At 40.0% G+C, this 72,089-nt stretch overlaps 1 protein-coding gene across 1 annotated transcript; it reads right to left on the minus strand.

Annotated features, from left to right (window-relative positions):
* Positions 1 to 1,159: 1,159 nt before the first annotated feature.
* On the minus strand, positions 1,160 to 46,737 carry PDE4B (phosphodiesterase 4B). The gene is made up of 10 exons (XM_040232659.1): positions 45,982 to 46,737; positions 20,030 to 20,123; positions 14,392 to 14,570; positions 12,911 to 13,009; positions 12,605 to 12,769; positions 10,401 to 10,500; positions 8,016 to 8,170; positions 7,772 to 7,894; positions 6,873 to 7,055; positions 1,160 to 3,442 (listed from the first exon to the last, which is right to left on the minus strand). Exons 1-10 carry the CDS (start codon positions 46,210 to 46,212, stop codon positions 3,077 to 3,079), a joined length of 1,695 nt encoding a protein of 564 aa, XP_040088593.1. The 5' UTR covers positions 46,213 to 46,737; the 3' UTR covers positions 1,160 to 3,076.
* Between the last annotated feature and the right edge of the window lie 25,352 nt (positions 46,738 to 72,089).

A 72,089-nucleotide genomic window follows, 5' to 3' on the forward strand; every position in this document is an offset into this window, starting at 1 on the left:
ATTCTCCATTCAGGTTATATGTTAGAATTACCTGGGGAGACTGAAAAATCCAATGACCAGGGCTCCACCCAAGACCAATTCAAACAGAAATCTGGGAGTGAGAATGGAACTCAAACATCAGTATTCTTCAAAATATTTATTCTCTAGATGATTCTAATTTTGAACCAAAGGTTAGGAACTACTCTGTAGGAACAGACCTGTAAATATTTATAAATATTTATAGCTCTAGATATTTTGAAGTCACACTTGTGGCTATTCTAACCAATTCACTTGTCACTCAATTTGTAAAAGCTTAGAGATGGACAGGTGCAATCAGAAATCAGGGATGGTGGCAAAGAGCTACAAACCCTACTTTGGAACCAGCAGGCAAGTTGGTTCTGCAACAGTGGCTCACCTTCAGTCATCTTCAAAAAGAAATACCATAATTTCAGTTTATTGAGTGGAGTTCTTCTAAAGCAGACCCCCTTCCTGGTTCACAACCACTTCCCTTTGTGGTTTAAATATCATGGGCTACCACTGATTCTTATTTGCAGCCTTTGTCAACACACACACACACACACACACACACATACACAACTTTCTCATGATAAAATTTTTCTAAGTTGACTTTTTCAACAAAGTGTTATTTTGCTTATGATATTTACATAGTTCTTTCCAGAAAGAAAAGCATAACCATATGGTCAACAGGAGACTCCATGGATCACTCAGGGGACCATGAGTGTCAGCCAGCACTCCTTGCATTGTGCTTTAACGTGACTCTTTGGACCTCAGATTCTTCATGTGTCAAATGAATCAATAGGACCATCTGACTACATCAAGCTAATGTTCTGTGAGTCTAGGATTCATTTCTCTAGTGGATCCAACCAAGTGGGAGATTACATTTATTCATCTAGCAGATTAAACTCTTCAGATTCTTAGAGGGGCTTTGTTTCTTCTAACTCACCATCTCCCTTCTTGCACCACCAACTTTGTTGAACAGTTGCTAAAAAAGTAAATGTTCCAAGCTAGGGGACTTTTTGGACACAGATTATGAAACTTTAGGTGTGATGTTGGCCAAGCAAAGTGGGGGGTTTTCTTTGTGGGGTATGGTAGGAGAGAAGAGAAAAAAATATCTGCTTTTAATGCGTCAGAACTAACCACGAAATAACTGGGCCTACAGTCTAATCATGCTTTGTTTATTCACCTCATATAAAAGTCTCTTAAGAATGCATTTGAGCACAATATATAATAATAATACTATAACATACATTGTGAGAAACTTTGGAAAACAATAAAATGTCCACCTGAAATAAGCAGTGTTCATAGACATAGAAACCCAGTGGTCATGCACATTTGTGCCATTTCTTGAACTACTGAGTCACAATGCTGAACGGAAAGCATGATATAGATTTTACAGAGACTGAAGCCAGACAGCGGTCTAGCAAGTGTTATCAGAAGCTTCACATTTGCATAATTTACTATGTCAGTTCACATTTCATTGTAAAATTCACATTGTTTTTATTGTTTTCTTTAGTAATTAATCGGAACATTGACATTCCTGCTTAATGGCAGGCTGGGAGCTTTCTCTTTAAAGTCAGTAGTTTGGGGACTCTCAGAAGAATGATTGGTGAGTTGCTTGTTAAACCGAACGTAGTGTTTCTTGTTAAACTGAAGCCTCAATTATAGTAGAACTCAGTTAAAACTCAACTCATGTGTACAGATTTGAATAGAACAGGGGTAAAAACCACAGCCCACTGCCCCCATACCCCATCAAACTATACAAAAGTAAAAGCTCAGTACAAACCATTAGTATCTAACGTGAGAGTCCTGTTTTCAAAACCAGTTCATGAAGGAGTTGAGCAGTATTAGCAACTCGGACCAGGAAAAGGGCAGACCCAACTGGCGAGGGGGACATCTCTTCAGCAATGTTCAGGTTATATAATAATACACAATACAAAACGTTACAAGAAAAGTTGCAACTCTTAGGCAGAGTCTTCTACACAAATTGAACACCACCATTGGCAGGCAATGTTAGATATATAAATTAATAACTTACAAAACATTACATTATATACATTAAGTAATAAATACACGGTTATAAACAGAAATGGAGGTGTTAGCACAGAAGGCAGTGCAAGAGAAAGACGGCAGCATTAAATTGGAAACAGTGTAACTGGTGTGAGCATGAAGAGGGGAGCAAGAGAACAGGATGGGTATGTGCAACCCCGGCGGCACAGGGGTTCAGGACCCTTCAGGGCAACTGCCTTGTGAAGCTAAATTCTACACAGACTGTTACTGTGAACAAGACAACTACCCATTCCTACCCCTTAGTTTGTTCAACTTTATTCTGTTGATAGCAAAGAAGTGCAATTCTAGAGGAGAAAAAGTACTGTTCAAAGCAGGCAGGCAGAGATCTGTTATAAGGGCAGCTGAGGAGTTGTTTGGGACCATAGGGGAAGGAAGTTGAATGTGGTTAGAAGTGTAGCCTTTCTATTTGCAAAAGTAACTGTAGTTGAGTGAAAGATATTGCCCAAGAAAGAAGGAAGACAATTTACTTTCCTTTTTTTTTTCCCCTCAGAAAGAATCAAAAAAGTTTTGTCAGCTTGTAATGCTTATCTGTGTAGAAGCTGATACTAAATTCTAGGTATTCATCAGGATTTTAAACACGTGAAAATGTTTTACAAAAAAGGCACACAGGGTGGCAGACAAGGGGACAGGTAAGCAGATTTAGAAATGACATTATTAGTCAGTTCAGTCACCAGAGGGGACAGATGCCCAAAACATAGTGCAGAAAAATCTCTCAGTTTGGTGTCTTCCACTTTCAAGCTATTCGGTGGTGATGCACAGTTGGCCTCCAGAACCACAGAAAGCTTCAGCTCTCCACTCAGCTTGCAAGCAAGGCAAGTCAGCCGTGGAATTTCCTGAGCCACTGCTATTCGCTTCATGGTCTTGCATTCTGGCTCCGAACTCAAGTAACTGGAAAGGCCACATGGCCCTTTGTCCTGTGCAGGCCTCGGCCCCTGTGGCGGGCTGGCCCTACCATACAGCTGGCATGCTTGTCAAGGGTGGAATGTTCATCTCCGCACGAGGAGGGAGATTATGTGTCGATCGGGGACTTGTCTTCTGTGGTGATATCTACCTCAGTCTTTCCCAGAGAATCCCTATTTTCTGGATCAATCACACAGAGTGTCTTTGTGCTGCCAAAATAGCTGTGGCCCTCACCATCTTTTTCGGGGCCTTCAGAATCCTCCTCTTCGAGGGTTAGTTCAAACTGAAACTTCTCCATCAGACCTTGGCAGTCTCTGTTCTGCTCGTCCAGTGGTGGGGAGGGGCTCTGGGGTATCATGCTCTGATACCAGTTCCTGTTATCTTCTAAAGTATCCAGAATGTCCTGGGCATCAGGCTGCACCAGGTCTGCCCAGGTCTCCCATAAGGGATGGACGATGTAGTCGATGAAACCCACCTGAAGAAAAATAAAGTTACACCTCTGTTACTGTGATGGGCCCTGGAAAAGCAAACAAGCTGCCCTGGTTTGCAAGAGGGGGAAAAAAAAAAGACACAACAACCCAACAAAGGTTAAATAATACCAGATTCTGTTATTTGGGCATTTACTATATGGTATATCCTTCACTGAATGCAATATATGCATTATTTCTCTTAATCCCACAGATTGAGAATGGATATTCACCATTCACAAAGGAAAACTGAGGAGACTCGCTGAGGTTCAGTGAGACTCATTGAGGTTCAGAAATATCTTGTCAGAGGTCACAGAGCCAGTAAACGGTGGAGCTGGGACTCTGTCCCAACTTTGTCTGATTCCAAAGCCTGTGTTGGTCTCACTAGAACTGATTACTTTTCCTCTGATGTGTGCCAAATAAGAAGTCTGGATATAACCCTGGCTGGGAATGACTTTGTCACTGCTTGGATTCTGTGAGTCATTCTCTGAAGGAAGCCCCTGGTCCACTGAGTTCTGACTCAACATTCTTTCCCTGATAACTTTAAAATATGCCGCGGTTTTAAAACGAAAGGGAGCCAGCCCAGGATGACTCTGGCATGTCTCAAGTCCTGTGGAATGCTTTTGGTTTGTAGACGACGTAGGTAAAACACTTGAAAATACTTCAAGCTCCTACACAAATAAATATCCCCTCTGTGGACATGTCTGCAATTGTTTTAGATCCAGAGGGCACATCATCATTTCCATTGGGAGAAAGAAGGAAAAAATAAAGACAATTAAGCAGTTCCTTTGCTAGTGTTCCTGTGAAGAAACTTGAAGCTTATGGTTCTGTTATGGTTTACACAGGGGCTATGCACTCTGCATGTGCTGGCTCTGTGGCCTTATGCTGACCCATCCACTGTGGGACAAACAGGAAACACTGGGGGTGGGAGCAGGTTGAGAGAAAGAACAGGGGCTAGTTGAATGAGGGAATGGAATTCCCCTGTTATGGTCTGAGGAGCTGGAGAGATGCTGGGTCAGGATTCAGGGGTAGATGAGCAAGGGCAACTTCTGTGCACCCACGGGGCATTACATAGCTAACTTTCCACACTGCTGGAAACCTCTTTGTTAACATTCTCGTTTGGGGCCAGTAATTTCATACATCCAAGTTGTACCATATCAAAGAACCTTCGCCATACATGACTCTTATCTACCTATTTTCTTTCCTTTCTTCCTCTCTTTCTCTCTCTCTCTCATTCTTTTCTCTGGTGTTTCCCTAGCATTAACAGAATTCACACCAAAGTCAGGGGATCTCTGATCTGCACTGGTTATAAGACTGGCTGTAGATGATTCAAATATTTCTCTTCCACCCACTCTTCTTTCCTCTCTTTTAATTCTTTACGTGTGTTTAAGGGTTTTTAAATACTATTTTCAATGAGTTTTCCAGGGAGTTGAAAAAAAAAAAGCTTACGGCAACAGAGACAATTCAATGAGCTGAACTACAGTGCAGCCATTTTCTTTCTTCATTTGTTTTGCTTTTGCTAAATGTTCAGCATTTGTAAGAAAGGCAGCCTCTAGTTGCTCATTTCCTAGGCCCTAGGGTGAGAGAACACTACAAATCTGAAGAGCACCTAGTCAAGGGTTTCATCACCAGTCTACTCAGACAATGCTCACCAAAGCCCACCTGTAGGAAATGCCACAGTGGACCACAGTGTCATGGAAACAGGGAGACCTGTTCACAGTGATGGAGTGCTTTGGGTGGAGGGCAGTGATGAGCTGGTGAACTGAACCAAGCTGGCCTGCTTATTCACCTGACACTCTGCAAAAATAGCTGTTATGTCTGTCTCAAAAGGCTGTTTGGAGATTCAGATAGGATAATGTATATGAAAATGTGTGGAAAACCACACAGAACATCACATATATACCAAACACCTCTGTTGCTAATCAAAAGACAGTAGGCTAATTAATTAACTAATTCATGAATATCCTATTCTAATTAAGGCATGAGGATTTTGAATTGGCCTTAATGTGACGTGTTTTTACGGCATATTAGACTTAAACAGAGCACTTTTACAGACTTTAAATTCATTTGATTGGGTTTTTAAAAAAGGCGACACAGTGATAATTGCAAAGGAGCTATATACTGATATTACAACTACATGCAAATTTGGGGGTAGAAAGTAGTGGAGAAAGAAGATAAACACTAACAAAAAATAGTCTGAATGATTTTGTCATAAAGGCCTTGGGCAGCCTAGAGACACAATCTGAATCATGACTGCCTGGCTCAGGTCATTTGTTTCTGAAAAAAATAGCATCTCAGCTGGCCCTGAAGCCTTTGTAAGGATATCGATACTTTCTAGTGCTATATATTTTTCAGCTAGGGGCACCTCCCTGCCTACAGTGTACTGTACCTCCAGCACAGAGGGAGTTTGTAACTGACTTTGGATACAACCAAAAGATGTCAGCCTATTCTCAGAAGTGTAGATGCAACCTTGGATCTACGGATCAAACCCACAAGTCTTCTGCCTTGACAGGTGGATTCTTTACCACTAGTGCCACCTGGGAAGCCCATGTGTGTGCATGTGTGTGTATATATATATATTTATATTTACACACACACACATATATATAAAATATGCATATTTGGGACACAGCACAGGGCTTTGACCATGAGGCAGAAGAGATATGTGGGAAAGAGATTCGCCACCTCTGGTGATGGTGGCAGTGTGTATGATTCTGGACACTGAAAACAAGGTTCAGGAAACAAGGGTGAAGAGTAGAGGTCCTAGATAAAGACAGAGCTGGGGGAAACCTGGAGGGATGAGATGGCAGCATTCGGTTAACTCAGCTGGATTTGCTATGGTCATAGGTACTGATCTACACTGAGGATACACCATCCAAACTTTGATGGGTTTTCTAAAGACTGCTTTATCTCCTCACTGCGAAATTGAGTGTAATGGAGAAGGCAAATGAGTCACGAGTATAATGAAACTAAATAAGTAGTTGCTTCCTTATAATTTCATACCCACATATATATGTATATATGCTGCTTAGTTGCCCTGTTGTGTTTGACTCTCTGTGGCTCCATGAAATACAGCCCGCCAGGCTCCTCTACCCATGGAACTGTCCAGGTAAGAATACTGGAACAGGTTGTCATTTCCTACTCCAGGGGATCTTCCTGACCTAGGGATTGAACCCATGTCTTTTGTGTCTCTTGCATTGGCAGGTGGATTCTTTACCACTAGTGCTGCCACCTAGGAAGCCTGTGTATCTGTGTGTATATAAATATACACATATATACATATATATAATACATATTTTATATAATATACATATTTTATACAGGCATATTATATATAATATACATATATATATATTTAAGAGAAAATAGCTAGAAAGAGTCCTCCAGTTCAACCATCAGCAGACCCTACAGAAACTTTAAAAACCTCATATTAGATACCTGGGATTTTTCCACGGAAGCTGTGTGCTTATCACACATGGGGCTGATCTCCATTCCCCTCTCCCGCTCTTTGTCTCCCTGCTGGAAAAATTCCTCCATGATTCGGTCTGTCCACTGTCGATACAATTCCAGGGACTTGGTGGGGTTGCTCAGGTCTGCACAGTGTACCATGTTGCGAAGGACCTGAAATCATCAAGTTTTGAAAATCCCATAAAATTAGGTATAAATACTACTAGAACACCTCATCCCTCTTGTACTAGTACACTTGGTACCAGACCCAAGAACATTTTAGTTGCATTATAATTATGGTGTTTGCACCAAAAAAGCAAGATTACAATGGTGCTGGCCAGAGTTGGTTAATTTGCCATTATTAGTGTCCCAAAAGGGAAAATGTATCTTCTTCGATTAACAGTCATTGAATTTAAAAATTGGAAGGGACATGAGAGGTCAGATGCTGCTGCCATAGTTTCTTTTCCTCAGTTTGGAAAAAATGCAAAGAATTACTCAAAGTAGATGTCTTCATATTTTCCACTTGTGGAAAGAGGAGACCAGCTAAAGCCAGTTTGTAACCAAAACAGACCTGACAAAGTTCAAGTCAGTGGGATTTATATCCAAACACGAGCTTTTGGGATCAGCAGGCACGTATAACCTATTACAATGAGATTTTGCTGTTTATTTTTAGAATTAAGCAACTCAATAAATAGAGTTCTGTTTTTCTTTGTAAATTAGAGGATCAACTTGAATATCCATTTTCCTTTGCTTGTTCTTAAAATAAGCCTGAAGTTGTAATAGTAACCTAGGACATGCAACTAAGTAAATTTATTTGTTTTCTTTTTCTAATTGTTGTTTCATTTAGTGTGGTGTGGCTTTGTGTTAAATCAAAGGCTTCCATCCAATACCTGTATACGATCAGTATAGTTATCTAGGAGAAGGACACCGGAACTTGTAACTTTCTTTGTTTCTACCATTGTCTTCAGGTCTGCCAGCAGACTCATGTGTTTGGACATATCAGTTGCTAAGACCTGGGGTTAAAAACAGAGAAGAAAGCAAACTCTCAACAAACTCAGTTTATCAAGGAGAATGGATTTTCTCTTTCTGCAGAAGTAAAAGTAAGTAAGGATCATGGGGAGGCCAAAGTCTTACCATGTCAATAACCATCTTCCTGAGCGTTTGACGTTGCTTCTTGGTGAGATTCTGGAAGATGTCACAGTGTTCTTCTTGGAGCAGTTTGAAACCCACGGCAAGGTGATGGTTTTCCAACACAGACTCATCATTATACATCAAAGCAAGTTCTGAATCTAGTAAACAAGAAAAAGGATGACTTGATGAAAAGGGATACAATTCAGAGCAAGTTCTTGCCAAATGATTTCAAGAACCAAGACCCTATATGTCATTTTCCCTTAGAGAAATAGTCTCCCTCTAAAAAGGGTCAGTTCTTTAAAAAAAAAAAGCTTCTAGTAGATATTTGTATATATATGTTCTTTTTGATTAAAAGTTATAGTATTTTTAAAATCCTTTTTCTCTTTTTCACTTCAGCTGAAGAATTTGACATTTTAGGTAAGGGCATTCCCAAGCAATTAAATCCTATTTTTATCTCAGTTTGCAACTTCATTTCTTCACATATTTTGTACTTCAGAAAAGACTGAAAATGTCACTAAATTTCATCCAAGGTATTCCAATTTTTCACATTATTTCACTTTTTGATATATTTCCCAGCTCTGTCAATTGTGAGTTTTGGATTTTCGAAGAAGATAATGGTGTGAGTTTAAATTTTTACTTTATCCAAATAATACAGCTTTTTGGAGTTTTTTATAAGTATGGTAACAAAACAGTAATTTTTTTACAGCAATCTTGATGTCCCATTTTCTTCCCTGCTGCTGCTAAGTCTCTTCAGTCATGTCCGACTCTATGCAACCCCATAGACGGGAGCCCACCAGGCTCCCCCATCCCTGGGATTCTCCAGGCAAGAACACGGGAGTGGGTTGCCATTTCCTTCTCCAATGCATGAAAGTGAAAAGTGAGAGTGAAGTCACTCAGTCGTGTCCAACTCTTAGTGACCCCATGGACTGTAGCCCACCAGGCTTCTCCATCCACGGGATTTTCCAGGCAAGAGTACTGGAGTGGGGTGCCATTGCCTTCTCCGATTTTCTGCCCTAGGACCCTATAATGCCAGAAATTGCATTATCTGGATACCTAAACTATAGTTTCTAGCCTGCCTTTCACACAGAAAAATCACAGGTATCCTTTGAACAGCGCCATGATCTGTTGTTGAGAACATGGTCATCAACCCATGAAGCCACATTTTCTCCTAATCAAGAATAATAGTCAAGTGATGATAATATGTTACTAGCAGTAGGTGCTATTAGTCATAAATCATTGTTTTATCTGTGTTTTGAGTTACATCTTCAGAAAAGGTGAAGTCAGGGAAATGTGAAGTCAGGGAAATGTGAAGTCATTTCAGCACTCTTGCCTCGTTCATCCTGTGATCTAGGGCATAGATCTGCAAGCTGGCTTTTATGTACTGTAATGCTGTACATGGCTCTGGCAAAAAGGGCATTTTTCTGTGTGAACTGGCCTATATATGGGATGACTCATGATGCCACAATACACCAGCTGACCAAAGTTTACGTTCTTTCAATGGAAAAATGAGGTAAAATAAACAAGGTACCTCATTCCTAGTCATTCAAATATTCTGATGATAAAGGATGATAAGGGCTCTTTGACAACAAGTAGCTCCAACATTTCTTAAAACTGTCAGCACTTGATGTTAATCTTGACCACAACAAGATAACAATATTCTCAGAAGAGAAAAGTATTTAGGTTTTCAGCACTTAGAAATGCTGGGGAAAATCACAGGTTTTCATTAGCATGGATACTTAATGTTTTGAGCATAATAAATGCTTCAAGTAGGGCTTGGGATCCTAAGGTTGGACCAACCCTGAAGGTCACTGAAGTCAGACCAATCTATATTACCGACCAGTCCATAATCAAACCTATGCAGAGGTTTGGAAGAGAGGGTGGGAGACTTTTAATGACCCAGCCATCCACCCTGAATTGTAGAAGCCTATACCAGTGCTTTTTCTGGAGTCTTATTTCTATTTGGAGGCTTGCATGCTCAGAGCCAACATTTGGACCTGCTTCCTCTATAGAAAGGGACACTAGTGGGTCACCATGCTCTCTGTGAGAGCACTGTATAATCCTGAAAATCATTACCACATTATTCCCAAGCCTTTCCTTGTCCTTACTAGATAATTCCACATCAATCACTCTTTCCTCACATATTGTATTTTCCAAACATCGAGTGCTTTTTATGGGTCCCCTCTGACCTTTCCCAAGTTCTCCATGCAGCTCAAAATGATGTTGCTAGACTGGACACAGTATCCAGGAAAGGTCTGACTAGTCTAGTGGAATGGAAGGATGACCTCATTATTACTCTTATTATTATCCATAATGAAAACATTAGGAGGAAAAAAATGAAGCAGCGAATCATACAATTATCCCTAATGACTATTCTAGTGGTGAACTCACTTGTGTTGATGAGAAACTGATTGGAGACTCCAGGATGATCAACGTCATGGATAGCAGCTGCAAAAATGGCAGCCAGAATCTCCAAATCTGTGAAGACGGCCTGCAGAGCAAAATGAGCTTATTGAATTCCATGTTCCATTAGCCTAGCCGCTGATTCAGCTTCACACTGAGGTACCCCATTTCATTCATGTGGTTCGTTGATTTACATAATCTCTCAATATACTAGTTCAATTAAATGTAGATTCTGCCCATCATCACAAGGTCTCTTAATGTGCACATCAAGCCTGCGGGCTGTGGCTCGGGGAATGCTTGTAGTAAAGATCAGGTGGTACCCAGTGTTTGTTTCTTGGATAAGTGGTACTGCAGGATAGTGCTTATGTAACACAAGCACATACAGGTCAAAGAAGCAAGTCAGACTGGCTCCGCCCAGAGACATAAAAACCTTCCTATGTTTTCAGGCTGAGTAAGGCCAAATTCCAGATTTATAAGACTGCCAATAAGTTGTTTTTTAAAAACTAACCTTGTAGTGTGGTCAGAAGCTTTTGCATTTATTTATTCATACATTCAATAAATACCTATCCACTCAGTGATTACTCTAGACAGAATATGAGGACATTTCTAATAAGTAAGACCTGATGCCCAGTACTCAACTCCTGTGAAGCCTCCTTTGCCCTACCTGTACACAATGATTTAAACCTAGTATTTATTTAGGTATAACTTGCTTCTGGTTAAAATGTCTTCCTCTGGCTGAAATGTCTTTCATCATCCTTTGGGGTTACTTATATCTCTGATCCTTCAAATTAAATTATGCACACACACATTTAACTCTTCCTTCTCTAAACATCTGTGGCACTCACAATCAATTTCTAGCCACACAGTGGTGGTGGTTTAATTGCTAAGTCGTGTCCCTGCCAGGCTCCTCTGTCCATGGGATTTCCCAGGCAAGAATATTGGGGATCTTCCTAACCCAGGGATCGAACCCAGGTCTCCTGTACTGCAGGCAGATTCTTTGCTGACTGAGCCCCCAGGGAAGCCCCAGCCAAACAGTAGTTAACAGCGATAGACAGTTGATAAACAGTGTTGTCCCACTGTGTGATACACAGACATAAAAACAATATTGTTTTTTTCCTTCAGGGAAATAAAACAGTCTTAACTTCTTGGATTTCATTTCTCAGAATATATGGAATCCAAGCAATAGAGCAGGGGTCAGTTTAACCTTTCTTCACCCTCCAAACTGAACCTGCAAAAGTGGTCTGGGCTAGAGCATAGACAGTCCCTTCCTGGGTGAACCTGCACATTTTGGAAATATCTAACCACCAATGCCATCTGTCAAGGGAGAGTATGGCCTGCTGGACCCCCTGGGCTGCATATATAGATATATACAAATGTACTGTCAGTGAGGGAAGCAGCCACAGCCACCTTCTAGCAAGATTTCAGACAAGATGGAATGATATCTCTATTTGCCTCAGGATTATTAATTCCTCAGTTCTAGATTTTCAGTTACTTTTCCTTCAATACACAGAGTCAGTTTTATGAACTCTTAGGAGAATAAGCCTATGGATGCTTATTACTAATAGGAACTATATGCTAGACACAACTCAGTTGTGTCTGACTCTCTGTGACCCCATGGACTGTAACCGACCAGGCTCCTCTGTCTATGGGGATTCTCTAGAAGAATATTGGAGTGGGTTGCCATGCCCTCCTCCAGGGAATCTTCCCAACCTAGGGATCGAACCCAGACTCCCATATTGCAAGCAGATTCTTCACCCTCTGAGCCACTAGGGAAGCCCAATAGGAACTATTGGTAACATTTTATATTTCTGTGCTCTCTCTCACAGTGCCTGGGGTAGTGTAGCAGCAGTTCAGATCAGCACATACAGACTATACACTAGATGCCAAACTAGACACTTTTCAGGTACTGGAGACACAATGAAAAATAAAGCTCCCTGTTACCAGCTTGATAATGAAATATTTTTTCAAATGTAAAAGAGGCAAAGGAAAGGCTACTCTAATACCAGAAAGCAAGTAGAAATGTCATCCACTTATATTAATAACCTGAATGATACATGTTATACATAATACAAAGAGCCAGTTCAAGTATGTACAATCATCTAATTACATTATTTCTCTAAACATATCATACCTCCTATGGTACTTTTTAAAGAGGATGGGCAAGGTATGCAAACCAGATCATAACTACTCACATCTAAAGCTGGTGTAGAAAGAAGAACATGGGTTGACTGGGCCACATCAGCAGCATGCAGGCTGTTATGGTATGCCACATCTGCATGATAATGGTCTTCCAAAGTCATCATGTAGGTAACAAAGGTGTCAGATGAGATTTTGAATGTCTTCAGGAGGTCTCTTTCCTGTACAACAAAATGGGTTAAAAAGTAAATAAGTGGATGTCCAAAAATGAAGAAAAGCCAAATCAGAAAGGTAAACTGGGATGGAAAAAAACCAGAAAGAACATCCGATTGGATAACCAACATCCACTCCTGTTTACTCACCTGGAATATGGCATACATGATGCATGTTAGGGGCCTATTATGTGAATATCCAGCTACATTGAAGATGTTAAGGCCCCATTTGTTCAGGTCTTCCAGCTCCTGTCATCAAAATGAGAAAAATTTAGAAATAAAAACACTTCTGTTACCAGGCCTCATCGTTTTCATTTATTGTGTGGGCATGAGTTGACTAAGTCTATAGAGTATCTATTTAGTGTTCCAGTTACATGAACATTTGAAAATGGAATGGTCTGGGAGGTTGGGTGTCCTCTTCATGCTAGTTACACATTTTTGTATATATTTTTCAGAAGAGGGAGAGTGTGTGTCTATTTGTAAATTTGGCTGCTGGCCTATAAATTTTCTGCCATGTTAGTCCTCAACCAATGTTGCTTTCAGAAGTAGGCATAAGTGATTAGAAGTCATCCTAGCCCTATTTCCCTGTAGCCCCCCTTCTCTGCTCACTGGTCCATCAGCAACAACTAGAAAACAATCTCAGCTAGAAAACTCCTCTGCCCTTTGCTAATTACCACTGAGAACCAGGTCAAGGAGACTTAGCTGCTAGAATGTACGTGAATCAACCCTAATTTAGTGTAAAAGGTCATGAAGATGCTAGTCACCCATTATCTCCTAGAGCTTCTGGGCTACAGAAAGACCTGGAAGAAACATCATTCCATCCTGTGTTGTGGGATTATTCCAAGATTATCTGATTAAAGGAGCAACTTATTCTATTATTAATTATTGCCCAGAGTAAGGGATACAGGGGGAGGAGGGTATGGCAACCCACTCCAGTATTCTTGCCTGGAGAATCCCATCGACAGAGGAGCCCTTGTGGGCTACAGTCCAAAGGGTTGCAGAGTCGGACATGACTGAAGTGACTTAGCATGCACGCACTAGAGATACAGGCTCTCCGTAGAGTCTTGGCCCGATATGTAATCAGGCTTCCTCTAATGACATCTTTCAGCTGCCCCCTCACTGAATGTTCATTTGATCTCGTTTCATATTCTCACAAAGCTGAAATGTCATCTTGCACAGCCTCCGGGAGGAGGTAAGAATTCTTTCTGAGCCTTCCTCCACTACTAGGGTTAAGGCTCAAGAGTCAATGCTGTCAGTTTCTCTCATTTCTTCTCCAATTCTGGCAATCAGTGCATATTTTCTTTCTGATCCTTGGCATACAGTCTCTGAAATTATCCTCTGGGATAGTTCAGTCCTGCCTACTGCCCTCACCTTGGATTCTCCTAATATGTGTTCAACAGGATTCTCCATTCATGAATTAATGGACCCAACTCAGGGCAAAATCTGGTCTTTTGATATAAAAAAAGGGTCTTTAATTAGGTGTACAGCAATGGAAAAACAGGGTACATCAGCCTCATCATATTATTTAATAATAAAGCAAAAACAACCACTACCATTTTCTAATAGGAGGTTTTGGACATCTGTCTGCTGTAAAGCAGCACTACACGTGTACACACCCAGCTTGCACACACCTTGGCTAGATGGTCTTCATTTTCCGTGTTGACTCCAAAGCGTGAGATGCTTGTATTATTTAAGCTTGAACTATGCATCAGTTTTTTGACTCCGCTTATCTGTGTCATGAGCTGTTGCTTTTTCTTTTTCTCCCTGTCTTTCTGGGTGGGAGATGGAATCTCCACGTCATTCTGTTTGTCTGTAATAACAACAACAACAAAAAATAGGTTTTCCAGTCCCTGCATGCCAGTGAGAACCCCTGTGTGCCAGTGAAAACCCACTACAATATTCGAAACAACTTCTAATGGTCTGTCATGGATAGCACACCTTAGGAAGGGCTGTCCTAGCATTATCTCAGTTAACCTCCAGGACAATCCTGTGATAGGTGATTTAATCTCTAAAGCAGCAAACTGAGGTCCAGAGGAGCTAAATCACTTGTTCAAGAATGGCAGGTAGAACTCAATCCCAGGTCTTCTGTTTGCAGGGTGATTTGGGGGAATTACACTCATACATTTTTAAGGTGTGACATCAACATTTATATGTAAATTTCTCATTAAAATGAATAACGTGTCTGTGTATATAATCAAAAATGTTTATGTAGCCAAGCACAGGTTAATAAAAACAGGCTTTATGTTTTGCTCACTTTATTATATTTGTATTTATTTTTTTAATTTAAAAGATCCATATAACTGTAGCTGGGTTCGATTTAGATGAGTGGCATATATATTAGAAAAATGAATGGTTTATAACCTTTAAATGATTACTTTAAAGCTTTGGTTTATTACCATCTGAGGTTTAGACAAAGACTATACTTTCAGTATTATTTCATGCCTTGTGTCTATGAATCCCATGAATAAATAATAACAATGCCTCTCATTTGTAACAGGCATTACATTTATTAAAATATACATATTAAATATTTATAATCATCTCATTTAATCTTTTAATAAATTCTGCTACAAGATAATAGGAGAGCTAGGGTTAGTGAGAAAAACATATCTACGTGCTCAGAAGCTCTTTCTTCTATATCATGAGATTAAAACATGAGCAATCAAATATTCTGTTTCACTTCACAGGGGGATGGATGGATCCTGAGAGTTCTTCTTCAAAACGCATCAACTCTCTCAGGTCACAGATATGCCTGTGGGTGCACTGAGGCTATCATTTAGTAAAGTGCTTGACAGCTAAACTGAATTAAATGAGACCCTGTGGCTGAAAGAGTTAATGCAGCTTCCAAAAGTTCCTACTTTTATCTCTACTTGTTTCAGCGAAAATGAATCCAAAGACAACTTCCCCATTTGAAAATGACACGTTTCCAGATGGCCTGCCGGGATCTAGACGATTTGCTTTCAACTCTGGCAGCTGATGGCATAGTCACATGTTCTCCCTAGAGACCTCCGCCTGCTCACAGGACCCTGTGGACAACTCATCAAAGCAAAGCCAGCCCAGAGACAGACGCGGAAGCAGCTGTTCTGGACCCTGGGCACCTGGCTGCAGGGCTGGAGCAAGGGTTTTCTCTATCCCTGGAATCTCAGTGCTGTCTCTGCTTGTCCCCCACCTCCTCGATTCATCAGCCTATGGCTCTACCTTAGGGAGGAATTTTAGTGGTCATCTTGATTAGTTCAGGGGTTTCCAACATGGTTCAGCATCACCCAGCGAACTTTAGAAAAATACAGACTTATGAGCCTCACCCAGTCCTACTGAACCAATTAAAAAAAAAAAAAAAAGCTGCCCAAGTGACTCTGATGGTCAGAGCCAGGTTTGGGAACCAATAATAATCCCACACACTCATTTTTCAGATGAAGTCAGCAACTTTCCCAAGCTCAAAGGGCAATTTATTCAACAGATATTTATTTTGCAATTACCTTGTTCCAGACAGTGATTTAATAGCATAGAACCCAGGCCCCTTAAGGTTCCAGTTAAAATCTCTTTCTGGTCTCTCAGTCTTTAGCATAAAACTATATATGGCATTATTTTTGAATTTACTTTTCTCCCAGTCACCTTACTCCTAATAATGACTACTTTGCTAAAAGGCCACTATCGCCCCTGCCTCTCCTAATGTCATTCTTTACCATTCTGGTTAAAGAAGCTGTTGGATTCTTCTGTGCCAATGCAGATACAAAAATCTGTAGTGAAACTAGCAGCTTTTTCTCTGTGTTTAATTAAAGATTCCCTGCAACAGCGAGTCATTGAGCCAAACCACTACTCTGTCTGGAATGTTACAATGAAGAAACCCATTACCCACAGAGAATGCCATTTGGACATTAATGAGTGTTTCCCTATGCAGGCATTGGAACAACTGATGGGCTTCCCTACTCTGAATTTCCTCTGTTAAATGCTTAGCCAGAGCCATACGGAAATAACCTGAAACATACACTCAAAGAATCATAATAAACACTTTGTGAATTTATGTTTATAGAATGATCAGATTACAATGGGGAAACAGTGGAACTGTACAAAATAAATAAGTAAATAAACAGAAGCAAGAAATGGTCACATCAAAACTCTGATAATGACATCATTGGAGGTGCTTTCTTGGCTAGGTTGCAGCATTTAATCCTGCAAAATTCCTAAATTCTTTTTCAAGATTTTCAAGATGTAGGAGAGAGTTTCAATCCCTCACAGTAAGTCAGGGATTTAAAGGGGGTGACTTTGCTCTGTTTGTAGCAATACTAACTAAATGGTAATATCACATCTAAAGATCTTGCTTAAATCTATGCTCCTTCCCCTGAGTCCTTCCTTCTTCCTGTACCAGCAACTTGAGCCCATTATCCTATGTCAGCATCACAGAGTGTCTGCATTGATTGTCTCTCACCTGCCTTTCAGGCTGTCCATCTGAATACCATCCTCTTAAATGAAACAACACAAGTTTCACAGATCCCTGCAGTGCGGGATTTCCCTCTGTCCTGGATGACATATTGTAACTTTCAATGACTCTTATTGTGATATTGGTCTTTAAGTTTAACTGTAATCAATAAGGTCTTATCATTTTATACTCAGAGCTGTGCTCTAAGAGCCTTTTATATTACTGGAAGTTGTTAATAAAATGTTTTATTGTTAGGTACAACAATCCTGATTCCCAAAGACTTTTCCCCAAAGAATACATCTATTCCTTAGAGGCGATTTTCTTCTATATGTTCTGACACCCTAATAACCTTCTTTCCCAAAGAAGTGCCAGGTATTTAGATTTAGGAGTCAAGAGAGCAAAGTCCTAATTCTGACTTTGGAACATTTTAAAATTAATTTGGTCAAGCTAAGTTGCCTTCTGTTCCTCAGTTCTCTTTCTTGGAAAATGAGGAAACTAGATGAAGCCATTAAAGTCCCTTTAAAATCTGACATTTTATGAAGAAGACTCCAGAATACCCACCAGGCTCACAGAAAGTAGAGTTCTATGTCTTGCACTTGCTATTTGGAAACAAGGTTTGTTTGTTTGCTTTTGAATATTATCAAACTATAAGCCTACAATTCATTCCAGAGAGTCTGGGTTGCCAGGTTTGTCTTAGTAAGATGATAAACTCCATCCGTACAAGAGTCACAGAAAATTAGAGCTGGAATGGACTGAGGATGTCATCTACTCCAGTATTCCCATTTTATAACTGAAATAGCTGATGAATCTTTTGCTCATATGATGGACTTTTTTCTCCCTAAATTTTCTGAAGAATATTTAAAATTTTTATCTGTCTGTCTAGTTTGATCAGGTCTACCTTGTACATATACACATTCATGTATACAAATGCACACACAAACATGCTCACACTCAACACCCTCCAAATGCTAGGTGTGTATGGACTGAGATTCTAACAGCCTTCCTCAAACAACCTGCTCTTGATAATTTAATTTTGGAATAATAAGAAGCCAGATGATAGGCTTTCCTCAAGAGAAACACCTCAATAGCAAATGAAATATCCCATGGAATTGACAGTTCTTAGTTCCTGAGATGCAGTGTTGAGACTGAGAACTCATTTTTATTATCTTCTCAGCTTTCTCACTTGATAGCCTTCGATGCTAAAATAAGAATAATTGGTATACTAAAATATTCTCATGGTCCTTGGCAAGCCATTAGTGAAAGAGGCGACAAGTAAAGAGGACTGCTTAGGTGCAACCTTGGGTGATAACAGGCTCAGAGACTTCCTGTAGCTTTACTCCAGTGCTCAGAGTCTCTTTTGAGAAGACAGACAAGCCTTGGTATCTTAACATGCAATGTTTACAAAAACAAAAATGAGTTCTTGCACCTACTGATTTTATTCTTCTTTACCATAGTCATTAACCTGTAAAATGTCCCTAAAACGGCCTCTAGGTTATGAAAAATGATTGGGTGTTTCACAGACCAGAGCATATTTAAAATGGACAGAAGATGCCTGTCTTCAAGGAATAAAGTGGGAATAATGGAGAAGATAAGGATCAGTATATAATGCTTTCTGTTCAATTAGATTCTAGCTCCTCTTGGAACTAGGCTACATGAAAAAATCTTTTCTTTGTTCTCTGACAAAGGTTGTTGCAACTGCTGCTGGAGAAAATCAGGTGCTGCAGATACCCACATACTGGAAATAGTGGAAAGGCACTTGTCAATCACGCCAGCGCCTACTGGCCACAGAGAAGTGCTGCGAGCTTTGTATTAGGCAGATCAGAGATTGATCTGCTGATAGCAGGAAGGCTTTGGTGTTAGGGAAATAGAAATGTTTTCTTTAAATAAAACCAGAAGAGGTATGTGTTTCCATAAGATGTCCAGGCAAATGTTCACTGATGTAGGATATGTAGCAATGCCAAAAAGAAGAGAGGTATAATGTTCATTTGTAAGAATAGGTCATTTCCCTGGAAAATGGAATTCTGCTAAATAAGCATAGCGCAGTGGTAATTGAAAGTCAACAGGATCAGAGTTTAAATGCTACCCATTCACTTTGAAGTACAGATTGGCAGATCCTGCAGGCTTGATTTAAGAAAAATATGCAATGGAATGGCTTTAAACACAAAATCAGAAATCCCTAGTAATCAAACAGGATGCATGACAGTAGTCACTAGGCATGGCTGCAAACCCTTCCGGTCAGTGCATGTTTTAAATACTAGCAATGTGAAGGCAGAGCATAAAAGGTAAGTATGAAATCAGGGAGATAAGCATGCTGCTTGCAGAAGGCCAACTCTTTCAGAGAGGTGATGATTCTTTCTGCCCTCCTCCAATTATCTCTAAGAAACACCTTAGCAAAGCAATAGTCAAATAGTTTCCAAAGCCTATTATCATGGGTCAAATCACCTTTTGCTCAAAGCCCAGTTATTGGAAGAATTGAAAGAATACCACATCAGAGGAGCCAATTGAAATTGTCCCTAAGGTTTGGATGATCACAGCCCCCTACTCCCACCCTTTGAGAGGTCTTGACAGAGACCAAGGTGGGTGGGTAGATAGTGAGCTGAGGTCTACATAAATTCAACTAGCCCATGATAACCTTCTCTCTTTGATGGATATTTTAATTCATTTTTTAAAACAAAACCTTCTTTTTTTTTTTTTTACCTTAAAGGTTGTCTTCAGTTCTTATTTTAAATGGATTTGCTTTTCTGTGACTTAACCCAGTTCCAAACTCACACAGTAATATCCCCAGATAGGTTGAAGAAATTAACACTAAAAAAAATTCAGTTATGGAACAGTTTTTTTGGTGAATATCTTACCTAAGAAAGTATTTGAAATGTATTCGGACACCTGGTTCCCTGATCGGCTCATTTCTGAAAGGTGTGTCAGCTCTCGGTTCAGCATTCTTTTGAACTGTTTATAAAAAACAAAATTGTATTAACCACCTAAAAAAATAGCAAATTATTATTTTAGATGCTTCCAACTTTATTAAGAACCAAGAGACTGGGTAAGCAGATATCATTAGATAAATAACTCTGTTTCTACAAAACACAATATCCCCTTAATGTGAAATTGTTCCAACGTCACCTTAGAAAAAAGAGGTTTTTTCAGGATGTCTTAGAATTAACATCTGATTTCTTTTGAAGATGTAAACATAGGAAAAGGAATTTTAATAGAAGTTAAGATAATTTCACTTAAAAATGTAACCACATTTTAAAATATATTTATTGAAAATTAACTCTAAAATATAATTTAATAATCTATACAGTAAGAGGCTATTAAATGTAAAAAATTTTAGGGAGAACAGAAGAAAAGATAAGCAACCTTTAAAAACAGAGATGAGTAAAATGAACAGGGTTAAAATGGAAATAGACAGCACAGTCTATTTAAATACAATGTAATACAACATGTCCTTACTTCACAATAAGCCGCCTCAGCAGGCTAAGTGATAAAACAGTTAAATCATTACAGAGGCTTTTCAGCTGCACAGAAAACATACTGTAAAGGTTTCACATGCTACCAAAGATAATGGAATCAAATTAACCCACCTTGATGTAACCCCAAGATACAGATAACAAATAGTTTGCCTCAGGCATTTTGGAAAGCACTTCTTGCCACAATCCACAAATCCCCTTTGAAAGAATTCACAGTTCTGAGAGCAGTCCCAACAGGATCGGGAAAGCCTTGCAGATTCAGTGGTGAAATAATCAAAACTTATGAAAGACAAAGCCTCCAAAATTTAGGGCATTTCCTAATCCAAACAAAGCCCATCTTCGCCTGTGCTCCCTGCTTCTTTCCTGGCAGAGAGAGTAATGAAATCAGGAATTGCACGAAGGAGCAAGAGCCTGTCCAAATGCATTCAGCTGGCTGGTTTGCAACACTTATGAATTATGAATAGTCCTGGTGGCCGAAGGGGTTTCCACTCTAGATTAGTCCTGCTCAGCTGAACTCTGCAAGGAAGGAACAATTCTTCTTTCCTGAGGGGATACCAGGCTGGGAAACACAGCCATCTTTTTAAAAGGAGAAGATTAAAATGGAGGAAGCCCCATGAATATTTAAGGAATCCGAAGTCTGTACCCTCCCCCATTTCATCTAGGTGTTTTTAACCCTCTCCACTGCGGAGACCCGGACATTGCAGATACAGCCTTTGCACAGAACTAAGCTGATTTAAGGGTTTCCAAGTGATGGTGTGTTTTATTATTTTCTGAACATTGAAAAAGTTAAAACTGTGGCTGTTTTTCAAATTAGACTTTCAGAATACGAGAATATTTTTTTTAATTTATTTATTTATTTTTAATTTTTACTTTACAATTCTGTATTGGTTTTGGCATAGATTGTTTTAAGCTAGCTTTTAGGGGGATTTTTTGCACATCAACGGCAGGCCAGCGCATTTAGACTTCTTTCACAATGAAATGATTGGGAATTAATCTATTTAATTTTAAAAGTACTTTGTACACAGAATGCAATTCTCTGTCCTCCATCAGCTCATTAATATGCACATGAGACTCCATTTGACAAATGAATTAAACACACTTAACTTTTCCATTTAGGATCTGGAGTGTGTTAGGAAATACAAGCTATCGTTTGCTGCATGAATGGAGAATTATTCAGGGTTATGAATGACTGTGCTGTTTCGGTATTTCAGTGTTACATCTTCTAATTCATGAAAAAAATATTTAAGCGTTAAATTAATCTTTATTTTGTTTTGCTTTTGCAATATGGAGCATGTTGAGGAATTCTTTCCTATAGTGTCTCTTTCTTTCTCTCTCTCTCTTACCTTGTCAGCTTTAGAAAGATCACAGGCATGAAGAAAGTCAGAGACTAGAGCTCTGCAGTGGGATTCCCCACCAGGCCCATCCTACTCCCCTCCTCCCTCCTCCATTGCCCTACCCCCTGGACTTCAGTTCAAGTACAGCATGTTAAAGAAATAGCGAAGCACCATGGCAACAGCCCCTGCACGCAGTTGCAATTGGCTCTCTTTCCTGTGAGGCATTCCCCTTTTAAATGAGCATCCTGCAGCGGCAATGGCGTCACGTCAAGCATCCAGGCCCACTCCACACCACTGCCTGTGCCCAGGATACCAAGCTTTTCGAGGTGAAGCCAATGCAAGTCAGTATTGTGGTCCTCTGGCTCACGGCTCGAGGCACTGTCCTCAAAGAGGCATGTACCATCACCCTCTTTCAGGGGAACCCTGCTGCTAGTGGATGTTTGGGTCTTCCCTCCCATGATACAAATGTTGGTGACAGTCACCAGAAATCTCTGAATTACTCATCATCTGAGCTAGTGTGTTTTACTTATTGAACCACTCTGCAATCTGAACTCCAGGTGAATCAGAACTTCCAGGTGTAAGTTCTAAGTTCTTTATTTTTTAAGACATAACAACTCAGTCATAAAAGCCTCTCATTTTCAGTTCTCAAAAGATAGGCACTTACACTAGAAGACTTAGAAACTGAAAAAGACAGGTTTCTGTGCTCTGACGAATCAGCTGAATTTTGGCAAAGAAACAAACTTTACTAGGAGCATTGCAAAAAATATCTTGTAGAAAACATAGAGACAGATGATATCTTTAATTATGTCTCTGTGCTAGACTTAGCCAAATGCAACATTCACACAGTCATCTTCATTTTGGTTCCTTTAATCTCTTGGAAAAACTTAGCAAGATCTTGGCGTCAGTCAGGTTCATACTAGTTGAATAATTTTGTTTCATCCCATATATTTTATAAATATTTAATGGACACCTGAGACATGCCAAGCAACGCATTGAGGATATAGCAGTAAAAACACAAAAACAAAAACTCCTCCAAACAAACAAACAAAAAACACTATTCAGGCTTTTAATCAGTTTCACCCTAGTAGAAATAATCAGATATATTAGGGCATCTTCCTTAACCAACGCAGGTAAGGGTGGGGCCAACTCTTTATTGGCCACATTGGCCTCTCAGTTCAGAATATAAGAGCAGGTAGAAATTCAATCATAATAGACTAGGAGAGACTTTCCTTCTTACGTTTTTCCTATTTCCTGTCAATCAGTCCCAGTGTGGGAACAGGAAGGTGACTCTAAGATAAAGGGCTGAGAATAAATCAGACTCCTCACCTTTCTTGCAGAGCTCACAGCAGGGTCAGGGAACTCATGTAAGTAACAGGTGAAAACTGCCTCTCTCCTTCTCATGCCTAAATTAGTTCTTCAATGAGCCTTTACGGCTTCCCTGGTGGCTCAATGGTAAAGAATCCACCTGCAGTGCAGGAGATGCAGGTTGGATCCCTTGTCTGGAAGATCCCCTGGAGAAGGAAACAGCCATCCACTCCAATATTCTTGCCTGGGAAATCCCATGTATAGAGGAGCCTGGCAAGATACAGTCCATGGGGTCACAAAAGAACTGGACAAGACTTAGTGACTAAACAACAAGCAACATGAGCATTTTGCTAAGGGCATGACAGTGCCACCGAAACCCAACGTCATCTTAAGGCGAACATAAAACACACAGCAGGATGAGGTATGCGGATGGAGGTCACTCAGTATTAGAAACTGACCGTGTCCTTTAAATATTGCTTAGCAGTAGTCTTTAGTTTTTCTTCTTCCTAAGGAAGGGTTCGACTAAAGGCAATCACTGCTCTCATCAAAAAACATTTATGAATGGCCCATTTATATTGAGCTGGGTACAAATTAAGATAGACATTGCCATGGAGGAGCAGACAGGGGGTATCTTTTACATTCCAGTAATGCAGAGTATGACAAGAGCTGGACTGCATGATGAGACACACCAAGGAACGGAATAGCTTATGTTTGGGGTTTAGGCTGGGGAGAGAGTTAGGGAGCTTAGCTTAGTGGGATTTTCAGCATCTGATTCCCATATGGGAGTTGTTTCTGTTGAGCCAGAGGCAGCTATGATATAGTAGATGAATCTAGACTTTCATTCTCAGCTCTTGATAACAGATAGCAGTCTGGTGAAGTCACCTTAGCTCTTATATACAAAATGAGAGTGATGCATGATTTTAGGATCTCAGCCCAAACCTGTCAAGAGTCTATGATGTATTTTGTGGCTGCCTCCTACAGTCTGGACAGCAGCTTGGTTTACCAGCAACCAAAACTTCCCAGAAAACAAAACTCTCTTAACATTACTGAGAAAAACAACCCAAATCGGAAATGCTTCAGTCCTTAAGAATAAGTCACCAACAAAGGAAGAGAAGTGGTTATTCTCCCTCCAGAGTTTTATATCCCAAGACCCTTGGAGTCTCCCTGTCTCCTTATCAAGTTGGTTGTTCAGTCCAGATAAGAAGATTAAATAGTTCCTTAGGGACACTGTGGCCCCAGGAGTTACAAGATTGAAAGGGAATTAGACATTATTTACTTTAACAAATGGAATAGAGAAATCCACAGACAGAGGCACACTATTTCAAAGACAAACGTGTCTCTACAACTTAAGGTACACAGATCCTATTCTGTTAAGAATCTGCCTTCACAAGAAAACCCTGTTAGAGCTCACCTAGAAATAAGGTCCCAGAGGAAATGGCAAAGCCTCTTTTCAACACAGACAAGCAAAGTTTGTGAATGAACCCTTAGTAATCCAAATTCCTCCAATGCTTCCTTAAGCTTACACCCAACACTAGATTCATGAACACTGCCAGAGATTACAGTGATATTTTAGGGAAAAGAAAAAGATAGCATTCTCAATTTAAATGATTCAATATTGTTTGCCTAGTATATATCTCCTCTGTAAAATCATACGCGATTTTTTTTTTTTGAGTAGGATGGCTTTATGATGGGAAGTTATTTAAAATATATAGATGAGCAAAAGCCGAAATTCAGTTACACTTGATGTAAACATTTGGTTTTGTGGCTTCAGTTTTTCTTTAGCTTCAATGCTACATACTAAGAGTATTTGTTTCCAAGCCAATTTCTCCTTAAGCGATGGAATACTTCATCACTTTACTATATTTCTCATCAGAGGACTAGTTTGGACTTTGTGCAAAGATCTACAGGCAGGTTAGAAACTCTCTTGAAAAGTTCTTAGTTAAGTTAAATTGATCACACAGGAAGGCAGGATTAGAATGACCTCAGAAATTCATCCCTAAAACTTGGTAATTCTATATTTCTGAGTATAAAACCATCTAGAAGAGTAATAATACAAGAGGCTAGTATCAAGCACATAAGAGGGTTACTTTTAAAACTAATCTGAGCTTGTTAGGGGGACCTAGAAATCACTTAAGAGTGAGTTTTTAGTGATCAAAAATACTCTTCAGCCTATCAAAGACTAGATAAACAGGTACTTTGCTCTCATTGACAACCTTAAGATAAAGTAAGTAGATGAAATTGTACAGATGAAAAAAAGGTTCTCCAGAGAGGAAGACAACCCCCGAAGTCACCCTTGTGGGTGGCCGTCTGCGCAGGAGCCCATCTGTGAGACAGGCGCCTTATTGTGTGAGATCTTCCTGTTTTTGCAGTATGAAACAACTGCCAAAGTCATTAAAGTCACAATGACTTTATTAGGGACTAAATTTTGACTCATATTTTACACTTTGTTAGTCATAACTTAATAAGAATTCCCGGGCATCAGGAAAAGTGAACAGGCTTAAAATTCTGCCTGAAATCATAGAATGCTAGTAGCAGTAGAAGCAAGTTGAAACTGTGGTGGCCCAGTTTAGCAAGAAATGGAAGTAAGATGAGCTCATCTTTTAGTTCTGGCACTGGGCAGATGCATGATCTTGGGTAAAGATGAATTAAATTCTTGGTGCTCAATTCCTGTAGTTGTAAAATGGTGACTTTCTCAGGTTCTTTTTGATTTAAAAAAATTGCATCTTCCATATTCCTAATTTTACATGAGAAAAAATGAAGAAGACCCAAAGAAGTGAAGGACCTGATTCCTAAACACTTACACTTAATTTTGCAAAATCTGATTTAAAAAACAACAATAAAAATGGGAATACAGTGTACTTTTTCTAAAACCCTTTATAAACTCATAGTTTCCACAGTTCTTAGCATTTCAGATTATCTGACAATGTGCATTTCATCTCTTGGGTCCTTTAGTCTTTCCCTATGAACTCTATTAGCTGTTTGAAACTTGCTGTACAATTTCTTTGATGACATGTTTGTCCTATTTAAGAGGCAAATGGAATTGAACTGAGTGAGTTGCTAATGGGGTTAAGAAAGGAATAATCTGCCATTGTCCATTAATATCTACTTAACTAGAGACTATATAGTTCTGTCAACTACAAACTGGCACTTGCCATCTACCTCTACAGGATTAAATCACATGCTGCTGCAGCTGGTGACCTTCAATACCCCCTAAAGGGAGTTCAGGGTGACAGCAGAAATGAGGCACTCTGTGCTTAAGGAGAATTTGGCAGGACAGCTCTTCAGATAGTTAAAGATTTTCAGGAGCTGATTTTATGAGCCCCAATTCTTGTATCTCCTCATATCTATAAAAGCACCATAATCCTTCATAGTGATGACTGCTTCTTGTGACTAGCAGAAAACTTCATGGGATAAGCAGAAACTTTCTGGAAAAATATGTGCTCAATTGCATGTATTCCCCCTTCACCAACATCATATATATATACTGACCTTTCCCCCTGCTTCTTTGAAGCAGTTTCCCAGAGCTATCTGAAGTACTGTCTCCCTGGGTGCAGTCTGCATTTAGCCTCAAATAAAACTTAACTCACATCTTTCATGTTGTGGGTTTTGTTTTTTTTTTTAAGTTGACAATTCCATTATTGGGCATTCTAGCAGACACATATTGCTGTATTAATACCTAGAGTAAATCCCTGGTGCTCCAAGGAATATAACTAAGTCTTTCTTACTGTCCATGTGCCAGATCAGAAAGAAAAACATCTAAACATATTAGAATTGAGTGATTTTCTTAACTGTACAGTAACATCATAATCCACAATAAATAAGTATGCAATGAAAAACAATCATGGAAACCTCTACCATAATTCTGTAACAAAACACGGGCATTTAGGATGAAGCTAAAATGGAGTAATTCCATTTGCTGGTTAGAGGACTAGTATCTGTTCAAGTGATATTTTAAAAGTCAAAGTAGAGACAAACCTCTGGCACTTTCATATGTAGAACTGAAAAACATCAAAAGAATTTAAATATAACTTTGAATATAATTGCTCTACAACTTGATACTAGGTCTTGAACAGTTCTCAAAATCATTAGTTGTTTCTTCTTACCCATCTGTTTATCTATACTCTTTGCTGCTTTTTTTTTTTTTTTTTAGATTTTCTAAAAACTTTTCAAGAGGAGATTTGGCACATATTATCGGGATGCTAAAAAACTGACTTTTCCTAGACCTAAAGGATTCCTCATAAAAATATTAAGAGAAATTTTTTATGAACTAAAATTCCCCTAACTCTGAGAGTAGCTCAATGACACAATTAAAAAGACAAAAGACACTATTTTTATAAAGACATATTTTCACTATGCATTTAACTATAACTTATATACATTTAACTATAAATTATATAATTTATAGCTTATAAATATAGTATGTGAGCATATATATGTTTTCATATATGTAGGGTGTCTGGATTTAGTAAATAAATATTCAAGATACTGAGTTAAATTTAAATTTCAGATAAACAACAAATGTTTCTTTTTAGTATAAATATGTATCAGATATTACATGTCCCAAATATCTCTTAAAGAGATTGGATTTTAAAGTCATACCACTCATAACGTGTCAGATTTGGAGGTATAGTATATTCTTAGATAATTCAAAATATTCAAACTTGTTCTTTTTGATAGGAGTATTTCCTTTTGATGAGAAACACCTGCAACTGTTACTGGCGCTTCATAATTTCAATTTATGTACTTGAGTTTTCCCTTTTAATCTGGTTGTTAATAGTGACAGACCCCCAACACCCCCCCTCAAAAAAGGGGCTATGGCAGATTTGGGATGCTGGCCTGATAACTAAATACAGCATCAGTTCATTTCAGTTCAGTCGCTCAGTGGTGTCCGACTCTTTGGGACCCCATGAATTGCAGCACGCCAGGCTTCCCTGTCCATCACCAACTCGCGGAATTCACTCAAACTCACGTCCATTGAGTCGGTGATGCCATCCAGCCATTTCATCCTCTGGCGTCCCCTTTCCTCCTGCCCCCAATCCTTCCCAGCATCAGAGTCTCTTCCAATGAGTCAACTCTTCGCATGAGGTGGCCAAAGTACTGGAGTTTCAGCTTTAGCATCATTCCTTCCAAAGAAATCCCAGGGCTGATCTCCTTCAGAATGGACTGGTTGGATCTCCTTGCAGTCCAAGGGACTCTCAAGAGTCTTCTCCAACACCACAGTTCAAAAGCATCAATTCTTCGGCACTCAGCCTTCTTCACAGTCCAACTCTCACATCCATACATGACCACAGGAAAAACCATAGCCTTGACTAGACAGACCTTTGTTGGCAAAGTAATGTCTCTGCTTTAGAATATGCTATCTAGGTTGGTCATCACTTTTCTTCCAAGGAGTAAGCGTCTTTTAATTTCATGGCTGCAGTCACCATCTACAGTGATTTTGGAGCCCCCCAAAATAAAGTCTGCCACTGTTTCCACTGTTTCCCCATCTATTTCCCATGAAGTGATGGGACCAGATGCCATGATCTTCGTTTTCTGAATGTTGAGCTTTAAGCCAACTTTTTCACTCTCCACTTTCACTTTCATCAAGAGGCTTTTTAGTTCCTCTTCACTTTCTGCCATAAGAGTCGTGTCATCTGCATATCTGAGGTGATTGATATTTCTCCCGGCAATCTTGATTCCAGCTTGTGCTTCTTCCAGTCCAGCGTTTCTCATGATGTACTCTGCATATAAGTTAAATAAGCAGGGTGACAACATACAGCCTTGACATACTCCTTTTCCTATTTGGAACCAGTCTGTTGTTCCATGTCCAGTTCTAACTGTTGCTTCCTGACCTGCATACAGATTTCTCAAGAGGCAGGTCAGATGGTCTGGGATTCCCATCTCTCTCAGAATCTTCCACAGTTTATTGTGATCCACACAGTCAAAGGCTTTGGCATGGTCAATAAAGCAGAAATAGATGTTTTTCTGGAACTCTCTTGCTTTTTCTATGATCCAGAGGATGTTGGCAATTTGATCTCTGGTTCCTCTGCTTTTTCTAAAACCAGCTTGAACATCAGGAAGTTCACGGTTCACGTATTGCTGAAGCCTGGCTTGGAAAATTTTGAGCATTACTTTACTAGCATGTGAGATGAGTGCATTTGTGCAGTAGTTTGAGCATTCTTTGGCATTGCCTTTCTTTGGGATTGGAATGAAAACTGACCTTTTCCAGTCCTGTGGCCACTGCATAGGCTTTATTTATTTATTTTTACAGATGATAAAAATCATTGTAGCAATTGAAAAAAATCGAGGAATCAAGGTACACTATTTAGTTACTCTTTTGCTTTTACATTTAAGCTTTCTATCACTTTTTCTGTGCAAGATGGTTAATATTTAACCTCAAGCTTCTAAAGCCAGCTCTAAGGCCATGGGATGTTAATATGATCCCAAAGTAGATGTTCAAGGTTTCTTTTGAACCATTTCACAGCCAGAGGTTCTACAACTTGCTACATTTTTAAAATTAGAAATCTTACCATGGATCAGACCCATGGACAGTTCAGTCTAATGCCCTCTCTTGACTAGTGGAAAACATGTTTTGTGCTTGAAAGCTTTCATATTTAACTTGAAAGCAATACCCCAGAACAAGAAAGTCATCCCCATAAGGACTGGTCATGACTCTCTTTAAGAACTGATTTCCAATTTTATCCTATTACATCCTCTGTGTTGTTTAAAATCCTGTATTAAATATTGCCTTATTAAAATTTTCAGTATTTTTGTAGCCAAAAAATTCTACCATAGCTGATTTTTGAGATTACTACTATACTTATTTTAAACACATTATGTGGCATATATTGTGTTTAATGTTAATGATATTGATTTCTGCTACCAATTGTCATATGCCCTTTGAGATAAAAGACAACAGGATATTTCAAAACTTGCCCTGGGAATCATTGCTTCCCAGGTTTGGGACAACCCCCTAGTTTGGAAATTTTCAAGATTAAGTCTAGGGACCATCAAATAAAGAAAGAAAATCCCCAGATGACATTGAAATATCATTTTCTTCCTTGAATAAATATACGCTATCTGTTTTAGTATTTTGATAATCCCTATACTAGAAGATGACCTGCAAACTGAGAAGAATCTGCCATAGATGAGAGATTTGAGTATATTTTAAGCCTTAAAGGATGAATTGTCTCAAGTAATTTATCTTCATAAAAGATAGTCAACTTGTTTTACGTTTTGTATTTCCTGTTATTAGCTACTAAAATTTGTTAAGAGATGGATGGATACTTTGAACAGGTATCCATACAGTGCACTCCCAGATGTTTAAGTTTGTTGGAGCATGAAAGGATTATAAAAATAGTTTCAGAGTTGGATGCATAGATTATACATGAAGTAGAAAAGGGTTCTGATTATAGGATGGCTTTACCAGTGGGGTTTAACAGCATAAATAAGACTCTAACAATAGACTCAACATCATAATACCATGACATAGGATCAGCTGAGTATCCAACTAGGTCTGAAAATAAAACCCTATATTGTAACTTAGACTGAGAAACTTGGCAAGTTGTTGAGCTTCTTAGAGACTGTTCTTCTACCTTTAAAATGAGAAGGTTAGAAAATTATATATACAGTGGTTGCCAAAGTGTATGAGACCTTTGTAGAATTTGCACTTAAAACTGAATTTTGTCTCTGAATTTTAAAAGAATCTGAGCTCCTGGCATCTTTTTTACTTGATTTGCATCTGGGTGGAGGTTTCAGTTGGCTCTTCAGCACCTAAACTCCTTTCATTGTTGACAAGAAATTAACCAGAGAATTCCCCTGATATGCTGCTGCAGGTGTGATGCAGGGCTATGTCATACAGACTATGTGACCCATGAGTTACTCATAGAAGTTCTGGCTTGCTGGTTGACCTTTAGATTATTCACTAGTCTAAGGAGTGCAAACCAGAATTGCCAGAAAGATAGATGAAGCCTGTCAGATGAAGCTGTAACTCAACATGGCCTTGTATTAAAGCCATACCTTTAGAAAGTTTATTTTGGAGATGGCCAGCTGTTTGAACTCTAGCCTTTCATGATTTCATGACTTAGCCAATTTCAGGAAATTAAGAGACTTCAGAAGTTATCTTGTATTAAACAGAAGCCATGAATGGCCACAGACTGCCTGCCTGATATAAGGTGATAACTGCACTAAATATGGATTTTATTCAGATTTCCACAGTTGAGGTCAATCCAGTAACACATCTGAATTGAATATATGGCCAGGGTAGGGATGAGACGAATAGCAGCAATATGTCAGGAATGAAAAGTACAACCAGTAATGGCATAAGGACTAAGCTGCTATGCTTCAGATACAGCAGATATGGTTGTATTTTAGACATGACATGTATTTACCTCCATGCTTCCAACTGAGTGTGCAATGACTATTGTAACTCTCTGTAGACTTTATATTCTTGTCCACAGAATGCAGATTTCCCAAGAGAAAAATAAGCTGAATACTCTAGTGTCAAACCAAACAACAATAAAAACATGCTTCATATTTCTGCTTGCAAAGAAAGAGCATATATTTCTAAGACTTTGTTCTCTATTATCTGATTGATTTGGAAGAAGGCTCCTGTACAAACTTTTCCTGCTTCTGAGGGTACTTTGAAGAGTCACTGTAAACCAGATGGGGACCTCTTAACAAAGCTAACAATTAGGAAAACTAGTATTGGTTATAGGAAGCACCTATGTGTAGCATGGTATATTGCAACAAGAAACAGAATTCTTGGATTCTAATAGATTTGCCGCAAATAATATAGCTGGTTCTCAACAAATTAAGTTTCCAAGTGTGTGAAAGTTTTAGTTGCTCAGCCATGCCCAACTCTTTGGGACCCCATGTACTGTAGCTCACCAGGCTCTTCTCTCCATGGAATTTTCCAGACAAGAATACTGGAGTGGGTAGCCATTCCCTTCTCCAAGGGATTTTCCCAACCCAGGAATCGAACCCAGGTCTCCCACATTGCGGGCAGATTCTTTACCACCTCAGCCATCAAGCAAGCCCAGCCTTCATGCAATTGATCCAACAAATACTTACTTGAATGCCTACCACATGCCTAGAGCTGTTCCAAATGCCAGATCTATAGTAATGAACTTGGTAGAAACAATTCATGTCACCAATAACATTAGAGTCAAAGAGAGGGGATTAGTAAAAAAAAAAAAAAAGAAGAAGAAGTTCTATAACAACAATAACAAAAGTAAAAAATCATAAATTGTGACAGCAAATTGTAAAACAAATAAGCTACTGAGTTAGGATAATCACAATAAAAATGGCCTCTCTAAAGAGATACCATCTAAGCTGAGGTCTGAATAGTAATAGGGAGGATTGGTTGAATGCTAACTTTAAAATTCTTTGATTATATATTTTGGTAGAAAGTCATAGAAAAATAAATTACATTGTAAAGTTCCCATTAATTATTATGTTTAAGTCATCAGACTTTGAAGCAAAGAGAATAGATTTGATTCAAAACATCAGGATTTAGTGTTTGAGGATCTTGGACTCATCAGCTTGCATCTTGGTTTCACATTGAATATGGAGATATAATAATACTTTCTTCTTGGTGATCATCAGATGAGACAACATAGATGAGAATGCTGTGTAAGAAGCAAAGCGCTTTTCAGATAGCTTTCCTTACCATGCTATCTCAAAAATAACAAACAGCTATACACTTAAAGAGAGTGGATCCTTATGTAATGCTCTATCCTGGTACCTCAGGAAGATTTAAGAGCAAATAAGCTGTAAGTGAAGACATGGTCCTTAAAAATCTCTACATGGCCCCATAATTAATGTTCACTCAGGCAGAACCAGAGTTCTTGGGAAAGTGCAGTCTTGGCTCACACTGTTAGATTCAAAAAGAAGTGGTCAAAGAAGAAAAATCTCTCTTGAATTATTACTTACTAATATTTCCTCCTTATTCATTACCTTTATGAAAAACTCATTTTTTTTTTTTACTCAATATATTTATCTTACTCTAAAAATAAAGAGAATCCATTCTTGCCCTGGAGTCATTTGTTTTGTTTGTTTATTTTTGGCAAAGTTCTCCTATTTTATCAAGGGCCCTAGAAAGACTTTATTGAAAAGCAGTCTATGACCTTTGAAAATTTTACTGTTAATATTTTACTTACATAGCATTCAATGATGACCTTACCTTATGCCTCAAACACATAAAAGATTACTAGTAAAGGAGCATTTTTAAATATTGCAAGCAAAACAAAATGAATGCCCTGAAATTAGATTATACTGATTGTAAAGTGCTTGAAAAACAACACTGATTAATCTTGAGATATGGTCAGGGAAGCTCCCATGCAATTGGTAAGAAAGATGCAAATGGATGTTGTGTAACTGGATCCTGAGTGTGTTACAATGCAGCAGGAAAAAATTCTGTGGCAGTTCTTCTTGTCAAGAACACAAGTAAAGTACTGGTCCTCGCCAAAAAAAAATATCAATAAATGCAGATCTAGCGAAATCATTCTGACCAATTATAGAATGGAGCCAGTATCAGTGATCACAGTGGGTAGGAGCTGAGAGAGGAAAGGCACTGCGCCCTTTCATCTTGGTAGATGGGTAGCATCTGACCAGTGAAACTGATCCTTCTGGGCTATTACAGCAGGAGTTGGAGTTCATCTCATTAGTGACCCATCAGAAAGTCCCTAGCTTCTCACAATCAAATTGGTGTGCAAAAGGATACCAGAAATGCACATTACCCCTGGATAATCTAAGCATGTTCCATGAATTTATGAAAATGAAACAAAAAATGTCCCATCTTTAAAGTCCTGTGCCCACTGGTGAAGTCATTAACTGTCCTAGTGTTGGTCAAAACCACGGTAAGTTATCAAAATTCTTCAAGCCAACAAATTTCCTAAGTGAGCAAATCAAGTAGAACTGCAGAGCTTTTCCAAAGAAAACCACCCCAAACCAATTACCATAACTGGCCAAAGCCTTCATTTGCTTTTCACTTCTGTTCTGACCATAAGACAGAAGTAAAGCTATGCCTCCTTGATAATTTTTAGCCCCACTACCCTAAGCAAACGTGAAGCCTCAAAAATCTGAAGCACAATTTCAGGAGTCAACAGCTTGCAGTTTGGAACAGACATAAATAAAACCCCAGATAATGAAAATGTTAGCTATGATATTAACTGATAAGATAGCTAAGAGAATAGTCTATGAAAATTTGATTCAAGTCAAAGTAGCTAAGGCAGGATTTCAAAAAAAAGAAAGTCAAGAAGTCTAGCAGACCTATGATGCATTTGAGCCAAGAGAGGTTTTCTAGCAACAAAATACCAAAAGAGGGGTAAAGCCTACATCTCTTCATTCTCAAGTTATCATAAAACTTCCTTACTTTCAATAGGTCTGCTGATATTGAGCAGATAGAGGGTAAAGAGGAAGTTAGAAGTTCACTGCTGTGAACAAGTACTACTCAAATTTTAGACTATATTTTTCAACTCTGTCAGTTCTTTTCGTATACTTAAATGATTATCCTGGCTCTGAAATAATCTCTTCTCCCCACTTTCACCTCCAGAAGTGAAATCTTTTACATTTTTTTAGTTTTCACATTCAAGTCCTGTATATCTTATAACAATGGCCAAAAAACTAAGCTTTCTTATTCATCCAAGAAATAGAAATTTTCATTTCCTACATTACATACTCACTTCGTCCTACTTAATAAGTAATGGTTGCTGCTGCTGCTAAGTCGCTTCAGTCGTGTCCGACTCTGTGCAACCCAAAAGACTGCAGCCCACCAGACTCCTCCGTCCCTGGGATTCTCCAGGCAAGAATAGTGGAGTGGGTTGCCATTTCCTTCTCAATGCATGAAAGTGAAAAGTGAAAGTGAAGTCGCTCAGGGGTGTCCAACTCTTCGCGACCGCATGGACTGAGTTTCCAGGCAAGAGTACTGGAGTGGGTTGCCACTGCCTGGTTAGCAATAAGTAAATATCAAAAGAGCTAAGGATAGACTATTAAGTATATTTTAGGCATGGAATAATTTCCCCTAGTAAATACTATCCAGTAGTCCCCTTGTATCAGTGGAAGATACGTTCCAAGACTTCTGGTAGATGCATGAAACCGAAGACTGTACTTAACTCTGTACATACAATGCTTTTTCTTTTACCAATGATAAAGTTTAATTTATAATTAAGCACAGTAAGAGATTAACAATATTAAATAACACTAAAATAGTACAGTTATAACAACATAGTGTAATAAAAGTTATGTGAATACAGTCTCTCGAAATATTGTACAAATTTAGTGCTTTCTCCATCTCAAGCACTTATCACACACTGAGGCCATAGCTTTTGCACCTTGAGGAGTAAAACTGGCACAATTTTTTCTTTTCTTTTTCACAATTTCACCAATAGAAGATTTGTTCTTACCATAGATATTAGCAACCTCAGATACAATTTTTTTTCTTTTCCTTATTAAGTGAAGAATTTTTACCTTTTCACTTAAAGGAAGCACATTTTATGACTTGTCTTAGGCATATTGAATTGCCAGCAGCACTACTCTTGTGCTTTTGGGGCCATTACTACATGAAACGTAAAATAAAGGCCATTTGAAAACAAGCACTGGGATACCAGAAAAGTTGATCGGATGACCCTCCTGGCTACTAAGTGACTACGGGCAGGATATGTTGGAATCACATGCCTCTGGGTGAGTGGAATGGGACAGTGCGTGATTTTACCACACTAATCAGAACAGCGCACAATTTAAAACTTATAAATTGTTTACTTCTGGAATTTTTCATTTAATATTACTGGACTGCTGTTGACCACAGGTTACTGAAACAGTGGAAAGCAAAACCACAAATAGGGTGGTGGGGCTACTACAAACCAGAGGATCAGTTCTTCCCAAGTCATTTTCCCTTCATTTTTTTCCTGTATCTTTTCATTTTAAGGATTTTAATAGCTTAAAATTCATCAATGTTTTACTGCAAGATATTTGCAATATTTGCTTAACTCAGATATCTACAAACACCAAAATTCATCTTGAGCTACCTAGACACATCAAAATGTATCTCTATCTACTATAAATGAGGTTTATTTGATTTAAAATGTTGACAAGGCATTAATTACATCAATATTGTTTAAATATGTAGCTGTCAACACTGTTAAACCCAGCCTCACCAAGATGTTGGTAACACAACTCAAGGATCCAGAAAGCATATTTGCATAATTTGGGCCACTGGGCAGAAACATTCTGGGGTGCAGGGATAGAGTTAATCTGAGATAACTGTCTTCATTTCTACTTCCTAAACTAATAGCTCTGTTGAGCAGCAGAGAAAATCGAAACATTGACTATTTTTTCACTAGTTGGTAAAACTCTCCAGTTTATCACCCTCAATTTCAGAGAGAGGAAAGGAAGAAATAGGAAGAAGTTGAGGGCAGTTATGCAAATCACAGGGTTTTTACTACTTAAACTTTGGCATTGGGATCAGTGGAAAAGCAAATGAGTATCTAAAGTTTTAAAAATATTGTCCTTTAATCCATTAATTTAATATATGGGAATCTAATCTAAGAAAAGAGTGAAGAAATACATGATTATGTTAACTGAAAAAGTTGAAAATAAATTATCTGTAGGGTACCATTTCAGTTACATGAAAATAAAAATATTAATCCTGGTTGCCTTAATGAGATTTTTTCATCTGATGATATATTAATTCAGATATATTATTATTCATATTTATTCAGAAGCTGAAATAGCAAAAAACAAAGAGAAGCAAAACAAAACAACCAATGTCAGGGTCATTTAAAGTAACTTGCCCCAACTATTTCCTGCTAGATTTTGATCACAAAAGTTTCAGGAATACTAAATTAGTTCTCTTTATTTGAAATGATTAAGACATGGACAGCTTTTATTCAGGAAAGGTAATGAGAAGGACAATGAGAAGGTTAAAAATCAATGCAAATTAAAATGAAGGAAGGCACGTCCCATATCTTTATTAAGCTTAATCAGCTTTTTGCTGAAGATGAAGAGCAAGTTGGATTTTGTACCTCAGTCTTCCACTAATTAACCCGATGACCCTGGAGAAGTAATGCCATACTAAAATTACTCTTCATTTAGATTGTGTTTTACATTTTACAAAGATCTTTGGAGCCTATTGGATATTTAATCCTCAATTTTTAATAATCCTCATCTATAAAATGAAGTCTTCAGACAGATATTTATGGGTCCCTTTTGGGCTCAAAGTTCTAGAATTTTGTCAAATGCAACCACATAGACTATAACAAAAAAGAATATATTCAAATCTTTTTGGGTTAGGTTTATTAACTTTTACCATCCATTCTGACCAAAAACAGTAGATAGTTGCCAAATTAATACTCCACTTCACCCTATCTGATTAGTTTTATCACACAGCCTATGTGGTAGGGTTAGACGGACATCTTTATTTAACTATCATACCTCTTCTTACTGTGCCCCAAACAACTGTTTAAAATTTTCAGGTATAAAATGCCAAAACCTCTTGTCTTAAAGGTAAATTCTTAAAACTGGAAACATCATTTTACCTCCTAGCATCTGTATTCAAATTTCATTTTTATGATTTGCTGAGGGTTATAACATTATGCACTCTGCTGTTAGTAAAGAGTGAAGGGAATTAGACCACAGAGAGTTTCAAATGACCATTTTTCAGATGACCATATTTTGAATAGTTAAAAAAAAAAAAAGATGAAATTGAGTCATGGAGATGAATTTTCTTTTCAATAAGTTCACTAAACTTCAGTCTCTGAAGCATTTGAAATGGGAACTAATTAGGTGAAGGAAATATGTGATTCATGAGTAGAACTGCCTGATTTATAGCTTTTAAACTCTACTTTCACAGAGAGAAAAAATTATCAGGCACTTTATAAAGAGAAAAAGATATCAGTCACTTCCCACAACAGAAACAAAAGAAACAGGAGTTTTACTGTCTTCTTCATTTCTAAATAACGTAACAGCCCTTTCTTTGTGGAAATACTTGGCTACTTTAAAGTAAATCAAACAAAGGAAGTTACAGTAAAATATCCAAGAGACTAAACAGCTTGGCACCAGTTGAGGGAAACATCACGTACAAGTGGGCAAGACAGAGAGGGGCTGGCAGGTCCCTGAAAAATGCTAACGTGGAGGGATGTGCAGAGATGCACAGCAGCAACTGGCATAGAGCCTTCTGGAGTGTGAAATTCACTGACCACGGCGCAAGTTTTTCCTGGCATCTTCTGGTTTGGTAAGTCCTAGCTTCCAGGGCTGAGCTATCTTAACTTGCTGAGCATACTTTTACTTGGAAGATGTTTTGGGAGAATAGCACAAAAGCAAGTTCCACCCTTGGCCTTTTATTTCATAGATAACAATAGTATGGATTGGGGGAACCTTCTAGACTGGCACAGACTCTAAAAGAAAAAAAAAGATGAGAAAAAAAGTATAAAAAGATGTAAAACAGAGATTTATTCCATGGACATAGTGTGCTTCTATTTTTCAAAACTAGTGCTCTAGGCTTAAATTGTACTCTAAATATAATAATTATTATTTTTTAATATGGAGAGAAAGGTTCCCCTTAAAATGGCTTATTTATTCTATTTTGAGAATATCTCATCTGCTAGCCAGAGGTACACCACTCAAAGGTAATGTTCCTTCATTTCTGCTTTTTTTTAAAATTAATTTATTTTTAATTGCAGGATAACTGCTTTACAATGTTGTGTTGGTTTCTGCTAGACATTAACAAGAATCAGCCATACACATACATATAACCCCTACCTCTTGAGACTCCCTCCCAACTCCCACTTTATCACACCTTTCTGGGTGTCACAGAGCACTGGGCTGAGCTCCCTGCGTCATACAGCAAATTCCCACTAGCTATCTATTTCACACACGGTCGTGTGTATATGGCAATGCCACTTTCTCAGTTCATCCCACCGTCTCCCTCCCCAGCTGTGCTCATAAGTCTGTTCTCTATTGCTGCCTTGCAAATAGGTGCATCACATTCCTGCTTGTTTTTTAGAGATGTGTTCACTTGGGGACTTTCAAGCGAGTTAAGCAGAAAGATTAAACTTAATGGATTAGCATTCAGTGAAGGAAATGATTCTGTAAATATCAATGCAGAACTATTTAAATTAAGTGAAATAGATTACACATTGAATTTATTACAAGGCACTAAACAACTTTCCAAATCTTTAAGTTTTAATAAGAGTAGAATGTGGAATACCAAATTACACTCAATAATACAACTCTATTTTGTCAAAGAAAGAATGACTGAAATAATGTTGGATAAAGAAAAAGCAAGTTAAATTTCTATTTCATCTTTGTATGAAAACCCAAAGAAGACAGTCTCCATGTTACTTGTAGGAAATTTTCCTGTATTAATTATTGCTACAGAAACAATGCTCTTCTGTTTTGTGGTCATACTGCATGCACTGAGAGGACATTGTATGGGATGAAATTGCCCCAGTTACTGGAGTGGGTAGCCATCCCCTTTTCCAGGGGATCTCCCTAACCCAGGGATTGAATCCAGGTCTCCCACATTGCAGGTGGATTCCTTACCAGCTGAGCTACCAGGGAAGCCCAAGAATACTGGAATGGATAGCCTATCCCTTCTCCAGGGGACCTTCCCAACCCAGGAATCAAACCCAGGTCTCCCACATGTGGGTGAATTCTTTACCAGCTGAGCTACCAGGGGAGCTCTATTTTAATCATAATAAAAATTTGAAGATACCAATAATAGCCTTTCTCCATGTTCTTTTTATTTGGGGGAGGGTAGATAAAAAGGGAATTAGAGGGCAGGCTAAAGTCCTTTAAATAAAACTTTACTGTCTTTCTTAGGCCAGGTTAGAGATCTTGAATTTAGCAAGCTGATGCAGTAGATTAGTTTAATATCATTATTTACAGTTTTCTGGGTGCTTACAACCATTTTATACAACTATGTTATTCTTCCCCCTTTTCTATGTTAATAGACACTGCTTTCCAGCCAAGAGCTGGAGGTTATTAATGGCCGGTCTACAAGCCCAGTGGGTTTCCCTGGGGGTTCAGATGGTAAAGAATCTACCTGCAATAAAGCAGACTTAGGTTTGATTCCTGGGTTGGAAAGATCCCCTGTAGAAGTGAATGGCTACTCATTCCAGTATCCTTGCCTGGAGAATTCCATGGACAGAGGAGCACGGTGGGCTACAATCCAAATGATTCAAAATGATTCAATTGTTTAAGATAATACACCTCAATAAAGACAGAGCTAGAACTCAAACTCATGGCTTATTCCCAGGCTCTTTCTACTTTGTTGCCCCCAGAACTTACATACATCTGAGCAGCAAGAAAGAAAAGTTGGATCAAAAGATTGTATAAATCCCACACTTGGCCATAAGAACTGATTTTTATTATGTTCTGCCCTCTAATCCAACATCATCTCTAACATTTGTGGCGTCACATATCATAAGTCTAAATATGTAAGAATATAAACTAAGCTACCTCCAATACTCCTACCTTAAGAGACATCCCTTCCTATGGAAGATCAGGTTGAATTTAGAAACCGTGAATGCCTTGGATATGGTAGTGCAGGGGGATCCAGCTTGTGGCCTATGCCATACCCCATTCTCTCTCCATGTCCCAGTACTGTCAGGGATCTTGTATGTGCCCCCACCCCGCCTCCCCCATATGTACACTCCCTGCTTGGACAGCCAGCATGTCTAAACTTCTCCCACACAACTCTCTCAAGCCAAACTGCTGCCTCATGGCCACTCTCTGGACCTGAAGTTATGCTTTCCTGCAGCACATCCAGGAAAGAGGCCTGATAGACCCTGGAAGTGAGTTCGAAGCCATTTGAGCAGAAATGTGGGAGTCTAGTGGATGCAGTATAGACTGGAAGGGGGAGCACAGGTGCTCCCTCGACCCCAGCAGCCTCTTCACCCCCTGGAGCAGAGCATAGCTGGACGAAGACTAGGCTAGGCTCTCTATGAGCACAGTGTCCAAGAAGCAGACTCCTCCTGCCCCAAGAGGGGCACTCTTCTAATCATGCCATTTGATTTGGGGCAAAGTGGAATTAACCCCTTTCAATAAATGGTTGTTGGCCTATCATCTTCCTAACAGAGGTGTGAGATGAATTTGTTGACCAATAAGGTCTATTCTTTTTCAGTTCTGCTAAATGCAAGATTTCCCATCTTTATTGAATATACAAGTGGACAGAGAATGACTCACCAATTGTAAGGAGGTCAACCTATCATGGTCATATTTCAGTGACATGCATCTTGGGTCCCAGGAGGCTCCAGGCTGGTAGAATTCTACGACTTTATTCCCTCCCACCCAAGGACACAGGCAATTAGTTGGCTTCACATTTGGTGCTACAGTACGGCCACACCTGAAGAAGCAGAAAAATAAACCTGCATAGCCGAGAGGACTCATTCCCCCTGTGAGTCTGTAGAAGACCTTCTGGTGCCCTTAGAGAAAAAGGCCCCTCCATCTCCCTTTGCCATCTTACAGACTTCCTTAGCAAATATTTACTGAAAGGCTGGGTTCCGATGCTCCATTGTAAAGAAGTACTGATACTATTCAGGTCTCTTTATAACAGCAGAACCTCCATTTTCATAGATAAGGCTCAAATCTTGTACTACACATAAAATAGCCCCAGAGCAAAGCTAGTTGAGAAAGAGAAAGGTAATGGGGGACTTTGGGGGTAAGTTAGATCAGCGACCAACTGCTTGAACATAGCTCCTTAGTGCATATCACAGTCTGTTCATCTTTTGAAAAACATTCAACATGTTGGGTACAAATGACCCCTTTGATGTTTTTCACCTGAAAATTTTAGAGAAGAAACTGCTTCTCAGTCAAATCTCCCCCTTCTCTGCCGGTCACAATGCCGCCTCACTGGGACTGTTCTGTGTCGGTCCTTCCTCAGCCACTGTTGTTGTAACTCTGTACTTTTCTGCCTGCGTATGTCAGTCAGGAAGGAGACAGGAAATTCTAGTCACCCTCATAGCAGCTGCGCCAGTCCTCCTCTCCTCCTCCAATGACGTCGGTTGGCTTTGGTGACACGAGGTCAGGAACTGAGCCACAGTGAAGGTCAGGAAGATAGGTCAGTGTTTATGCCGTTGTTGGGCTGGAGATCCTGCTGAGGTTATTTGCTTTCTTCCTTTCTATACTGTTTCTCTTTCCGTTCCTCTTTTTCTAATGTGGAGCCCAAGCATCCTGTTTTCAAAACATCTGACTGTTTTGCCACTGAGGCATTTCACTGAAGTGCAAGACAATTCTAATTCAAGAGGCGATAAAATTTAAAACAAAAATTAATGAATAAATGTATGCAGGCAAGCTGTGGTTGCAGAAAACAGCTCTCACACATGTAGCTGAACTTGGGCTGCTGGCAGAAGTTCACTAGACATTCTTCTCATCTTGAAAGACAATGTCTTTGCCTCGTAAACCTCCTGCTTAATCTATTCCATCTTGTAATTCTTGGGGGGAAAATAATCTACAATACTGAGCCACCTGACTGCATCTTTCTCTGTAATTCTGGAATTCCATTTGGCCTAAAGGATGAGGGAAATTTGAGCTAAGGAGAAGTCATAGAAACAGTTTGTTATCTAACTCTCTATGCTCTGAAGTTCACTTGGGACAGTTGTAATATTTGAGTCACAGCTTTCTTCAAAAAGGTTAAGAAAAAACAATAAACAAATACATCCCAAACCAGATGAACTGAACATATACTACTTGCTTTTCCTCTACTAGATGCAGTCAATATTCTATGATTTGCATGTAGACTGGCACACATCTATCTCCAAACACTAAAGCAAAACACTGGCTCTCCCATCACCACTTTTATGTAAGTTCAGAGGCTGCAAACAAAACTCAGCAGTCACTTTGCTGATCACAACTAGAGACACATTTTTTTTTTTTTTTGCAAAGATGTAGTGGATGCTTCCTAGGTGGCTCTCGTGGTAGAGAGCCTGCCTGCCAATGCAGGAGACAAAAGAGATGCGGGTTCAATCCTTGGGTTGGGAAGATCCCCTGGAGAAGGGCATGGCAACCCACTCCAGTATTCTTGCCTGGAGAATCCCATGGACAGAGGAGCCTGTCACACAGAGTCGGATATAACTGAAGCCACTTAGCACACTTAGCAACAGGGGATGCTATTAATAAATGATCACTTCTTGAACTTTTCCTACATATCAGGGGCCTTGCTAAGTGCTTCAGATGCATAATCTCAGTCTTCACTCAGCAACATAGGTACCACTTTTATCCCTGTTTTATAGAGAAGAAAACTAAGTCTTAGAGCAGTTAAGTAAGTTGGCCAAGGCCAAGTAGCTAATAAACGACAGAAACAGGATTTCAACCATAATCTTTTGACTCCAAAGCCCATGCTTTTCACATACTTCCAGTATAGAACATCTACACACTTACTTCCAAGTCTGTAACTCAGAGATTTGCCACAGCATCTTTATTCACTGAGTAAGCCAAAGATGACCAAACAAGACTACATCACAATGATAATTTTAAACAGCAGTTCAGATGAAATACTCAAATAATTTTGACAATATTTAAAATTGAATATGGAATTTTAATTTTACCAGAGATAATTCAGTTCCCCCTAAACTGGTATAAATCAAGTTCTTTTTGGTGGCCATAAAAATATTCTCATTATATTACATTATATGTGCTATGACTTAAGCTTCACCTGAGATGATTATCTGAATAATCAAGACTTTGGGGTTGGGGCTAAGTGGCTAAGTGAAAAGAGAGAGATCTTTGTAAAAACTGAAATTGACTTCTGCAGTCAGCTGGGCATTATTCATCACAGGGTAATTGCTTTGCCCTATAACCTCTCCAATGTAGCTCTAGAAACAGGTAAAGCTGCATGCCTTCTACTTAAGCTAACTGTGTCAACATTAAGGTTTAGCCCTTTCTTTAGGGTTAGCTCTATTCAACTTTCATTGCTTCCTGCACATGACACCATAAAGAGAAGCGGAAGCCCGAAGCATTTAGAATTCTCACTAGGACCTACATGGTCCCTGGTGTCAGTGACTCATGAACTATACATTGAGTATGAAATTATTTATAATAAATTTGCAAGACACACAATGTCTAATTTCAGCACTCCATACACTAAACTGGTTAAAATACATAAGGCATCTACATTCAAAATGAAAACTAATAGCAATTTGCAGTTTTTCAATGAGTAATCTTTTTCTGCCTCTAAAGCTAGGTGCCTACTTTATCTTAGTGACTCCAGAAGAAAGTTCAAGGTATCCTTTATGGTGAAACTTGCTAAACAACAAAAAACTACCCCTAAACACTGAATCTACATCTTGCATACGTATCAATGGTCACAAAATGCAAAGAACAGAGACTCTGTGAATTCTTCAAAGGGGGCTAGAGCCTGTGTGAGAATCATTCTGTGTACATGGACTCCAGTGTGGTTTGGAGAAGTGACACAGTTAAGCCCTTCTCATGGGGAAGCAGTTGGTAGAGATTTACAACAGCCTGGAAAAACCCAGAATTTAGCTTCAATTGAGAAATCCAGAGAAAAGTCAATAAATAGTTAAACCTCAACCTTTTTTTCCAGCTTGAATCTGAACTAGACTTTGAGAGAGACTTTTTTTTTTTTTCCCTTTCATTAACCAATAAACAAGAGTAAGAAAAGTCCACTCTCTGTGCACCCCCACTAAACTTTGGGATGTGATGCTTCCTCTGCTCAGATCCTTTGAGCAGGAGCCAGCAAACCTTGATAGGAAGGCAATCCTTTTAACCCCAGGAAAAAGGGAGGAGGGACACACATTCAGGGCTGGAAAGTGTGTTTGGCAGGTGTGAAGCAAAGTCTCTTCCCATCCCCAGAACTCTTAAGACAAAAGATAATACCTCAGGCTAGGATGATTGGGGATTTTGAAATGTGTATTTATGAGGGTGCAGAGTTAAGATTTCAATTAAAATAATAGATACATACACATACGTTCATATGTATATGTATATAATTAACATTCTATGAGAGAAAAATACAAACAAAAAGCAACAACTCTCACTTCATAAATTAGCACTCTAAATCCAGGCATTACTTAAACAAATGATATAATGGTAGACAATTAAAGCTCCCCAAAGCTAAGTTTTGTCTGGGCATTGTACATAAAACCATTTCTTTGCAATATGAGTGGGACTTCATTTCAAACGATTCCATTATGCAAAGCAGCAAACTTTAAAAAAGTAATTTTCTTTTTTGGAGACAAAATATATTGCTTCTTTTTTTAATCTTAGGTCATACCAGCATCAGAAAAGAAAGGTTTGAGAATCCTAGAATGTCCTTCTGAGAATTTCAGAATTTAGGAAACTTCAGGGCAAATCATTCTCGCCATTGCTATACAGAGGTCGCAGTATTTTCTTGTTCAAAAAACATATATAACACTTGATTGCAACACAACAATTTCACCTATGGATTCATTCAGATATAAAACAAAAAATTTTTTTCACTTGTATAGTGATTTGTATACTTCATAAACACTTCTCACCTTAAACACATTCCAAAAGACATCAATAAGAAAAAGGTTTGGTTTCTGGGGATTGTACTAAGGATAATAGCTTGGGCTGAAGCATCAAGACACAAGCAAAGTGTGGCATTTTAAAACAGAATAATCGGAGGCAGATCAACAAAGCTGACAGTCGAGTCCCCATGCATCTCTGCAGCTGGCAGAGGCCAGGGGAGCCCACAGCTCGCAGCGCGGTCACACTTTGATGAATAAAACGGTCATCTCTTACCTTGTTAGATGCCATCTCACTGACAGAGCGGTAGGTCTGTATGGTCTCTAGCTGGTCTAAGCACCAGTCCAGTTCCTCTAGCGTTTCCATTGCTAATTTTTGATAAGATTCTTCTGCAAACAAACACACAGACATGTAGTTAGGCTGGAGCGGCTGCAGACTGTCCATAGCCGAGTCACCGCTGCCGCCGCTGATCCCGGCGCTACTGAAGGTGGCCCCGTGCTCCTTCATTATTTGCGCGCCGACTCCTTCCTTTCAGCTCTCTCCACCAGGAGAACAAATCACCGTGGTGCTCTGCCCGGGATGGCTGGGGCCAAGTTTTCACCCCCCCGCCCCCGGGCTAGATGAGGTGTCTGCGATCTACCAAGAAACTTCCTCTGAGGAAGAAGGCGGGGAACCGGCTCTTAAAAGCTCATCTGCATACATGAGTCCTAAAACCAAAGGCAGAGGCAGTCAGTTTTCTCAGGCTTTCTGTGCCTTAGTCATCTCGGGATTCTTTAGGGTGCGTGATGTCATTTCTGAGTGTTTGCAATCTAGAGGAGAAATGAGGAAAGCGTTTTCTCATTTGGCTTTTCTTCTAAATGAAACGTACAACCCAAAAGTGGAGGGGGAAACTGACAGTTACGTTGAAAGGCCTGTGCATTCATTCATTCCGGGAGAATGTGCAAATGTTGGAGTAACCTTCAATTCAGCAGACACTGACCCACACAAGTGAGGGGAGAAGGCTAGTCCTCTGTTCTGAGTCTCCCTTTAAGTCCAGGCAAAATGAGGTCTCCCCGATAAGGCTTCAGTCTCAGAGACACTGTCTCAAGTTTTACGTGAACACATTTATTGGCCCTGGAGTCTAGGCAGTTCTTGTTATACTAAACAAAGCTAAAACTTCTCTTCTTCAAAACTCCCAGGATCACAGGGAAATTCTGAACCGGACTTTTAGGTGGAGCCAGACGTGACTGCAGCAGATTTTTTGATGAAGGCTGGGGGCTCAGATTTGTTACCATAGGAATCTAGGCTTTCTGTAAATATTTCTCAGTGGTCTGTTAAAAAAAAAAAATAGAGCATTGCTTTTAAGTTCATATTTTTGCTGGGTAATGAAACTCAAATTTTTAAGTGTTTGCAGTACGTCATTCCATACCCAAAAGTTTGTGAGTCTAAGCTAACACTTAAGGCTACTGAGTTAAGAACCCTATCTTAGTAAACACTGAAATGAATATTATAAATGCTAGATGAACTAATGATGCTACAGAGAGCTATAAAAACTATTTGGGCTCTCCTGCATATGTGACTGATATTGAGGGGAACAACATCCTTTAAGTCTACAGAGCTCTCTGGAATGGAAGCACACAATAGACAGCAATAAAATTAAACATTTCACATGAAATTCTATTATAAAGAAAAGATTCACATGTTCCTGTCATATTTAGAATACAGTTTTTATATGTTCATACAGAACTCCTAGGGAGACCACATAGTTTATTATTATTATTTGAGTAATTTTATGTGTGTGCCTCACACTTGAAGCAGAAAGGGGAATAAACACAAGAGAGATTCCAAGTGGCTGGAACCACTTAGCACAGACGCACATTTCAAAGAAGAGGTGTTTTGTTTATCCCCCACGTATGCTTACCCTTCAGGGAAACCAGGGGTTAAAATTCAATATCCTGTATGTCACACTTAAAAAGCCACAAAACCACTGGAGGTGACTTCCTCCTTTTTTTTCCACACTCCTCAAAAATGTGCAGACCAGAATTGAGGTGTTTTTAGTAAAACTCATTTCAAGCCAGACTCACACATGCCTTCCCTCCTTTCTTCCTCAATTTTGCCATGCTGCTTCAACACAAAGCATCTCCTCATTGACTCTCTGTAGTGTATCTGAAACACCCCCTCTTCTCTATTTCCTTCCAGAAGAGCACTTCATCTAAGGAAGCTTTTCCTGAAGTGACAGAACTCTCCCATTCTCCCTCCAGACCTCTCATAAAAAAGTCCAACCACTTCCTAATTCCTCAGGCTTCACCACCCTGGTATCTTCCACATCACAACCCGTGGTTCTCAGTAATTAAGATTAGACATTCACCAGGATGGTGGGGAGTGAGCAGCTTGTGTGGAGCATTTTGAATAGACTGATGTACAAAACGACTGTGGGATGATATGTTATATTTCTCTTTCAAGAAGAGGAAAAAAGGATCAGATCTCCACTCACAAAGAAAAACAGTAAGGATAGCAGTGAAGCCCTGAAGGAAGAAGAAAACTCTTCAGTGATCTATCAATTAAGTGCCATCACCACAACTCATTCCTTGTCTATTATACAGAAAGAGCACACACATGTTCCTAGAGTTGGGACAAGAGTGAGATGCCAGGGACATCCCTGGTAGTCCAGTGGCTAAGACGCCATGCTCCCAATACAGGGGGCCCCGGTTCAATCCCTGGTCAGGGAACTAGATTTCACATGCTGCAACTAAAAATCCTGGGAGCCGCAACTAAGACCCAGCACAGCCAAATAAATAAAAATAAATATTTAAAAAAATTAGTGAGGTGCCAGTGACTGGCTAACGAATATGGCAGGATCTTACTCCACTGCTTTCTCTTATTCTGGTCATTCACAATATTTTCTGGGTAAAAAGTTAAATTTTGAAGTAAATGAAAATTTGCTCCTTCCCAGATTCTTCATCCATTGTCAAGGCTTTCCTTATGCCCCCTTTGAGAGCCTTCTTATCACAGAAACTAAGGCAGGAGACACAGATGTCAGAGTGGCTTCAGGATGGGTGCATCACAACCCAGCTACTTATTGGTACGGCCAAAGGAAAGGATCAGTGCAGCTCAGGCTGGCCTCCACACTACAACTCTGTGGCTCCAGCACCAAATCTCATGCTTGGTACCTAGTAGACTCCCAGTAGATACTCAGAGGAATGGAAACAAAAGTGCCTGCCCAAGAAGCATGCAAATACTTGGGTATCTAGAGGCTGAGGATACATCTGGAGCACCGAGGAAAGAGCACCAGCTTTGGAGTGAACCTCAGGCATTTTGACTTTCTCTCCTACCACTTACTGCATGATCCTGGAACTCTATTTCCCACATCTTCAAATAAGGAGAATATCTATTTCATAAAGTTATAAAGGGGCTAAATGAGATAAAGTATATAAAATATCTCCATGATGTGTGTGTGTATATGTTAGTTACTCAGTCATGTCCAATTCTCTGTGGTCCTATGGACTGTAGCCCTCCAGGTTCCTCTGTCCATGGGATTCTCCAGGCAAGAATACTGGCGTGGGTAGACATTCCCTTCTTCAGGGGATCTTCCTGAATCAGGGATTGAACCCCGGTTTCTTGCATTGCAGGCAGATTCTTTACCATCTGAGCCACCCGGGAAGCCCCATCTCATAGGATAACCAGTTCTTAGTAGGTAATCAGTACACAGAGGTATAATTATTAGCGACAATAAAAGAAACACCCCAAACCTGGTTTGTGAGAGTGGGGAGGAAAGAGAAGAGAGATAGAAGAATTGCATATTCAATAAGAGGTTTTATAGTTGGAATCAGTTCCATAATTGGCTGGGACCAGTGAAAAATGCAATGCACGATCCCTTGTTCAAAAAGCAGGAAAAAGTGCTGTGAAAGATCTTAAAATGTGAAGTTTCTTTCTTTCTTCTGAAGTTGCTCTCTCTCAACCTTTTGTGGAGGTATTGTTATTTTTTCTAAGTAATCTGCTTATTATAAAATAGTTCTAGATTTACAGAAATATTACAGAGATAATAGAGAGTTTGCATCTACCCCATATCCAGGGTTCCTTATAGTTAATATCTTAAAATGGCACAATTGTCACAATTAATGAATGGCGTAGTGTGTTTCATTTACTCTTTAAAATCATGTTACTTCAGGCAGAGGGATACCAGGAGGAGAGTGCAGACCCCTGCAGGACCCCAGAGACCCTGCAGCCTCTGACTTAGGGCACATGTACAACTTACCAGTTGCTGGAGGGCACCTACCTGCCAACTTCCAAACTGTGTTTCATGCCCCAGGCCTGGGCAGGCTCTGGGGAAGTCAGACATTCCCCCTTGCCATGGTGCCAATGCCCCAAGCCCCAGAAAACAGGCTACAACCTCTGCACAAGGATGCATTAGATACCTTGGTTGGGGTGGACAAAAGGATCAAGACATGGCCCCTGTCTACTGTGGTACCACCATGCTAGCCCAGGGCAGGGACAGCTGCTCCCATGCCCCACCTAAGACTTTGCAAGGCATCCATGTCCAACTCAAACCCTCTCTGCACTTGAACCCAGGCCCTCACTGGGAGTGGACAACAGCAGTGGTCCTGGGATGGGGGAGGGGCAAGGGTGCTGGAGGAGCCCCAGGGCGACAAGGATCAGGGAAATGGGTGCTGAGAATACCTCCAGGGGAGACAGGCAGGTGGCAGGAGATGGGGCACAGCATGAGCTGATGCTCCAAGTCACCAGGATCTATGCTCCATTTTCCCATCAGACTTTACTTTAAAAACAGATCAAAGATAAAATCATCGCAAGTTTCAAGATAGACTATAAGGTCTTTGTGAATGAAGAGCCCTGTGCAGCTGTGCAAGTCACGTGCCCACAAAGCTGGTTATGTTCCTTTTCTTACAAAAATGACTCTGGGAAGGAAGGATGCTTAGCACCTCAGAAACAAGTCTCAAGAGGATAAGAGCAGATAATGGGACTATGTATGGTCATGGGGTGACCCTACTTGTCAAGAGTTTTCAGAGGGAAGAAGGAGCTGGGAGAACCTCCTTTCTATGTTTCCCTTCTTTTCCTCTTTCACTTCAACAAGAATGACAAAAGATTTACTTCCTTCTGTGGGTCTGATAAGTATTGCATTTGATGCTGAGAAACAGGAAGAAAGGATGAATGAATAATTATAATTAATATTAATCTGATAATTATACATGGCATTCATAAAGCTCTTTCCTCAAAGGAGCGCCAGGACACTACCCATTAATCCTTGCAACATCTCTGTGAGATAAACAATGAAGAGGTATGACTTATCTCTAATGCACCTTAAGGCACAACCTAAATCACAGGCTAAATTAACCGAGCAAGATTTCCGGGGTAAGACCATATCTTGGTCAATAAAACAGAGGATTCACTACAGGGCTGGAAATCCATGCATTCCTGAAATTGCTGTGTTTAAAGTGGCATCTTACCCTTGGGTCTTTTCTATTTCAAATTGTGTAATTGCTTTCCTGAATGTTGTCATTTCTCAAGTCTCCTCTTCCCTTTTCTGAGCCACCTAACACAGCTATTAGCAAAATATTTACCGTTCAATATTTACTCAGAAGACTGGCTTGGTTCTGGTCCCGCCTCTTGTTTCTGTTGGTAACCTCAGGCAAGTTACCTAAGTTTGCTGAGACTACATTTCTCTATCTGGAAAGTGAACATAAGAATACTTATACTGTTCTCACAGGGAATCTAAAATAGGAGAATCCACACAAAACCAGACTTTACCTTTAAGTTTAATGCACATTTTATAAATATCACATTTATTATTATAGAGAGGATATAGGTGCATTGGAGACAACTAGAAAATTACAGAGAAGCAAAATATTTGAAATGATAAAATGTCACATTTGACCAAGCAGAGGTCACTATTGTTATCCTCCTGTGTGTGTCCTTCATGTATGCATGCATATAGTCAAAACTAGACAACACTTGGAATTTCCCAGTGGTCCAGTTGTTAGGCCTCCATGCTTTCAATGCCAAGGGCCCGGGGTTTGATCCCTGGTTGGGAAACTAAGATCCTACAAGCCATGCATCCTGGCCAAAAAAAAAGAAAGGAAAATAGGCAACATTGTACAAACTGTTGTGTAACAGTCTTCTTTTTTAGTCAATGATCTCCCCTCTTCTACTTTAATAATTTTCCAGCTCAGCTAATATTTAGCTCATATTTCAGTATTCCTAGTTTTTTTCATGCAAATTCAGTAACACATGTGTGCGTATGTCTATGTGTGCTGGAACAGAGGTATTGGATGAGAGAGATGCAGAGAAGGGCAGAAGGAAAGGGCAATGAGAAACCTCAGCCTGGCCACAAATAGCAAGCTGCTCAGGGCTGGAAAGCAGGGAACCAGATTTTGAGCCGTGATGAAGTTAATGGTCCAGCTGGTAACAGACCTCAGGTGCCCTAAAAGTTGGCCCCACACTCTGTGCAGGAAAGCAGGATCTTATTACTGATCTCTGGGAAAAAATCAAGATGGGGGACCTTTACATAATTATATCATTTGGCTTAGAAGGCCTCAGAACGAGGGTTTCTCAATACAGATGAGAAAACCGGGGCTCAGAGAGGTCCCAAGTTTATATAATTAGCAGATGAAAGCATCACAATACACCCCCAATATAAATTTTCTATAAACTATATGTAAATGCAGTTTGTTTTTTATTGAGATATGATTGGCATACAAAAAAGCTGGGCATGTTTCATGTATACATCTTGATGAGTTTGAAGATAAGTAAATACCTGTGAAACTATCACCTTAAATAATCTCATAAACTTAACCATCACCTCTAAAAGTTTCCTCCCTCCTTCTTTGTGTATGTGTGTGTGTTTACACGTGTGTGATAAATAAAGAAGGTCTATCTTAACTAATCTTTACAAATATTATACAGCATGGTTAGCCATAGGTATCATGCTATATAGTAGGTCTCTAGGATTTTATTCACTTTGAGGATCTGAAACTATGTACCTTTGGATCAACACCTCTCCAGTCCCCCTTCACCCAGCTCCTGGTAACTACTACTCTCAGCTTCTATGAGTTTGAGTAATTCAGATTTCTGATATAAGGGATCATTCTAAATGCAATTTTAACACAGTTTTGTAGATATCAGAAACCAATCTGTCAAGATTCCCAGACTTTCTACCCCAACACAGGGTATAGAAAAGAAATATAAATAACCTTTTGTTTCTCTTCCCTGACAGCTCAGTTGGTTAAGAATCCACCTGCAATGCAGGAGACCCCAGTTCAATTCCTGGGTTCATTAAGATTCCCTGGGAAAGGGATAGGCTACCCACTCCAGTATTCTTGGGCTTCCCTTGTGGTTCAGCTGGTAAAGAATCCACCTGCAATGTGGGAGACCTGGGTTTGATCCCTGGGTTGGGAAGAACTCCTGGAGAAGGGATAGGCTACTCACTCCAGTATTCTGGCCTAGAAAATTCCATGGACTGTATAGTCCACGGGGTCGCAAAGAGTTGGACATGACTGAGTGACTTTCACAGTTTTGTTTCTCTGCCTCACATAGTCAGAACTCTTCATTAGAGAAGGTGGTACTATTTTCAAAATTGTGTGGTGGTTAGATCAATCAGAACAATTGCCATAGGCAAAGACAGAGAGGAATCTGATGAATGTAAACGCTGAGTAAAAGAAACCAGAGGTTAAAAAGCACATAAAATGTGATGCAATTTATATAAAATTCCAAAGAAGCAAAAATGAATCTATGATGTTAGAAGTCAAGATAGTGGTTCCCTTGGAGGGTTAGCAACCAGGCAAGAACTGGAGGGGGACTTCCATGGGGCTGACAATGATGTACTTCTTAGTCTAGATACTAATTACAAGAGTCTGTTCACTTTATGAAAATTCCCTGACTTCTAGTGATTTGTACACTTTTCCCTATCTTTCTTATGTTTTGTGTATGTATTCAACAGAGATACTCACCTAGGGAAAGTCCAGTTTAAAAAAAAAGAAGAAAAAAAAAAGAACAGGCTTTCTAAAAAGCTTGTTTCCTTTCCTTTCGTTGAACCATAGCAATGGGTAGAAACAGAATTTGAGTAAATCACACACAGCTCAAAAGGATATTGGTTGTGACATTGCATAGACCAGGATGCTCTTACCAACTCAAAATTCAGTGGAACATGATGTTTGGCCCGGCTGTCTACAGAGCCTGACTCTACAATTCATTTACTAGTGCTGTGACCTAGCTATGAAAATTAAGTGAAGCAAGGCATGCCAAGGCTTTGATATGAAGCTTAGTACCTGTCAAGAATGTTTTCCTCTACCCCAACTGCCCACAAGCCTCTGCCTTGTCCTGGCCACTTTCCCGAGGGTGTGTGAGTACTCAGTCACTCACTTGTGTCTGACTCTTTGTGACCCCTTGGACTGTAGCCCACCAGGTTCCTCTGTCCATGGAATTCTCCAGGCAAGAATACTGGAGTGGGTTCCCTTTTCTTCCTCCAGATGATCTTCCTGACCCAAGGATTGAATCTGGTGGTTTCTTTACCACTGAGCCACCTGGGAAGCCCGTTCCTGAGAGTAGATGGCCATATATTTGATAGGTGAGTTGGTAGAGTTTTGCTCTGGCCCAGGGGTTTAGTGGTAGGGGAAGACATAAAGTGGCCATGAAATCCTAAAGTCTGCCTCTAGATGCATGACCTTAGGTAGGAAACTGGTTCTTGATAGGTTAGAGCTTACTGGTTTCCACTTCTAAAATATAGAACTTGCTGAATTTGTCAAGCTGCATTCACCCAATCCCGATGGACACACCAAATTAAAGGACATTTAGATGTCGAGAACTGTCTAAGACAGTCACTTGTTCATTCATTTATTTCACAAAATATGCATTGAATGTCTAGCACACCCGAGCCTCCTGTTGGGGCCACAGCAATGAAGAAGAGGTGTTCATTGCACACTTTTGCATCTTCAGAACTGTCATTCTATAAAACTGGGTGCCTTATCATCTTCCTTCTCTCCCTTGCTCCCCACCCATAGCTTGTCCTGTACCTTTGTGAAAATCAGAAAAACTTGCTGTCTCTTAGCAGACATAGCCCTTGAGTAGAAAGCTTGAAAAGTGAGGCAAGGGCTGAATTTCAGCTCCCTTCACCACCTGGCTGAGTACCTTTGATCAGTACCCAAACTACACAATGACCTTTTGCAATGATCCAGCGGCACATGGATGTAAGGGCAAGCTAGCATGAAGCTTGCCCTGGTCACAGCAAAGCCTGCACTTTCAACCTCAAAACAAAGTAAACCCTTGATGTTGAAAGAAAGCATCCCAAGACCTCCACATTGCGAATATTATTAAATAACTGAAATAACATTAAGCAAGCCTCTGTAAAGTAACAATAAAATTAATTGGGTAGACTCATTGTTATCTTTAAATGCAGTTTTTGTAGATAAAATTTCTAAAGCAAGGGCTCCCTTGGGAAAAAATGTTAAAGAAGTCCTTGATGGAGAAAATTCTTCTTCTGATTCTTGGAAGTGAGAAGTGTATATGAATTGGATTCTCTACATCCAGCTAATAACTAGCTTTTTCCATAAGATTCTAGCCCTGTAGATGTCTTTCCTAGATTCAAAGGGCTTTGAATAAGTTAGCAGGCTTGTTTCACTCCTCGGTTCCTCCACAAAATACAATAAGTATTTGTTAAAATGTAAAAATATTTCACACATAGGGAAATGAGCCTCTTTTTTATTTAAAACAATTTGGCTATAAGCCTATTTGTTTAGTGATCTTGGTTATGATGTTTGGTTCTTCCCCCTGACAATTAACAATAGCTTTTCTTTTCATTAAGTCCAAAGGTAGATATTTTCTTTTGATAACTCTTTGGTAAATGACAAGCACTTGTGTCAGAGTGCAACTTTTCCAGAGGCTGTTGATTTAAACTTGAGTAAAACATTCTTAGAACAAACCCCAGGAACTGGAGAACACTCACACAGTGTTCTCACACAGTTCTTCCGAAGGCTATCTGTGAGCCCCAAATGGTCTTTCTTTAGGCAGGACTTTGTTAATGTGTCTTTATAAATATGAGGGAGTTTGCAATTGCACATGACAGGGATTTCACTTTGGGTGGATTCACGGAAGAAGAGGTTCACTGCCCTCAGGGAAATCACAGTGAAAAGTAGGTCATTTTGATGCTGATCTCCTCAGCAAACTCCTCTAAGACTATGAGTTAAAAAAAAAGAACACCAGTCACAACTAGCTTTTGTATATACAACTTGACAGTTTACCAAGTGTTTTCACTTGCAGATTTCATTTTTTCCTTGAAAAATAAATCCCATGAGATAGACAGCATTATTATTATGACATAGATTTTCCATTATGCATGTGAGAAATTTGAGGCCTGGAGATGTTTAATAATTTGCTCAAAGTCATCTGATGAAAGACAGAGAGAGAGAGAGATGAGAGATGAAGAGGGAAGGAGAGAGAACAGAGAAAGGAAGGCAGCAGCAGGAGAACCTAAGTTCTCTGATTGTGAATTCCAGGATCTTTTTGGCTAAGTCAGGAGGTCTGTCACAAATAAACGGCCCAACTTTCTCTTCTTTCACCCCAGGTAAGATTGCACAAGGAGAAACTGTCTCTGACGTGCCCGCCTCATAACTTTGTTCCCTTTCAGTGTCTTTACCCTTGCCAAAGCCTGCTCTCCAGAAGGACTCTGACTTTGGCTTCACTTACCATTGAGAATCTGTACTCATTTATGTAACAACACGTACCACCAATGTGAAAGGGTGCCCAAGGAACTTAATTATCTACCCATGTTAGTGTTAAAGGCAATGATACAAGAAAGCCTTCAGTCATGGAGGTCAGTTTGTGTCCAATTATTTTTCTAATACAAGAAATATATACAAGAAATATTTATGAAGAATATGTGCTCATTCACTTTAGCTGCATCCCACTCTTTGCAACCCTATGGACCATAACCCACCACGCTCCTCTGTCCATGGGATTTCCCAGGCAAGAATACTGGAGTGGGTTGCCATGCGCTTCTACATCTCCTGAACTGCAGGCAGATTTTTGTTTTTTACTGCTGAGCCATCAGGGAAGGCTGTTATGAAGATTTTAGAGTAGAAGTTAAAAGCTGGTCTCTGGAACTAGACAGTCTGGGTTTATATTCCCTTGTTTAACCTTAGAGAAGTTAATTCTCTGTGCCTCAGTTTCCTCACCAATGTAATGAGAATAATAATGATGTTTATATAATGGATTGTAGTCTTTAATTAATTAATAAATAAATGTAAAGTGCTTAAGATAGTCCATGGTATAAGTACCAGATAAATGTTGGCTTTTGTTTGTTGAATATGAAATATTGTTTGTTGAACAAATATTTATGCAATGAGTGGAGTTTTTGAGCACCTATTATGTGGTAGAAGGAAATGGCAACCCTCTCCAGTATTCTTGCCTGGAGAATTCCATGGACAGAGGAGCCTGGTGGGTTACAGTCCGTGGGATTGTAAAGAATCAGACATAACTGAGCAACTAACTATTTCTTTCATCATGTTATAGGCACAGCATGGAACTCTAAGGGTATAATGGTGAATTCTATAAGCATAGTTTTTGCTTACTTGAAGCCTAGATTCTAGCAGGAAGAGACAATTATACAAAAACGTATTGAATTGCAATTGGAAAGGGAGCTACTAAAATTTTTAGTGTTCTAAGAATTTATAACAAGGATCAGTTCAGTTCAGCTCAGTCGCTCAGTCGTGTCTGACTCTTTGCAATCCCATGAATCGCAGCACGCCAGGCCTCCCTGTCCATCACCAACTCCCAGAGTTCACTCAGACTCATGTCCATCGAGTCAGTGATGCCATCCAGCCATCCCATCCTCTGTCGTCCCCTTCTCCTCCTGCCCCCAATATCTCCCAGCATCAGAGTCTTTTCCAATGAGTCAACTCTTTGCATGAGGTGGCCAAAGTACTGGAGTTTCAGCTCTAGCATCATTCCTTCTAAAGAAATTCCATGGCAAGAATAACAAGACTCAAAATCTGAGAAGTGGGATGTGATAGAAAGTTTAGGGAAAGTCTAACATACAAGATTTGATGGAATAAGAATTAGGTGCAAAGAAGAAGGAAGGCATTCCAGGCAGGAAAAATATCAGGGCATACTCCAAGGACTGAGATCTGTCCATGTGGCAGGAACATACCAAGAGAAAAAGACTGATGTGAGTTTAGATCGGGTTCTACATAGCTATGGAAGGCCATGGAGAGAAACCTGGAATGGCCTAGTCAAATCTGCATGTAAAACATACCACTCACCATGAAACCTAGCGAATGAACTTGAAGATGAGAATAGCTGCAAAGAGGCTAGCTAAATAGCATTTACAAGCTCAGGATATGGAAGAAGACAGCTAAGTTTACTTTCTGGCTCTGTCATTTATTTTGTTAGCAGTGCAAATTTGGGTGAGTTACTTAATTTTTCTGAGTTTTAATTTCCTCATTTCTAAAACTGGGGGACATATATCTTTCTGGTGGGGTGGTTATGAGGATTAAGTGAAGTAATTCACATTATAGCACTTAGAACAGTAACCAGCCTCTAAAGTATTCATGTCAGTTGCTAGTAGTAACTTACTTTATTGCCTTAACCTATGGAGAGGGAAATGGCAACCCACTCCAGTGTTCTTGCCTGGAGAATCCCAGGGATGGCAGAGCCTGGTGGGCTGCCGTATATGGGGTCGCACAGAGTTGGACATGACTGAAGCGACTTAGCAGCAGCAGCAGCATGCAGGAGATAGTGATGGCTAGAATTACAATGTAGCATTGCAGATGGAAAGAGGCAAATGTATTTGAGATATTTATGAGCTGAAACTATATGATCCCTAGGATGGTGGTAATTGGTTGATGATCAAAACCCTCTGTTATCTCAGCTTTTCAGATAAAAATGTGATTTCTGTCAGTGTATTTTAACTTTATTTTTCTTATACTAGTCCAACTCACAAGAGTACAATGAGAAATCAGAGACCAATGAATTCATTTATAGAAAGCAATAATTTAAAGAAAGCTTTTCATACCCTCTGGTCGTTACACATTCCTTGACATAGGAGACGAAGTTCTAATCATAAGATTGCTTGGCAAACATGAAATCAGAGCAGGGGAGTTGGCTGGATGGTTTAAATGTCTGCTTTACTCAAGCCTCACACGCTTAGCTCAAGTGTTTCCATTGGCCTGACGTGCCTTTTCCAACTGTCCACCTGGCTAACTCTTATCATTTAGGATTCAGCCTAGAGTTATCTCTTCTACAAAGCTTCCCATATTTTCTGAGGTTGGATTAAGCTCTCTTCCTCTCAGCTCTCACAACTACCATGTTCAAGACTTTTATTTCCAACTGACCATGTCATTAGAATTCTTTCTCTCGGCTTATTTCACCCATGACTTCTTGAGAGCAAGGAACATATGTTTTTGACTGCTCTTTACTGCAGCACAGTATATGTTTACCTAGCAGAAGCTCAAAAGAATACTGCTTGAACTGCTGACTTGCCCCAAATATCAATAGATAATGGGATATCCACTGCCCAAAGAAATGGGGTCTTGCCTACTGAAGAGTATTGGAGAAGTAATATCAGGAATTCTTGTTCTTGTTTCTTTTTTTACTAGTCTCCAAACAAACCACCTTCCTTTTGCTGATTTAGTCAATGTAACCACAGTGCATAGCCCCATTTCTTTTGCATGTATATTTTGATTAGATTTCTAGCTGGCTCATTTTAATATAGGGGATATTCTGTCTGTCAAAGGGATCTCTGCAAAATCACATGAAGAATTTGTTATTTAACCCAAAACAACAGCTGCAGGTGTCGGTGCAAAACTAGAATTCTAAATTGATTTTGACAATTGTTGTATGGAAGGTACAAATAAAGTTCAGAGGCAGCACAGATAGATCTTAAAAACAGGGGAAAGGAAGATCAGGAGAGACTTGGAGACCAGGTAAAGACGAATGGATGGAATTCTGAGAGTTGGAAAAACTGAGGTTAAGACAATGAACAGCATGAACAAAGGTATGAAATTAGAAACATGCCACACCATTCTGTCCTGTTTGGGAGAATAAGTATAATAGTCCTATTTGCTTAGAACCCTGGGTTTCAGCAAGGATGCCGAGTGGAATAGATTTGCAAAAGTATAATGGTCAGGGCCAGATCTTGGAGAATTTTTTATGCTAAACTAAGGAATCTGACTCTATTTGTCAGACAATGGGGAGCCATTGAAAACTGTTCAACAGAAGGATGGCACACAGTGGTTTATAAATATCTCAATACTGATGTCCAGTTGTGTAATGTTTTGCAGTTATAGATCTTTTTCATCCGAACAGTCTTTTTAAATCCTCATCATGCCTTTTGAGAGATGTATGGTCTATGTTTTAACAGAAAGAGACTGAAGTTTAGGGAGTTTAAATGTCTCACTGCAAGTCCTATAAGTAGTAAACACAGAGCCTAGGCCTTTTGCCCCAAGTTCCATGCTCTTGCTACTGCAGTGCGGCCTTTAAGATGAATTATTGATCTGATAGATGTAAGTTGTAAGGATAGTAGGATGGAAAAGAGAATAAGCACTTGATAAATTATTATTATCATGGATTATTATTTGCAGAAAAGGCTAGTTGGTAAGAAGAAAAGAGATCCCAAGCCTACTACATACAGTCTTTTCTAGTTGACAAAGAATTTTCAAGTGTGTTCATTTTCTTTTAGAAACAAAGTCATGGAAATTCTCTCCATTTTTACAAATGGGATTATTGAGGCTCATCAAGGTGAGGGGACTTGCTTCAGAGTCTGGAATGTCTGCACTGTCTAGTATGGTAGTTACAAATTATGTATTGCTATTGAGTTCTTAAAATGTGGCTAGGTCTGCTCGGAGGTGTGCTGCAGGTGTAACAAAGACATTGGATTTCAAAGACTTTGTAGAGAAAAGTCATGTAAAATATCTCCATAAAGTTTTATATTTGACATGTCAAGTTCTCATATTCTGGATATACTGAATTGAGTAAAATATACTATTAAAATTAGTTGCACCTGTTTCTTTTTATGTGTTTACTAAAAAATTTTAAATTATCAATGAGCTTTGCATTATATATAACACCAATTGAATAGCACTGTTCTAGACCACAAAGCTATTGCCACTACTTGAATACTCCATGGCCAACATCCATTCCCATCCAAATGCTCACTTTAGAAGAGGTAGTAATAAGAATAATGATTGTAGTCATTATTTATCCACTTCCAAAGTTTCTAAGCACTTTACATGCATGAACTGATTTAATCTTATAATTTCATGACCTATTATTTTATATGTAATAGATCATTTTATTTTGCAGATAAGAAACAGAGAAATGCAGTAGCTCCCTGAGAACCACAGATTTAGTGGAGTCAGAATTCAGACTTAGTCTGCCTCTAAGGCTTCCCAAGTGCTATAGTGGTAAAGAATTTGCCTGGAGTGCAGGAGACACAGGAGAAACGGGTTTGATCCCTGAGTCAGGAAGATCCCCTGGAGGAGGAAACGGCAACCCACTTCAGTACTCTTGCCTGGAAAATTCCATGGTCAGAGGAGCCTGGAGGGCTACAGTTGGAAAGAGTCAGACATGACTGAGTGCGCGCATGCACACACACACACACACACACACACACACACACACACAAACACACACAGTCTTTTGGAAGGCTTTAGTGGCTGCCTTAGTTGGGTAAGTCGCAAGGAGACATTTGGCTTGACTCACTTTACTTGTGACCTACTATAAATCAAGCTCGGAGAAGGCGATGGCAACCCACTCCTGTACTCTTGTACTCTTGACTGGCAAATCCCATGGACGGAGGAGCCTGGTAGGCTGCAGTCCGTGGGGTCGCTAGGAGTCAGACACGACTGATCGACTTCACTTTCACTTTTCACTTTCATGCATTGGAGAAGGAAATGGCAACCCACTCCAGTGTTCTTGCCTGGAGAATCCCAGGGATCGGGGAGCCTGGTGAGCTGCCCTCTCTGGGGTTGCACAGTTGGACACAACTGAAGCGACTTGGCAGCAGCAGCGTAAGTCAACCTGCATGTAAGAGACTTTAAATATTATATCATTTAATCTTTGCAACAACCCCATTAAATAGTTACTAATCCTTTTTATAGGTGAGTAAACTGAGGCTTAATGAGACTGCACAATCTGCCCAAAGTCACACTAGGGACATGGTGGGACTCAGTTCGTAATCCAGCCTGAACCTAAGGTTGATACTCCATCACTAGGCCAGTTTGTGAAAGAGCTCCACCTGAATCTCCTTGGGGGTGCTCCCTAGGTGAAACCCCCTGAGGTATTGAAGCAGTCTTTCTGGGGTAGGCTCTGGGAATTTGTCCTTAGAATTGCTTCAGATGACCCCCATCATTGGCCACCTTTGGTGATAACCACCCTATCTGAGTTTTTCTCTTTCCTGGGAGTCTCACCTCTCCAGTCTCTCCTGTGAGCTGATGAAAACTTAGGGGAAAAAAAGGAAAAAAGGAAAAGAAAACAAACAAAAACAGTATTTCCCTTAGGCTACTTCAGTGGGGCAGACTACTCATCTCCCTGGGTCTCTGCTTCTTTCAAATCTTATCATCGTCTGCCCTAAAAGGTGGGATGCAATGACTTAATTAAGCAGAGATAAACATAGGCTTCAGAGATAAAACAACAAGTCCTCCTGAAGACATCCTTAGAAACATCTAAGCAGTTCAGGGCTGTGTCTGAGATGAAAGAGATGGGGATTTAGGAAGTGTGGAGGTGGGGAGGATGGGAGGAAGGAATGTAGTGGGAGACTCAGAGGCTCCCTAGGTGATTTATGGATTCTTGGATGATTCCGTAAGAACCACTGGATGTGAATGAAGGCACAGAGTGAATGAAACTAAGTGACTCTTGGGGGTTGGGGTTGTGTGTATGTGTGTGTGAGGGGGGAGGTTGGGGTTGTGTGTATGTGTGTGTGAGGGGGGAGGTTGGGGTTGTGTGTATGTCTATATGTGTGCACGCAGGCATGCTCATGTGCCTATGTGTTTTTTGCAGCCTTGTTTGCAGGTAGACGAGCAGTTGCTTTATGTGACAGATTCAGAACTTCTGACTAGCACACAAATATAAAATTAGGCACCAGGTTTCATGGCAACCCAACTCGACACAGTAGCAAATAAGAATTGCTTGAGAATCTGAGAAAGAAGCCAACATTGTGTGTGTCACAACTAGCCTGCCTTCCTTTGACCAATTTCTCCTAATTTAGCAATATTTCCGTTCCTACCCTAATTTCCCCTGGTTTGTAAACTACGTCACTTAACTGAACTCAGCTCCAGACTTTAGAAAAACAAAATGTTGTATGTCAGCAATGGTTTTTTTGGAGTTTCTACCTCTAAAGAATTTTACTTGATTCCAATTTTTTCCTTTCACTCTTGGAAGATTGTAGTATCAGTTGTGTTTTCGTATTTCTCCTTTTCTAATGGAGTGTCTAACTCAGTATAATGCAGTGTTTGTTAAATGTGATTAAAGATTTCAGTGTCTGGTAAAAACCAATATTTACCAGGGAAATCCCGCCAACATAAATGCGTAGGCAAGGTAGAAAATATTGGCTCAATCTCCCCCTGGACACACACTTACAAACAAGGACTGTAGATGTTTTCCATGTCACTTCTGACATTTCTGGGCTCTTGCTTTGCCAGTTTCACACATGTATCCAATTTAACACAGGTTCTGAACAGTCTTAAAACTGGGCTAATCTAGGTAATTGACTCCAATATTAATTTTCTTGAAGTTGTTTTCCTATTAGCTAAGGTTTGCTGTTGTTTGTTTTGTTTCTGCTCTGGTGGTTCTTCTAGCATTTATCATACACTGTCATGTAATTTAGTTTAAAAGGCTTCCTTGAATTATGAGAACTAGTAGTATTCGAAATAGTAAACAAGGGAATACTGATCTTTTACAAAGTAGATTATACCACAAAATTTATGTGCAGAAACATACAACAGACATTTTGAGATTAAATCAGTCTTGTTGAGTGATTGCTTTCATTTAGTAAACATTTACTGAATTGAATTTATTCACTGATTGAATTTATTGAATGAATGAAATACTGCTATACTTTGAATGAATTTCAAATAGTTGTAGTTTGGATGTGAAATTATTTTTCTGAAATTGAATAGCCTGGGCAGCCAGCAGACAGAAGGCCCCAGCTGGCACCTGGCACTATAGCCCCAGGAGAAGGACTGGAGAGGCGGGGATTGAGTGAATTTCACATGGCCAAAGCTCAGGACCAAGTTTGTAGCAAAAGCGTGAAGCTGTATGTTCCTATACCACACTTCTTCTTATGTACAGAGGGCTGGGTCTGAAATGAGGAAGATGGAATGACTCATCTACAAAAAGGGCCGCTGAGCCTGCTAATGGCAAACCTTGAACAGAGCCTGGTAAGCAGCAAGCACTGCTTGCCTTATAAACAAGTAAAATGAAATGTGATAGCCTACTGTAATTTATAGGTTCAGTGTGGAATGTTCTAATTAAGAGTTAGGCTCGAGAACAGTTTCTAAGTCTAGCTATTGTGATAAAATTCCTTTGGTTACTTTCTTTGACTCCAAATACTCAAGAGCTTATGCTTCAAAAACTGAGGACCATGGGAAGGATGGATAAGGATAATGTTAATCAGAGCCACCATCAATTGAGAGTCTGCCTGAACAAAATATCTCTGATCTTCAAAACAAGCTTGTGAGGTAGATTGCATTGCCATCAATGTATAGATGACAGAACAGGGAAATGGTGAATGAGGCTGGAGAGGTGGCCTGAGTGTCTGAGCTCAATAATAGGCCCCAGTTGAGGCACAAAGAAGCAAAAGACAGATTGCTGTTGTCCTCAAGGAATATGTGATCTTGGAGGGGTGCAGGGATGTTCAGACACAGAAGGCAACCAGCAAGGGCACACTGTGGGCTGTGGGCTGGATTACCCAACAGGGAGTGGGGGCAGCTAAGGCATGCTTGCGCTTGGAACAGAGCAGGTGCTTAATATATGTTTGCGGAAGTGTGCTGAACTTAACTGAGTTAAAAGCCAAATAAAGGTAATCGTAGATGACAAGATGTGGAGTCCAAAATGAAATGCAGGGGGTGTTGAAGAAAAATGGTTAGAGAGTAAGGGGGAGCAGACTGTGAAGTGGGGGACTCCGGACTCGATGTAGGAGCAGCAAGGAACTGCTGGAAGCTCTTGAGGAGGGGAGAAACACGAGGAAAGAGGGAATTTAGGACAATCTGACCAACAGGAATATGTAAGATGACTCTCAATGGGAAGTAGCTAGAGTTAGGGATCCCAGGAAGACCCAATTGTAGGGATATAAATTGAAAACAACACAGGCTAGAAAAGGTAGTGACAGCAGAATGGAATAGATGAGTTCTAAGTAACATCTGGAAAGGAAAAAAAAAATATATATATATATCATTCATAATAAGGCAAAAATGTATGTCGTTCTCAATAAGAGACGATCAGGGAGAGGAAGGTGTCCAAAAGGCTCCAGGGAGAGGAGGGTGTAGCTACAGTCTCTAGTCTTGGAGTGGACATAAGAACAGAGCCAGTGACTGATATGAGGGAGTTGGGATAGGTGGAGAAATGTTAATTTGGACTGCTTGGAGTCTGATGTGATACCCATATAATTGTAAGGACTTAGGGTGTGGACTGAGCTGCAAGCATGGATTGCTGCCAAGCATGAGCTGGGGACTGTGAGCACACACTCCCTGTCCATGACTCTCCAGGGCTTGTGTCTATCTTCTAATTGATTCCTAGAGAAAGACCAGTAACAAATATAAGATTCCTCTAGATTATCTCACCAACTCCTTGCTCTCCTCCACTCTCTCCTCCCCCATCTCCTCGGTTCCCAGTTGCAACACAGTCAAAGCAAAGCTAAGAGTGATACAAGTCTTGGGTGATTTCTAGTTCTGAAAGGCATAAGCCCAAAGCAGGAGATTTCTCTTTTCTCAACATCTGCAAGGAAGAAGGCCAAGTTCTCCACAGAGAGGACCACTAAAACTGGAAGATGCCCAAGAGACTCATCATATTTAAAACAACTCCTTGGTTCATAGGTGATGAAACTGAGGCTGGGAGAATTGAACTGACATCTCCAAGATCATGCAGCCATTCCCTCTGTGAAACAGCAGGGACCAGTTTTGAATTTTTATAGAACCTATTGTTACCACTTTACTGTGTCTCATCTCTGACTGGCAACAGTTAAAATACTATTCAATTAAACTAGTATTTGTGGATACATAACAGATGTCAGTCCCCATGCTAGACACAGAGGATGCCAGAAGGGTAAACAGAGCAATCACTGACATTGAGGCACTTACAGAAAAGAAAGAATGTTTTGAGAATAGGGGTAACTGCTTTTCCTTGTGTAGGAGTAGTAGAGAAGGCTTCCTGGAGGGAGCTATACCCTGGCAAGGTTTTAAAGGATGAATAGGAGTTTGCCAGGCAAGAAATAGAAAAAGAAAGAAATAGCATATATCGAAGCAAAGAGATGATACAATACAGCATTTGGCATTACTATAAGAGTTTAGTAGTTTTATCATAATTAAGAGAGAGGGGGAACAGCAGGATAGGCAAGCAGAGCACTGCTAGGAATTTTAAAAGTATGTGTAGAGGGGGTAGGGAAGTGAAAAACATGAAGAAAACATCCACAAGGGCCCTGAGTGATATTCTCTAGGGTTATAGTTAGAATAAGAGATATATGAAGTGTTAGAGAGCAAAAGTCAATAAACTTTAAAAAGGACCAGATAGTAGTTATTCTAGGCTTGTGAGCCACATGGTCTGAGTTGCAAATATTAGACTCTGCTATTTAGGCATGAAAACGGTCACAGATAATACAAAAACAGATGCATGTGACTGTATTCCAATGAACCTTTATTTGCAAAAACAAGTATCTATCCCAAGGGCCATATTTGCCAATCATTATTGCAGAGACATCCTGAGATACTGACATCACCTATGGGAGAAAGAACAAAGGCGTGCATCTTAATCCTTGCAATCTACAAATATACTATACTACCCAGCAAAAGAGGATTAAGGTTCTTGATGAAAACAAAGTTGCTAATGGGCTTCTCAGGTGGCACAGTTGTAAAGAATCCACCTGTCAATGCAGGAGATGCAAGAGACATGGGTCAATCCCTGGGTTGGGAAGATGCCCTGGATTAGGAAATGGCAACACACTCTAGTATTCTTGCCTGGAAAATTCCATGGGCAGAAGAGCCTGGCAGGCTACAGTTGATGGAGTCACAAAGAGTTGGACATGATGGAGCACACACACTGCTAACGAGTTAACCCTAAAATAAAAATATTATTTTAGGTTATCTAGGTGGGCCTAATGTATAAGGGTTCTTAAATGGGGAAAAGGAAGACAGATGAGACAGTGTCCGAATGATGGAATGTGAGAAATATTCAACTGACCACTTCTGGCTTTGAATATGGAAGAGGGCCAGAAGCCAAGGAATGCAGGCAGCCTTTAGAAGCTGGAAAAGGCAAGAAGATGGATTTTCCCCTAGAGATTCCAGAGAGGAACACATCCCTGTTAAAACCTTTTCAGCTATGAAGTTTGTGAAATTTCTTACAAAGGCCGTCATAACTAATACAATATGCACGTGAGCTAATCCTTCTAAACACTGTGGAGAAACTCTCCAGCTTCCAGAGTTAAGAACTCAGGTATAACAACCATTTCAGTGCCTCATTCAAAAGAAAAGGGAAGGTTAAAGAAATCTGGATTTGGATGTGGGGAAATTAGGCAATGCTTCAGGGAGTATCTAGAATAAGGAACCTCTTTTACACCAAATAGGCTTTATGGCTCTCTGTATAAGAGGCATTATAACAAAATTTCCCTTGATTTGTGTTTCTCCAGGGGCTCCCAGACTCACACACTTGGGGATGTAGACCTCAGGAAAGAGAACTTGTGTGTGTGAGGGTGTAGATGAAAGTCCCAGAGCAGGTCCTGTATGCAGGCTGAGTGGGGAAGTGGCTTGTCAGACATCAGCCCCTGACCTTCTATTCTGCCCACGGCTGGCCACCCCCTTGCCCTCTGCTGTGCCACTGTACTATTTACGTCACAGGGAATACAGTTTGCTGCTCTGAAATGTGTGTTATGAGGGAAATGAGAACACGATGCCGGTGGCATTTGACAAAGGAGGTAGCAAGCCAGAGACGAGCTCAGGCAGGCCTGGCAGTGCTGGGAGGGGTCATTTCAGAGACAGCCACCAACTGCTGGGCACTCACAGAGGTAGGTCAACTGAGGTCAAGGGCCTCTGCCCAAGAGCCATCTCAAACTGCCTTCCGTGGTATGGGGGGAGGCCATGATTCTAACCTCCCTTCCACACTGCAAACATCCTGAAAGCAGAGAGTTCCTCAAGCAGCTGACACAGTGACTTCTCCTCCATAGCCAGGTCCTTGCCCAGTGGCTACCTGGTTAATAGTAAACTCCAAGAGACAGTGAAGGCAGACCTCACAACAACACGAATTCTCACCATAAATTCAAGAAGCACATTTCAATGTACAAAACATCCTCACATACACCGTCTCAAATGATCCACTTAAGGATGCTATGCACTGAGGACTAGCAAACCTCCATTTAGCTGGGGAGTCCCTGGTGGCTCAGTGGTAAAGAATCTGTCTGACAATGCAGGAGACATGGGTTTGATCCCTGGGTCAGGAAGATTCCCTGGAGGAGGAAATAGAAACCCACTCAGTATTCTTGCCTGGGAAATCCCACGGACGCAGGAGCTACAGCTCATCGGGTCGCAAAAGAGTTGGCTAGGACTTAGTGACCAAACAACAAATACCATTTTGTGGAGGAGGATCTGAATTTCACAGGCACTAAGTGACTGGGCTCACACTCCACAGCTCGGAGCTGGAGGAGTTGGGCCTGAACCCAGGTCTTCAGTGTTTTCAATTGGGAGTTCATTTGCATCTCAGAATCGCTCCTACCTCCCTGCCTTCCCTTCCTGTCTACTTTCTGAAAACACTGAATATTTACTATGTACCAGACAACATTGTCCAAGACCCCATGGATATAAAGTTAACTAGGAAGGTTCTGGACCTGAAGAAGATCATAGTTTGGCAGGGGAGGCAGCCATGTCACTGTGCAAACTGTGATACAACCTAAAACTAAGACACTTATCGAGTACTCTCTGTGCTATGTACTATATGATTAACATTTAACATCGTATGATGTAGATACTATCTTCCTTACTTTACAGGGAAGGAAATATAACTTTAGACTCATTAAGTACCTTGTAATTTGTAGCCAGATCCCTATTCTGTCTTAATTCCCCATCTCACACTCTTGGTCACTCTGCTGTGCTATGTCACCATAAGCACAAACATAAAGCCAGAGCAGTGAAAGAGCAGAGGAAAGATGGCTTGTACGCCCGGAAGAATTAGAGAAGGACACTTTCCCTAGAAAGTGGATATGTGCATATATAGCAGCAGAGAGGAATGAATCAGGTCATTTAAAGATGATCTTTAAGTTTGATCCCTGATTCTAAAAACTGAACACAAGAAGAGAGTATCCCAGAAAATTGATACCATTTAAAAAATATTTTTTTCTGAGCAACTATCACATGCAAAGCATTATCTGGGGATTTCATGAGGAATCAGATTCAGGTCCAACTCTGAAGGAGGTAATCCTGTATTTGCGCTGAGGGAGGGGAGGTGAAACCACTTCTTAAGAGTGGTGCGGGGTAGAAAAAAGACTCTGAACTGGGAGCAGGGAGATCTGGATTCCAGTCTCAGTTTTATCACCAGTTCATCCAGTAAGCCCCTCAGCCTCTCAGTTCCATTTCTGTAGCAAATCCAGTGTTGAGACAGATGATATCCAGGGCCTCTTCTAGCTCTGATATTCTACCATTCTGACTCATGAAGAAGTAGAGGACAAGAGCTTACCTGGAGCAGTAGGCTGGAGAGGGAGAGAGCGGTTCATCTCATCAGAAGCCATCCCATAGGAGGTGCCTTTGAATCCTGAATCCTACCAGTGCCCACCAGGCAGGTCCCCTGCCTGTTCTCTACTCTCAACCTTGCAGAGGTTCCTCTAAATAATGAAACCACAAATCAGTGCCCCAAGAGATCAACATTTTTAAGATGCCCTGTATACATCCATAGCACCAAGTAGCTACTTGAAGGTATTATAGTATTATTATGCTGTTATAGAATTGTGGTAATTGACTATTTACTGGGTGTATTCTATGTGTAAGGTGCCATGAGGAGTGTTTTGCTGACAATTATCTACTCTTCTTGCCAAAGGTAAGCAGTGTGACTATCTCTACTCTAGAAATGAATCTGTGGGTGGAGAAGGTTAAATAACTTGCCTGAGGACACAGGGCAACCAGTCCATGGCAGAGCCTATACTCCCACCCAGGACTGTCTGACCCCAAAGGCATAACTCTTCATCCCCCTGCTAGATAATCTGTGATGCTTCCAATCTGGATATCCTTCTTTCTCTTTAGTGTGCAATGAGCAACTGCAAAGGCTGTAAAGTAACCTGTACAAATCATATCAAATACTCACCTTACAGTTTGCAAAGTGCTTTCTCATAAATCCATCATCTGATTCTCATGGCAGCCAGTTGAGATGGAGTATTATTTCCGTTTTATAGAAGAAGAAACTGAATCTCAAGGGAAGTGAGTAACTTGGAGTTCTCTTAAACCTCCTTGCCATGCTAATCACATACTCATCTAAATTTCTGAGGAATTATTTTTCAGAACATTGTGTCATGTGTCTTAAAATGTATCCAGTTATTTATATTTGGATTGCAGCATGGCTAACATAGGGCCTTCCTGGAGAGAAAAGACCAAATGGCAACTGGTGTTTCCTTAAATCTTCTTCCAGGACTCAGTGTAAGTAATTTCCAAACAACTAAGAATAGTCCAGTGAATCCCAACCATCACAATAATACATCTTTTTTTCATTCAAGATGCCAGTACATTCATGGAACTCTATCCTCTTTACTGAGTTGACAATGTTTATGTAAACTTCATAGAACATTTTGAGCCTGCTTTTCTGAGGATAAGACTGTATGTAGTGCTATGGAATATATCATAAAGAACTTTCTTATATATTTTATACAAATCACATCTAAATGCAATTTAGCAAGACTTTGTCTATATTAGACACATATCTATCAAGTCTTCCCAACTATATACCCCAAGAAAGCACATAGACGGTCCTAAGAATAGGAGAGGGAGACTACTTTCTCCCCCACAAATTCATCAAAAGATCATTTGAATGCTGAGCAACTTCCACAAAACAACTTCTGAACACTGGCAGAGGACACTGGGCACCCAGAAAGGCAGCCCATTCTCTTCGAAAGAAGGGGTGTGATTACTGGCTTGATTGCTCTCTCCCCTTTTGACTCTCCCTTTTCTCTCCTAGGTCACCTCCATCTCCTCCCTCCCCCTTCTCTTCTCTACTTAAGATTCTCTGTGAATCTCTCTTTCAGGCTTTGGAGAACACTTAGTGAACTGATTACTGTCTAGATTGGTCTCTCCCCTTTTGACTGCCCCCTCCTCCTCCTAGTCACCTCTATCTCCCTTCTCCCTCTTCTCTTCTCTGTGTAACTCCGTGAACCTCTCTGGGTGTTTCAGACTGTGAAGAACACATAGAAAATTGATTACTGGCTAGATTGGTCTCTCCCCTTTTGATTTTCCCTCTTCTCCCTCCTGGTCACCTCTATCTCCCTCCTCCCTCTTCTCTTCTCCATGTAACTCTGTGAACCTCTCTGAGTGTCCCTTGCTGTGAGGAATCTTTTCACCATTAACCTAGATGTTTTATCATCAGTGCTGTATGGATGGAGAAGTCTTGAGGCTACTGTAAGAATAAGACTGAAAGCCACAGGCAGGAGGCTTAAATCCAAAACTTCAGAACATCAGAGAATTCCTGACTCCAGAGAGCATTAATCGACAAGAGCTCATCCAAAAGCCTCCATACCTACACTGAAACCAAGCTCTACCCAAGAGCCAACAAGTTTCAGAGAAAGACATACCATGCTAATTCTCCAGCAACTCAGGAACATAACCCTGAGCATTAAAATACAGGCTGCCCAAAGTCACACCAAACCCATAGACACCTCAAAACTCACTACTGGACACTTCATTGCACTCCAGAGAGAAGGGATCCAATGCCATCCACCAGAACACCAACATAAGCTTCCTTAATCAGGAAACGTTGGCAAGCCACTCATCCAACCCCACCCACAGGGAGCAACCTCCACAATAAAGAGGAACCACAAACTTCCGGCATACAGAAAGGCCACCCCAAACAGAGCAATCTAAACAAAATGAAAAGGCAGAGAAATATTCAGCAGGTAAAGGAACATGATAAATGCCCACCAAATCAAACAAAAGAGGAAGAGATAGGGAGTCTACCTGAAAAAGAATTCAGAATAATGATAGTAAGTGAAAGTGAAGTCGCTCAGTCAT

The sequence above is a fragment of the Oryx dammah genome, unplaced genomic scaffold (genome assembly GCF_014754425.2).
Source record: "Oryx dammah isolate SB20612 unplaced genomic scaffold, SCBI_Odam_1.1 HiC_scaffold_28, whole genome shotgun sequence".
Classification (NCBI taxonomy): domain Eukaryota; kingdom Metazoa; phylum Chordata; class Mammalia; order Artiodactyla; family Bovidae; genus Oryx; species Oryx dammah.

Coding starts and splice junctions, on each gene's coding strand:
- PDE4B (XM_040232659.1), bottom strand. CDS start 46,212: ATGAAGGAGCACGGGGCCACCTTCAGTAGCGCCGGGATCAGCGGCGGC. Junction 14,571..20,029: donor CATTTCAAATACTTTCTTAG/GTAAGATATTCA, acceptor TTGTTATTACAG/ACAAACAGAATGACGTGGAG. Junction 7,056..7,771: donor ACTATACTGATCGTATACAG/GTATTGGATGGA, acceptor TGATGATTTCAG/GTCCTTCGCAACATGGTACA.